Raw genomic sequence first — 65,817 nt, forward strand, 5'->3', positions numbered from 1 at the left:
CGTTATTTTCAATTGATTCAGAATGGTACTATTTACAGACTCTCATTTTTACTTTTCACAACTTATTAATTTTGGTTCTTTGATATTTTATTCTTCAATTCATTTGACCAGACGGTTGTAAATTAAAACGTATGTAAAAAGTAATAAAGAAAATGTAAATACCATTATTCTTGATTATTCAATACAATGACCATAAATAAAATAAAAATAGTGGAAGAAGCTAACATCCACTTTTTATGCATGTTGATAATTACGCTTTTTCTTCCTTTCTTTTTTTTCTTTTTCGTTCTTTCCCCACATTTTGGCCTCAATTGCTCAACCTATAGTCTGCAAGCCAAAATGTTTTGCAACAACCATTCAAACTGGTATACTCAAGTTCGTAACCTTGGCGGCCTCCAGATCGGAGTTTCATAAATCATACAGAGAAGCAAGTAAACATTCACTAACAACTGACATAGTCGTACATTTATTTATTCACAAATCGTATTTAATCTTAATTTTGATCCAACATCATTGCCCAAACCCACATTTTGGCACTAAAAAGCTAAAGACTGACCTAAAGGAGCAGACACCAAATTCTTAATCATTCTTTTCCCATTCACACAGTCGAAACCACAACCACAGGTCGGACTCTCATCGAAATTACTCACCGGAAAGTTTGCGGAGGCGATGCCGACCGAGAGTTCTAGCTCATCGTCGTCACGAGTCACTGAGACAAGGCTCAGCCACAGAAAGAGCACCCTAACTTCGATGCCACTCAAGCTAGAGATCTTGTCAGTGGTTACAACACCGGTTATGGTGGACTTGTACTTCAGCTTATACGAGTCGATGGTAAATCTACAAGTGCTGTTCAAGTAGACTGAGAGCTCACTACGTCTTTGGGGAGTACGCCCTAAATTAATAAAAAATAACTGCATTTTCTCCCTCACTTGAGCCAATTGAACATACATTATCATTAAATCATTAATTTTCCACAACAAAACATGTCACAGACGCATGAACGAAAGTTATTGAAAAGCATAAAATTCATAATCTTTAAGAAATCAAGGTGTGAAGTTGTGAACAGACACTACCCGTAATTCCAAACCCCTAAAACCCTCCCTCCTCTACGGCCCCAATTCCCAATTCAAATCGAAGAAACAAGAGGCATTTTAATCTTCCTTACTTGTCCGCCATTGACGCAATCCAACCCGCACCCGCACTGCGGGCACTCGTAAAAATTGTCGATCGGAAACGCCGCCGACGCGATCCCCACCGAGAACTCGAGGTTGTCGCCGCTCCGGGTCACCTCGACGATGTTGAGCCACAGGAACAGGACCTTGACGCTGACCCCGGTCAGCGAGGAGAGCTTGTTCGGGGAGATTGTGCCGGTAATGGTGGACTTGTACTTGAGCTGGTACGAGCCTTCCAGCGAGAAGCTGCAGGAGCCGTTCAAATACGCGCGGAATCGGCCGTTGCCATTGTCGAGCTCGTATCCGGTGACGCCCTTCGGGAGCAGACCCATCGGAAAGTTGAATTCTTGGATTGCATCGTACACAGACCGCGAGCCGTCGCCGTTGGCGGAGGCGGTTGATGACGTGTAGAACGGTGATAGGAGGACGAAGACGGCGAGAGTTGTTGCGAGAGACATGATTTTTTTTCTCTCTCTCTCTCTCCGAAATTTTGTTTTGTTGTTTTGTTTTTCCGGGAAAGTAGCTTTGTTTGGCACAGAAAGTCGGTTGGGTGTGAGTTGACTGATAGCGGTGGACAAGATAAATTTGGTTGGTAGAAACGACGACGTAGAAAGGAATTTGAAATTTGTTAGTGGGCACGTGGTGTGGTGACCATTGCGGTTATAAGAAAGACGCGCTAAGAGCAAGTCCATCCCTAAGGACTTTGTGCCAGCACCTAGCGCATTTATCCACTCAATTGAACAGTAATAGACTCCAGTGAACAATAATAGACCAAAGCATTTCCGCCCCTAAAAATACGCTGGCACCCAGTCTATCTAATATTATATTATTTTATTCATATCAATTAATATTTTATCATTTTTTTTATTTTTTATTTTTTCTTCTTTCTTCCTTTCCCTCTCCGATCCTTTCTTTCTCTCTCTCTCTCCCTCTCTCTCTCTTTTCCAACTCACTCTCATGAGCTATCCTTCTCCTTCCTCTTCAAAACCTTCCATTTCTGCACGCCATCCACCCCTGCATCTCCGACGCCATCCACCCCTGCATCTCCGACGTCGTCGACGCCGTCCTCCTGCATCTCCACACCTCCGATGCCGTCGCTTCGTCCTCCCGTCGTTCTCCCTCCGTGGTTCCTTCCCTCTCGACATCTTTTCCCTCCTCGACCAGCTCCGCTCCTCAGCCTCCACAACAACTCCGTCTCTGACGTCATATGCCCTCCGACGCCACACTGACGTCAGATAGGCCGGTCCCAAGGTCTATCGATTTTAGGTCGGCCTGTGGACTGGCTTGGGCTGGGTGCCAGTCGATTTCACAGGCTGGAGTGAATTGACAGGGTGCTAGCCTGGTTTTTTGACTGGGTGTTGGGCTCTCTTCTTCCTGGTGGACTTGCTCTAAGGAACGAGCATCCTCACCGGATTCTCTTTATGATTATCTTGAAAGTCTTGAATTTGAATCTGTTTATCATACATTGTGAGGTTAATTTAGTCAAATACTATTTATATTTAATTTTAAATAAAAATATTTAAAATAATATCTGACACACGATATACAATAAATAAACACGATTTAAAAATCTCTAGAACCTTCGTAATGAAATTTATTCTCTGACCTTGTTTTTTCCCTCCCCCCTGTTTTATAATCAAGGAAAGTAAACCGTGGACCAACCATCCGATTTTCAATTTTGGACACAAGATTTACAGATTTAAGAGAAAAATTTAGGGCCTGTTTGGTATCCTATTTGAATTTTTTTATCATTTTTCAAAACATTTCTTGAAAACAATTTTCTTTAAGATTCAAAAACTTGATTGGTTTGCGATTTAAAATTTTTAAATCTTACGATTTAAAAGACAAAGAGATCTAAAAGAGGGGGTCGGAAGAGAGAGAGAAAGATGAGAGATGAAGAAATAAAGTAAGAGATGATTGAAGGAAAAAGAAAGATGAGGGAGGATCAGATGAGATACAGAGGAAGAGGAGTGAGAGAAATAACCGAGAGAATGAAGAGAGCGGATTTGAGGAGAGACGAAAAAGGTAAAAAAAAAAAAGAGGAGAGAAAGAAGAAAAGAGAGAGATAGATTTGGAGTGAGAGGGAAGGAGGGAAAGAAAAGAAAGCAGTGAGTTTAAGTTTAAAAACTCTAAAAACTCATTTTTTATGTTTTTAGAAAATAGACTATATTTTTGAGTTAGTCTTGAGTTCAATTTTTGAAAATAGTCATACCAAACAAGTTTTTAAGGCCTAAAACTTGAAAATTATTTTTGAGTTTAAAAAGTTGGATTCAAGTAGAGTACCAAACATGCCCTTATATTTTTTCAGTATTCATATGTGTGGTAAAAAATTTATTAAGTGAAATATAATAATATTGATATTTTAATAAACACATGAAACTTAAAAATCAAAATTATTTTCGATAGGTAATCTATTTTTCTTTCAAATATTACATATTTCTTAATTTTCCTCTTCTTGATTATGTATGTTGCAAACGTGGAAAAAAATGTATTTGGTAACAATACAGTTTGATGTAAGTTGCAAACGTGGAAAAAAAATGCTTCCTATTATTAAGGAAATATGGATATCAATTGTGGAGATAACTAACTGTTGACCCTAAAAACTACCAAGCCTACGTGGCGCGTAGGCTGAGTAATCTATGAGCTAACTACGTCATTTGGTTGTGTGCGGGGCGTGCCAACTCGTCGGCCGAGCTCGGTCGAGGAGTAAAATATGTTGATGTTGCGTTAGGTGCGCGGTTGACTTCTGCGTCTTACGATTGCAACCAATGAAGGAACACGTCTCGGCCTCTTGAGTTCTTGAACTTGAAGACAAGGCTACTATTCTTACGAAGTTCACAAATCGTCGTCGTCGGATTTGGTCACAGTGATGGTATTCATCAGAGTGAACTCACGCCGAATCGACACCAAAGTGTAAGGGCACAAATACTCAAAGCAGATATAAGTCTTAACAATAAATGTGGTTCAGCCGTCGGAATGCCGAACTCTAAATCCCACTTGAGAGTATCCAATCATAAAATAACTCGGCGTGCAATGTGCCGAGCCCAATAAACTGTAGCACCTCACTTTACCGAAAAGGCTAATGAGATGACTTCGACCAATAAGGATTCAGAAATTCTTCTCGACCGAGACTTGAATAGATAATCAGTCGCCTTCGACGCAATGCTGTTTATGCCAACTGAAGATGCGGCGAGCTCGGCTAGTTCTACGGCGACAATGCTATTTATGCCAACTGAAGATATCACCAGTTGCCTTCACAGTGCTGTTCATTCAAACTGAAGGTGTGGCGGCGAAAAGAGAAAAGAAAAAATCTCAAGGTTGTTGAGAGAATTTGTGCAGGGCAGTTGTGTGTTGAATTGGAGGGGGGTTGTTTCGATGTCTTCTCTTCCTATTTATAGCAGCCAACCTGTATTGAATCCCATTCATTCCTGGATTAGAACTCCTTCTCATAATCCATCTTTATCTCGACCAATCATATTCCTACTAGGACTTTGAACACAACTCATTATCAAACCGTGTTCAATCTCAACATCCTGATCCCGTCGAGACTCCATCTCATAACAGGATTCATCCACATTCCTCTTTCCGATAGGATATGGCCTACTTCAACCGCTCGGCCCATGGGCTGAATATCTTCTAATGACACCTGTTTATAACTTCTGGGCCGAGGATGAATCTAACCTCGGCCTATCCCACACTGGGCCCAAAAAGATCTAACTCAGCCCAAAACAATATTTTTGGGCCCAAACACTAACATCTCACTTATTTGATGAAACTACTATTACTGACAAAAACCAACTCTCCATGATAGAGGGAAATTGGTGAATGTTAATCTATATAAGGACTCTCTGCTCGTAAAGAAAAGTTTTGCGTTATTGGGTTCTATCACCTTAAGAACATTAAGTCTTTCAACGAGTAGAATATATCATTTTCCTGTTCTGCAATGGCTACCTCAGGTATCATGTTGACATATGTTAGTAATCTAGAAAACCTGTTAATATTATGTACTCCTTGTTTTCCAACATTTGGTATTAGAGCCAAATTAACAAATCCTAGATTCAAATGTATGTGTCGAACTGCATATGTTTTCAGCATGTGAATTTTTTTATGAAATGTGTTGAACCAAAGCACATGACAGCATCGGCGGCAGCACTTATGCTTTCCATTATTCCATCCGACAACACATGACAGCACCAATACTTCCAATAAAATGCATGAGGTAGTCTTGCCTCATAAGTTTTTTAATATCATGCAACACTTACGATAATATTTTGAATTCACCAAAGTGAATGATTTGGATGTATATTCTGGCAAAGAAGGGTTTAAAGATTCATTGCATATTCATACTATTTTCCAAATGAAAGAATATATAAAATGCGTAAGGTTTCAATGAATCATTCCTTGTATAATCTTGTAATTATCTTGTCCAAAGACTTGATATATCTGTGCTAAAAGATGATTGAAGTGGTCAGAATGTACATGATGACTTTGAAGGGGTGTTTATATTTTTAACCTAAGAGGGATATATAAACACATGCAAGTGATGCATGAAATTAAAATTGTATTTAATGTTTTATTTGGCTGCCTCAGCAACATCATCTGCACTTAGCCTTTCATCGATCGAGCCTCTTAATGGGGGAAACTTTAAATTGGTGGTAGTTTTAATCAATGTATGGTATCATGTAGATCAGGTAATATTCTTGTCCAAAGACTTGTAATAAATGCATGATAAGATTCTTGAATTATGGCTATACAATGAAGGTCAATGGCAGCTTATATCTCTTGCCCAAAGGTGTGATATAAACATGCATTTAACAATCACTAATGGTTGTTTCAAGTTTTTCATGTCTTCAACAGCCAAATTTTTATTCACTGCAAGAAAAGGAAAGTCAAAGGCTCTTCTTGATGGGTGTAGAGGTTGCGTACACCCAAGCGCACCAGATTGTAAGTATCACTAAATTTTGATGTATTTATGAGTGATTTAATCTAATTGGCATCTGAATTTTGATGGAATCAACCTATCACTATTTTGGTTTAATCTGATCCAAAACCCCTTAGTTTTCTTGTTATCAAGTTATCAATTGCTCAAAAATTGTATGTGTGTGAGTAACTGAAGGGAAAAATAGAAATACTTGATATCGTTTTGTAGTGCATGTAATTGATTCATCTATGGGAGTAAGAATCATACATGTTATTTCTATATGTGATTGATGCCTGACATAACCCTTACATGGGTAAGTCTGTTGCCTTTGATTTCCATTTGAATGGGTAAAGTAAATTCATGTAAATCAAGTTCTTAGCCTGCTGTGCTCTATGATAATGTATAGTTAATATATATTAACTGAATTGAATAGCCATATTATTGGTTGCTGTGGGAAATAATCAATATGGATTAAAAATCTCGAGTTCTGCAAACATGAAGCAAAATTGACATATTGTGTGTTTAAATAAGGAATGAGTTGTCCTACATTTCTTAAGCTTGAGATGAACCAATGCAAAGGCACAAATATATGTATAAAGTATAACCTTGTAGTATCAACTTGTGTACAAATGTTTTTCACCAAAGTGAAGAGACTTCAGGAAATGGATTGTGTAAATTATGAATTTAAAACTCAACACATGTCAATATTCTTTTCCAAAGAGAGGAATGTGTGAATGGTTTGTGATCTTTTAGGGTATAACATTTTTACGGCTATTGAAATGTGGGAGTGCATGATAAGGATGCCCACGTAGCAAACATGGGTGTGCATGATGGTTTTGAATCAACTGAAATGTGGGAGTAAAGAAAGCGCTGCTGCGTAATTTTGATAGTATCTGGACCTGATGCTTGGCTTATCTTATTTTCCCTATGGTGATGCTTGGCTTATCTTATTTTCCCTGTGGTTATTGTAAATAATGCCATGTTGATTCAATTTATAATATATATTAGTACAACTAACTTATGTTCCAAAGAGCATGTTGGTTTTGTATGAGTATGCAGGAAGCTTGAAAAGCTAGTATCCAGTGATTAAGGTTGAAGGCAACATAAAGTTAGCTTTATAAAGGTACACTGGGTAATTGCATGTATGAATGTGTAGTATTTGCATGATTGTCAGTATGCCATTACAATTATGAAGTGATGGTTGAAGACTGAGTTGCAATAATAAATATGCATGTGCTGAATCTTTATGATTATTCCGAGTTATATAGCTTATATAACACAAAGTGGTATATGATTTTCAATTCAGTAAAGGAACTGTGATTATCCAAAGATGATCCATAAAGTTGATTGAATTGATTCATAGAAAAATGAATGTTAAGTTCATTGAAAGTTTGACATCATACATATTAGATTCAAATGACAGTGATTTTAGAGTGCATGTGCCAATGAGCTGCACATGGTTTTTTAGAGTTCGACATTTGAACTAATACTAGTAGATGTGGGGAAGCAAGTTACGTGTAACTGGATGTGATCACTAAGGAGTCAATATTGTAATTGTGATAACATTTCGATGAAATGATTAGTTTACGTCCAAGTGGGAGAATGTTAGAGACTTAATTGGACTAAACTATCATTTAGTGAAGGATAACATTTATTTGGTAACAATATAGTTTGACGTAAGCTGCAAACATGGAAAAAACTGCTTCCTATTATTAAGGAAATATGGATATCAATTGTGGAGATAACTAACATCCCAATTATTTGATAAAACTGCTGTTACTGACAAAAACCAACTCTCCATGATAGAGGGAAGTTGGTGAATGCTAACCTATATAAGGACTCCCTGCTTGTAAAGAAAAGTTCTGCGTTATTGGGTTCTATCACCTTAAGAACATTAAGTCTTTCAACGAGTAGAAGATATCATTTTCTTGTTCTGCAATGGCTGCCTCAGGTATCATGTTGACGTATGTTAGTAATCTAGGAAACTTGTTAATATTATGTACTCCTAGTTTTCCAACAGGTACTATCTACACACTCTCATTTTTACTTTTCACACCTTATTAATTTTGGTTCTTTGATATTTTATTCTTCAATTCATTTGACCAGACTGTTGTAAATTAAAAGGTATGTAAAAGGTAATAAAGAAAATGTAAATACCATTATTCTTGATTATTCAATACAATGATCATAAATAAAATGTTGTAAGAAGCTAACATCCACTTTTTATGCATGTTGATAATTACCCTTTTTCTTCCTTTCTTTTTTTTCTTTTTCGTTCTTTCCCCACATTTTGGCCTCTATTGCTCAACCTATAGTCTGCAAGCCAAAATGTTTTGCAACAACCATTCAAACTGGTATACTCAAGTTCATAACCTTGGCGGCCTCCAGATCGGAGTTTCATAAATCATACAGAGAAGCAAGTAAACATTCACTAACAAATGACATAGTCGTACATTTATTTATTCACAAATCGTATTTAATCTTAATTTTGATCCAACATCATTGCCCAAACCCACATTTTGGCACTAAAAAGCTAAAGACTGACCTAAAAGAGCAGACACCAAATTCTTAATCATTCTTTTCCCATTCACACAGTCGAAACCACAACCACAGGTCGGACTTTCATCGAAATTACTCACCGGAAAGTTTGCGGAGGCGATGCCGACCGATAATTCTAGCTCATCGTCGTCACGAGTCACTGAGACAATGCTCAGCCACAGAAAGAGCACCCTAACTTCGATGCCACTCAAGCTAGAGATCTTGCCAGTGGTTACAATACCCGTTATGGTGGACTTGTACTTCAGCTTATACGAGTCGATGGTAAATCTACAAGTGCTGTTCAAGTAGACTGAGAACTTACCTGTGGAGGTGTCCAGCTCGTAGCTCACTACGTCTTTGGGGAGTATGCCCACCGGGAAGTCGTACTCCTCGAGGGCTTCATAAACCGTCAGCTCGTCGGCAGCGAAGGACGAGGGGATCAAGAAAGAGAGCAGAAAGAAGAGAATTAGGAGGCTTGGTAGCAGTGTTGCCTTTGGAGACATGGTTTCGATCAAGTGCTTGACTGTTTGGTTATGCAGTCTCTAATGGTAGTTGGAATATATAGAGAAAATTTGAAAGGCAAAACCATGACTATTCCATCTAATTCGTTTCAACATTCTTTGCATACAAGAAAACGCCACTCTCTCATAGGCTAAATTTTTATTTTGATAAGCGATATTTGGAGACGAGATTCGAACATAAGATCTCAGATGCAAGAGAAAACACTATTAACTATTTGAGCTACCGTTCTCTTATTCTTGTAGACTAATTGGTTATTACGTATACAAGAATTAAAGCTCTAAAGCTGAATATGAACATCCTTTGAAGTATGCTAAACATTTTACCGCTAATTAACGATATATATACATAGAGGTAGCCCTACTCTTACGCGGAGAATGTATGGATCGAGACACGCAGCTTCGACAAGTCTTTCTACCAGATACTACTGGGAGATGTCCAGCTTGCTAGTTTGCCACAAATATAATTCCTGCTTTGTTGACTCTTTTTTTTTTTTTTAATGCTAGGTTGGATCTAGGTCAGTGCAGTTCTACTTGTTGAGCTAGCTCTACTCTTACAAGCAAATCCACACCCACACTGCGGACTCTCCTCAAAGTTGTCGATGGAAAAGTCTGCCGAAGCAATCCCCACAGAGAATTGTAGCTCGTCGCCATCGCGAATAACTTCGACAATGTTGAACCAAAATAATAGTATCTTAACACTGACGCCATTCAAATTTTTGAGCCTGCCCTTGGACAAAACACCAGTTATGGTGGATTTGTACCTGAGGTTGTATGAATTTTCAATGGAGAAGCGGCAAGTTCCGTCAAAATAAACCTTGAAATTTCCAGATTCTTTGTCTAATTCGTACCCTGTTACTCCTTTGGGAAGAAGGCCGATCGGGAAGTCGTATTCTTGAAGCACCACGTATGCCGATGGGTTGTTGTCGCCATAGGCGAACGAGGATGAGAGAATGGCCACCAGAACGGCAACGAGAAACACCATTGACGGAGCCATGAGTTCCAACTTGAAGCTTTCTTGCAGCTATTTGGTTTAGTAGAAGAAGTGAGCTATGGGAACAGAAGGGACTTGTATATATCGATGTTGAGTGGGAGAATGCTTTTCATATGTGCTATTTGTCACCCTTCTCATCAATGGTTTGGGTCTATTCTGTCGAACCACATCATCTGTACGACCAACACACTAACCATCTCACCAAAAGCTCACCTCCTGTATCCCTGTATTCTGGCCCCACCCACCGTGTCTTTAGTCACCATGTGGCGTTTAAACCAAAGACTTTCTCGTTGGTCGGAGGTATCTTGATCAGATACATCCTGAATAATATTGGAAGTTACTAGTGTAACATCCATGCAGACGCATGCATGGTTGTCAGCAGATGGTGATTGGCGAAACCTCACACATAATGCTTGCTTATCAGTCAATTCATCAATGAAGGGAGAGAGAATGACGACGTTGGAGATAAAAATTACCTTCGAAGTTGTATATTAAACTCAATTTAGCATCGGTGTATCTTATACGTACTCTGGTTTATTCGAAGTATCTCATTGGTAACGCCGTTGACGTGTCAGACGATCAAAAGATCAACTAGAATGGCACTGACGATGACCGTTGAGGCCCCTTTTGTTAGTCCTCGTTAGGGGGGACTGGCTTGGCTGGGATATGAATCCAATGTTTGGCGCTGGGAAGAGTAGAAAAAATGATGCTAAGTCGGACTCGTGTCAACTAAACGCCGCGCTAAGTTGCATTATCTAATCCTGAGTGAACGTTGTGGTACTACCGTACTAGCTATCCACGCTTACACTTCATGCTCTCGCTCTCGCAGAGAGCAGCGTTCTTCGTAAGCCCCCTGCAAGCTGCCGCCGACTCCTACATTGCCGTTTCGTCGATCTCCTGAAGAATCAGGTCAGACTGTGGGCCGCCGACACCCCAAATTTGAAACTCTTCATACATGCTGTTCAGTTCAGACTTTGGGTTAGATTAATTTGTTAGGTTCGCTCCCATTTGTTCCACTGTAATTTCTTATTTCCTCGGGTTTTGCTTCGCGAAGAAGAATGGCTTTGAGAAAGAACCAATCCATCCGACAATCAAAAAATAAAAGGGGTATGTAAAAATAAGTATGTGAATAGCACAACCCCTTTGATAATTAACTTGGTTTTTAGAAATTCAAATAAGTACAAAATAACAATTTAATAATAAAACAAAATAAATGTTTTTATTGTCCATCTTCTTACTCATGCGCCGCAACAATTTTTCACAATTCTTGTACATGCCAATTCAATTCAGCTTAGTTCCTGAAGTTAGTTCAATACGAGATTGTCTGGTGTAACAAATTCAATTTAGTCCCTGAAGTTGGTTCAGTCTGAGATAATCTGGTGCAACAAACACACCCTCAACACGCATGCTTCGAAAATCTAGTTAGATGGGCCAAAAAATGGTTATTTACGAATAGATGGACTCACTTCTGATTCTCTGAACAATCCCCATCGAAACCAGAAGCAAGCCCACTTAAAATTCTTACCGTGACAAAAGTTATCACTATTGCTGGTCTTCCAACACCTCAAAACACTCATCCTTTGAGAAATTATGCCATCTGCATATAATATATGCAGGAAGAAAATCTTGATGTAAGACAGATTCAATAACATTACCAACCAATTCTCACTCCAACAAAAAAATCATCTCAAATGTAAGCACTGAAACAGAACCGTATCAGTTTAAAAGTTAAACGAGACTGGTTTGGATGGTAAGTAGAACAGTTACTCGAAGGTATTGCTTGTTGTCCACCCCGATTGATTTCAATTTTCAGAGATATAAATCTTAAACCACTTCAAGAAAAATAAATCATCAATACAATAACCAATTAGTAACTATGAACCTGATACATACAGAAGAATCTCTTTGCATGTCCCGTGATACATTCCGAAGACAACAATTGGCACCCACAAATAATTTGGATGTGCTTTTAAAATGACTGAAAGCGCTTTTAGTGAAAATGTTTTTAGAACCAAACTTTAAAATGACTTAAAAGTGCTTCCTGGAAGAAGCACATTACTGGTGCTTCTTGCAAAAAGCACTTTAAGTGCTTTTGGAACCCAAAAACATTTTCTCTAAAAGCGCTTTCAGTCATTTTAAAAGCACATCCAAACGAGCCCAAAGTTAGCAACAAAAACGCTATGAAATAATTCCAATCACAATGAATAAGGGAACTTGTAGGGGAGGGGGAAGGACAAGGATCATACGTACAACTATATAAAAAATTCAACTCACATCCTTGAGTCTTTTAATCAATGTATCTAGAGATTTCTTCTTCGGGTTCTGCCTGCCTCCCCGGCTACCAAAGGTTCCAAATAGCCGCTCTGAAGGATCCCTCAACTTTTCTGAAATAAGCACTACTTTTCTGTGGTCCAAGGTATTGTAACTCCTCTCCCGGATTACCGGATTAAGAAAATTCTCTGGATGATTGCTCAAGAGTAAATTAACTAATTGCCTCGACTCAGCAACTGCCGTTTTCAACTGATTTGCTTCCTCATCTGAGAGTAGAGGAGCTTGATTATCTGCAAAAGATTCCAACAATCGAATATCTACATCAATGCTCATAATTGCTTGTACGGTAAACCTCTTAACTGTGTCCCCAAGTAAAGCCCCAACTATCTTCTCCGATATGTGAGAAAGGACATCCTGCAAAACTCGTTTGAGAACCTGAGGAGGCAATATTTGCTGAGCAGTGGAAACCAGAGTTTCCAAATATATGATCACCTCGTTCACATATTCATTCCCATTCGGTAAAGGCTCATCGGCCACCCAGTTCACATTCTCAATCAACATCAGGAAGCCATCCACTTTTTGTTTAAGCAACCCAGAGAGTGTGTCTTCTGCTGCATCACGGGCTTTGCATAGAGGAAACTGCCTCCTCCCTCTCTCCACCATTCTCAAGGGAACACCAGAAAGCTGAGCAGCATGTCGGAAGAAGAAATCGCAAGCTCGCTCCATTACAACCATATTAGCCGCCACCTGCATTGCCTGGGAGACCCCATGGATAGACGTACTGATAAGCTTCAAAAGAGCCCCATCCAAATCCTCACTCAACAACCTATCCAAATACTTCTTCACAACATCAAAGAAATCAAGCTGCCCGCCATACGACATGAAACTCACAGAATCCTCAATAAAAGACCTTACAATGCGGCAACAATCAGGCACTGTCGAACTAAATGGTGCAACGTAAGGAAAAGCCGGTATGATATCAGACGTCTGTATCTGAAACGAAAGCACATTCATGGAATACTCATACTCTTTCTTCATCAACATCTGATCGAATTTATCAGCGGAAAGCGCTTCAGCAATCTGTTTACGACAATCTGACAACAAGAGCTCATGATACTTATCCCTATGTTTGCTCAGGACATCAAGCAAAGGATCAACCAAATATCCATACCGACGCAATGTTACACCTAACAAGCTCACATAGTCCTTAATCAACAACAAATGGTTGGCAGTTTGCATCCTAGAAAACTGATCCTCTAAAACAGAACACATTTTACTCACAGCAGTTTCCCACAAATTCTCAACCTCCAATTTCGATACCAAACTACCACCGGTCCTCACAATTCGATCCTCAACGATGAAAAATCCGGCGATTTGGGCAAAGAAAGTTTGATGCGATTCAAGAAACGGAGTCATGGAAGATACCTGAAAGTCGGAAGTGAGCTGAAGCTTTCGATTCTCGAAGTAATACTGCTTGAATCGGTCTTCAAGCCCTAGAGTCTGGTGTATATGATAAGCTCTGTACAAGGGAGTCAAATCGAATCCACCTCCGCCATTAAAACCGTCATCTCCAACCCCACCGCCGCCGAGTCCGTCGTCGTCCTCTTCCTCCAAAGCGTACACACAGTCTCTGAGGCTGAGGCGGCTCTGCTCCTCCGCTTGCCGCTGCTTGATTCTCAGATCCTCTTCCCGTTGCCTCGCCGACGAAGCTTGACCGATCGCCAATTGACCGAGGTTCCGGCTCACCACTCGGATCTCCACCAGCCAATCGCCGAACTCCTTGCTGACTTTCCGTTCGATGTGCAACCGAATGTCTGGAATCTTCTTCTCCAGCATCCGCTTCAGCGTAGACGACGGCGTTTTGACCAGGAACTCGGACTCGATTGTGTCGACGCACTTGAGCGCCATGTAAAAGTTGCTGTTGGAAAGATGGCGATTGGATCGGGAGCAGAGCTCCAACAAACGACTACAGTTTCGGACCGATTCAAGCGCGAGGTTGACGTTCCGGGAAACGTTTCGGGCTTCGACGAAGGCGTCGAGGGAGGAAAGAAGAGGAAGGCCGACGGACTGGAGCTTGGCGTTGGAATCGGAGAGGGAAGACTTGAGGGAATCGACGTCGGAGAGGAGAGATCGGAGGTCGTCCACGGCGAGGATGAAGTCTTGGTAGTGGGCCTTGCAGACCTCCTCGATTTCAGACTCCTTGGAGCGGGAGAAGTGGCGGAGGTGCTGGAGCAGCGTCTCGGGCTTCCCGGAAGTAAAGGCCTTTCGGACGAATGGGCCCACATCCTCGCCGTTGCAGATGGCGGAGGAGAGGAGCAACTGATCGAGTTTTTCAGCCGAGTCGCCGTTTTCCGCAGCGGACGGAGCCACTTTCCGCCGAGATTTCGTGTGCTGCATCGTGGCGATGTGAGAGAATAGGGCGCGGAGAGGATTTAGGAAAAATGGAAGAGAGAGAGAGAGAGAGAGAGTGGGGTAGTTATTTGGACATTTGGGGATTTTTTGTTGTTTGACGGAAATGCCACCAATAATCAGGGTAATATTATGTGGAGATTGGAAGATAGTAGGTGCTGGTGGTTGATAGATTGTTGTGGGTGGTTTGGTAATTAGGAAGATAGTAACATTCAACGGCGGTTCTGACAGAGCAGTGTGACGACTCGGGTGGTAAGAGTGGACCGGTCTTGACCGGAGGGAGGTCAACGAGAAATTTAGGCCATCTCCAATCTAACATGTTTAATACGACGGTGTCCAGATGTCAAGTCATATTCATATACTATCTCAAACCGAAGTTCTTAATAATTTTTTAGTTTAAGTTTCCACTTTAAATTTCTTGGTTCATTTACTGTGGGGTGTTTTTACATTATAGTCGTTAAATTTGAATCAATTATTGTAATTGAAGAGTTAGGCTTCAAAAAAGAGATTAAGAGGGGGGCTACAATTGGCCAGTCTGATGTCCTTTTAGCCAAATAATTACATGAGGACTCCATAAAATTATAGCTCATTCATTAATTGAAGATGAATTTTTGGACAAAGCAAACCAATTTTAACTTTTGAACCTTTAACTATCTATATTGAAAATAACCTTACATATGTTTTTTGGCCTCTTATTTAAAAATGAAATAAAATTCCTTGTCAACAAAAGTAATAAAAAAAAGGGATGTGATATCCACACATCATTTTTTACTTATCTCACACCCCTTTTAAATTTCGGCCGTTGGATCGGATGAATTGAAAAATATCAAATGATAGAAATTAATAAGGGATGTGGGAGAAGTATTCTAAAAAAAATTAATAAAAGAAATTGAAATTGCATGTGGCCTCGTGGGCTTAAAGAACAAGAGAAACAAACAAAGCCCAAATCCCTTAAAACTGCATAAGAAAAAGCCCCATTTACATATAAAAACCTAAACAAAAGACCAAGTTTGGCTTTCCCTGCAAAAAACCCTACACCCCGCCTCTCTGCCTCAAGAGCGTCAAAGCAGCAGCCGCAATGGTAATCTCTTCCTCCAAACCCTAACGCCGCCGTCTCCATTTTCTCCTCCTCCACTCTCTCACTCTCTCTAACTATCTCTCTCCTCCTCGTGTCTGTATTCGCAGGGTATCGATTTGGTCGCCGGTGGCAAGAGCAAGAAGACCAAACGGACAGCCCCAAAGTCCGATGATATCTACCTCAAACTCCTTGTCAAGGTCCTCCCTCGAATCCAAATGTTTCTGGGTTTTTGTTATTGTTTGTGTTTATGTTTCTGAATTGTATGTTGTGGGTATTTATGTTTTCGGATCTGCGTTTTCAGCTGTATCGGTTTCTGGTGAGGAGGACCAGCAGCAAGTTCAATGCCGTGATTCTGAAGAGGTTGTTCATGAGCAAGGTGAACAAGGCCCCTCTGTCCCTTTCCCGATTGATTAAGTACATGACCGGAAAGGAGGGTAAGATTGCCGTGGTGGTCGGGACTGTGACCGATGACATTCGCGTTTACGAGGTTCCTTGCCTGAAAGTGACGGCCCTCAGGTTCACCGAGACCGCCAGGGCTCGGATTGAGAAGGCCGGAGGCGAGTGCTTGACTTTTGACCAGCTGGCTCTCAGAGCTCCGCTTGGCCAGAACACGGTACGTCGATTTGATAGTTGCATTTGGTTTGCCTTATATGTGAATTGCAATGTTAGGAGGCTGTGTTTAGTTATCGAAATGATGTGCGAATTCGTGAGTTGGTTTAAATTGGTTTTATAGTTTCATAGTTGGGTTTCAGAACCGAGCACAATGACGTTCTAGGATTTGTTTAGTTTTATAGTAGGGTTTGATTGTTCAATTATGCGTTTTTGCCTCCAAGTGTGCGCTGAAAACCAGAAACCAGCGGAACAGTAGAATCTGATGGAAAGTAACATGATCTTGTAGTCATTTAGTCATAAGCCATTTAAAATCGAATGTTTAAAACCTGTGTTAAATATACTGGGTTCACCGAAATGGTTGCTTTTGGGTTTTGGGTTGTGCCGGTGTTGGTGTGCGATATGCTATGATGGCAACCGATAGCGTGGTAGATAGTTTATATGGATTTAGTTTAGTGGTCGTCATGTAGTTGACTGTTTCATGGTGATGAGAATCATGAACTACGTGCTGCCGGATGTAGGAACCATTAGGTAGTGAAATGAATAGAAGGTGCAAGATAGTGGTGGGTAGAATTTTGAGCCATCAGCAATACTTAGTTCTTGATTTTATTGTATGCTTGTGGAACTTTCGAGTTTGTTCCATTGTACAATAACATTACAAATCTACACGAGTATATTGTTTTGCAATACGAGACTCATTCCCTTACGCCGTTCTATGTTCTAATAAATCTGTTTCGATTGATCATTTTTTTTGTTTAAAGGAGTGTGTGAATAACAGGGTTCTGTCAACTGATAAACGTTAATCTTTTTCTGCAGATTCTTCTTAGAGGACCTAAGAATGCTCGTGAAGCTGTGAAGCATTTTGGACCTGCTCCTGGTGTTCCACACAGCCACACCAAACCCTATGTGCGATCAAAGGGCAGGAAGTTCGAGAAGGCCCGTGGAAAGAGAAACAGCAAGGGTTTCCGTGTTTAAGCTTCGCAAAAGGAGTTATATCCCTATTTCCAGTCTTGTTTTCTTCACTTTGTGTTTTTGGTGGAACTCTTATGTTTATCTATAGCTTACCTTCATCTGTATTTCGTTATTCCCTACGACTGTTTTAGCTTCGAGAGGAAGATCTTTAGATGTTTGAAGGATTAATGGCTACTTTAAGGAATGTATGCTAGTTGTTAAGATTTTGTTGAATTCGATTTTGGTTCTCAACTACACGAGATATTATTAATTTTCGCGAAGCAAGATTGGGTTGATCGGCAAATTTTTTTTCCTTAATCTTTGACAAATCTAACCAACTTATGCGATGCCTGTTAAAAGGCTGTGTCGAAGTGAAAAAGAGCCTCTGGTGCGAATTAGATCCTACCTTGCCCCCTTTCGCGGACAAAGATGATGAATTATGATTCATCGTATCCTAGGTTGGGACTGAAGGAGCTGAAATCTGCAGCTCCCTGCCGTGACATGGCAGTGCTGAAATCTGCAGCTACTGCCGTGACAGGGCAGTGCAGAATTTTAGGTCATTTCTAACTGAAGGGTCCAGAGGACCAGAGGGTCGAAAATAGTTTTAAAACCGTCTCCAACCGAGGCTCAGGCCAAAGAGTTTGTGAGCCCCACTGGACAAAAAATGGCCAATCAGCCAGCCCAAATGAGCCAGCTAGCCCTGGGCCGGGCTGGAATTCAAATGCAATGGTTAGTTGATATTAGCTAGCCGTTATTTTATTTATTATTTTTTTTAACAATTTTTTTTTTTAAAATTTCCCTATACCTTTCTAAACCGTTAAACATTACATAACATTAAGCTAGCAACGACTAGCTAACGCCACTTAGCCGTTGAATTTGAATATAAGTTGTAGTTTTTAAATAATAAATTATGTTTAGCCCTCGGTTGGATGGAGACAGGTTTTTGTGACAGAGCTTAAAACGAGCCCTATGACGCTTTGGCATTCGGTTGACGATGGTAAAAAATATGGCATTGCATTGTTCATTAAAATATTAATTTCTTGAAAGACCAGAGGGCTAAAACGAACTCTATAGACAGCCTTCGGTTAGAGATGGCCTTAGGATCAGTAAGAAGTCTGTTGGAATCATCTCCACTACTAGTTATGCCTCCCTGCCAAAGCATTCTTCCAAGTCGCTTCGAACGAGGAGATGTTAGGTGCAAGTAGTAGTCCAATTACTTGGTCCTGGTGTAACAGAGAAATGAGGCCAACAGCATAATTGAAAGACACAAGCAGCTCTGCATATTATTAAATGATTGGGGTGACAGTTACAGAACCGGCAAACCCGAAGGGCGAAAACCTCAAACACAACTAATTTCAGACATCATCACCCTAACCTGTAAGGGCGTAGAAGAAACCCTTCAACTGCAAAGAGAAACAAACTAAAGGAAGCTGGCGTGCTCGTCTAGCTAATAGAAATCAGAACTTCTTGATAAAGTCGTAGACATGCTGACTGACTTCGTCTGGCTTTTCCTGGTTAATGAAGTGAGCTGCATCTTCCATCACAACCACCTCTTGCAGAAACGGCACATCTCTCTTGAACCCACCTTTATGTATGTAGTTCTGGATACCTGGAATATGATAGGTGATGTCCAGGTCCCCTACGATAAACTTAACCGGTACCTTGATCTGTAGCCCCGTCCACGGTCCAGTAAGCTCCCAGGTTCTGCAACAACGAACAAACAAAGTACAAAATTACTTCTTCAATCTAAGAAAGAACCATGGCTTTTGATAAATCGAAATGAATTCAGAAGGGTATGTACAATTGTACATACAAGTTCAAAGCTCGATAGTAGTTCAATCCTCCGGTAAATCCTGTCTTGCTGAACTTGCTTGCAAAATAGTTAACGTCCTCTTCTGTCAGCCAAGCGGGCAAGGTCACTGGAGCTGCCCAAGATTTTAATCCTTGGTCCTTAGGTATGCATGGAGGTTCTGGACTGCGGCCGGTGAGAAAACATTTCATGACCGCTGCAGTATCAATGCTATCAAAATCTTGTTCGATCTCTCCCGATTCCTATAACACAAACAACAATATTTTTTTTTCAATTTGTAAGTTAAAATAAGCATTTGAGTAACAAGAGCGATGCCGCAACAAAATCAGGAAGTAACAAACTTGAACATATTCAGTCCTTGACATTAACAAGGTTACAAATTAGTCCCAAATGGGTTAGATTAATTAATCCCCAACTGTTTTTAGCCGACGAATTTTCAGCATTGAAAATACTCCATAACATGAAAATGAATTGGCTATGATCAATCGATCTTCTACTTTAACGTAATCTAAACTACGGGAAGGGGGATCACATCCACTATGGCCAAATGTGGCTATGCTCGTGTCTACAAAACCAAAATTATATAGCTAAACAATAGCATTCAGTAATTCTGAATGCCTGACCAATACTAACTATAGTAAAATGTATATTCCATGAAAGTTATACCATCTTGGTAAATATTGAGATTTGACTATCTCCTTATGAGATCAAACAATTTTAGAACTTTACTATGTTTAAGCCCTCACATTGGAAAAAGATCAACCAAAAACAGACAAAATAACAGAACTTCCTCTTTTGTGCAGAGAAAAAAAGGGAAATTGGAAAGATTTGTTACTATGCACTACGGTCGGTGGGATTCCCTCCACCTGTAAGTGAGAGCAGGGCAGATGGACATTAGGACCAAGGTGGTCCCAGGACTGCCGGAGTTGAAAAATAAACATGTGATACATGTGAAGTCTTCCGAGAAACTCAAATATTTGGTATAGATTTCTTTTATGCTTACCAGGTGTTTGTGATGTAATGTCTGCTAATTATATCCAAACAATACAAATTCTGTGGATATCAATCATCAAATTGCTTCACCATATATTGATACGTGGTATCTGTTGATATCAGTGTTACATAATTTGACTGACAATACCAAACTTGACAAATGTTGGACGAAATGCCAAAATTGTACTTTTAACACTGGGACCTAGGAATTTGAACACTGGATCCACCACTGAGTGGTAGGTATGAGGTTTGACTCCCACGAGTTAGATAGCTGATGTGAAACCTAGTCCAAATCCTCCGTCTTAGTATGCAAATATATCGTTGTATTACAATAATTCGCAAAAGGGTTAAAATTTCCAGATCAGATCGAAGCAGAAACTAAAAGTCAAAGGAATCTGATTACCTGAAACCTGCAAATGTAGTAATCGTCGCCAAACAGTGCCCTGAAAGTATCGATAGGCTTTCTCTTAGGGTTCCTGGGACTGAACGCCACGCTCATGTTGACCAAGGCTTTGACACGGTCGGGCCGGAACAGGCAGAACCACCAGGCCATGACGGCACCCCAGTCGTGGGCGACCAGGAAGACTTGGTCAATACCCAGATGGTCAAGCAGCCCGATGAGGTCGCCGACTATGTGCATGGCCGTGTAGGACGTCGGAGACGGCGGCGCGTCGGTGTCACCGAAGCCTCGGAGGTCGGGGGCTATGCAGCGGTATCCCAAGGAAGAGAGAGAGAGGAGCTGGTGGCGCCAGGAGTACCAGAGCTCCGGGAATCCGTGAAGGAAGAGCACCGGTGGGCCCGTTCCGATTGAAGCGACGTGCATGTTTATGCCGTTTGTGGGCACCGTCGTATGCTCGATGTTCTCCATTGTTGACACTGTGCGTGTTTCTTGTTTTTTTTTGTCGATAGTGTTTCTTGGTCTCTGTTTATCTTCTCCTTTGTGCTTGGTCTGGTTCTGTGGGTATATATATGGAGGAAAATGAATAGGAATTTATCTTTTCAGATCAAATTCTATAAATGTTAGCCGTCTTTTCTGTTTGTTTTTTTTATCTGCTTTTTTTTACTCATCATTTTTATTAATTAAACAGATTAAAAAATTAACTATTTTAGTTGTATTATGACAAATTTATTTTTAAGTACATTGATATTTTTGTATTAAAAGGAGAATAAGTTTGGCTAAGTCACATAATTGACAACTTAATTGGGTATCGAATTCGCCATCTATAAGATTCGAACTTTAAGACCTTTTACTTTTAAGTGAAAAGATATCATCAGACTATAGTGTTAAGTGACAATTGAGTGCTTTAATAGTACTTTTGTACTTCTTTTGATTTTCTAGCATGTGATTTGCTATATCATTGCTTGAGTAGTTTAAAATACGATCATATCTTAACATTCTAATTTCATGCAAACTCTTTTCAGATTTGAAAGATAGTTGATTCGAAAGAAATCCATTAGCAAACATTGGTACATTACAACGGAATGAGATTTCCTTCGGATCCCTTTCATCCGTACTCTTCGGATCCTACAATTATGAAGCTGAAGAGATTGATAGAGATTGATATGGAGAAGCGAGAAGACGATGAACATGAAAAGTTTGAAAGTGAATAGAAAATTAATTCCTAACCCACTCCAAGCATTGATAAGTTAGTTTCTCGAATTTATGAGCTTAACATGCAATGGTCAGTTGTATACCTAATAGGCTAATACTACGTGCCAAAATGGCGACACCATTCTGTCGCTACCACCAACACTAATAAAGAGACATTCAAACCATTGTCCATCATGGTGAAGCAGGATAGGGTTGCCTGGATAGGCAAAAATGCGGTATATAGAGTGATCAATGCGATATCAACTTGTATAACACGAGTGTACCGTTGTGATAGCGTGTTGTTTTAAAAATACAAATTAACATTTGCCTACATATTTTATGTGTATAAACACATTTTTTTTTTTTAGAAAATGAGAAGGAGAGAGGGAGGGAGAGAACGTGGGGGTGTGAGATGTTTTTGTTTTTGATTTTATTATTATTATTATTTTTATAAATATTGGAGGTAATTTAACATGATGTTTCAATAAAAAACAGTAAAATTTGGACATGTGAAATTACATTATTGTCCATCATTTTTTTTGTGTGATAGAAAACTAATTTGTCTTTTCACCCTCTTTTGGTTGACAAAAAAGGTTTTATTAATTAGCAGAGACATATGTAAAGAGAAACTAACACATGTTTTTTTAATATGGCATGGGGCACTACCATAAACAACTCATTTTATATAATTCTTTCTCTATCGTTACACATCATGCAAACATTAATAGACTGAATTGAATAAAGGACGATTCCGAGCCAACAAGGCTTTTTCCTTTGCAAGGGTCAAAGGAGGAGGTACTTCTATCGAACACAGCTTTACTCTTGTTTTGCAAATAGGTTGTTTTCATAATTGGAACACGTGACCTTTTGAACACAAAAAAAACAATCATTTCATTGCACCAAACTCGCATTCAATGGAGAGATTTTTCAGTGTGACAGGTACACGGGATGGTACACCACATGTCACTAAACAAATGATGACACATGTGTGCTAAAAAGTTAATAACTTAAAAAATAAAATTTCTCACAATTCCTATCAAAACACGTGGTGTATTACTTGTGTTCCTGTCACAACTAAAAATTTATCCTTTCAGTGGACTGAATTGAATGCATTCAATATTTTCTTAGGTGACAGCGGGGATAGGCACTTAATAGTTTATGGCCAGGATACCAACAAACACACAAATTAATTGAAATTTAATGCATTCAATATGATTTTGCAGAAGATAAAACCAGGTTCGTGATTTATGAACATTCAGTATTTGGCCCAAACCCACATGTATCGGGCCGGGTTCAGACTTGTTTTCACCTGAAAATCTGATGAGGTTATGTTGGGGAAGTGTATTTTGGCCCAAATCAATTTAATGAGCTTAGGCATCCCATCCCATCTGCACTTCTGCAGTTGTTGACGCAGGCCTATTTGCATAGTTTAGTCCTTCGTTGGACTGAAAACATATTTCAGAATAGATCGAAATTTCGAGTTTGATTCTTATAAATTTGAATAATAATTAATCAATAAAAATTTCTTTTAATTATATAATGATATGGTGTACCATCCCATATTTCGGTCACACTAAATATTTCCTGTGACATGCATGCATATAAGAGAAATAACTTTAGCAAGAGCAGCTAGCTTTCGTCGGGCACATATGCACGTCCTCGCAACCACCGCTCTCTTACCACCCTCCTCGAAACCACTCTCTCTTCAATTACCAATCCAAAGGCCTTAGATCCCTCTCTTCTCAAAACCCTACCTACTTGCACTTACTCTGCCACCACCGGTCCACCACTGCTACCGGAAACGCCCTTATAGCGCCTCTGTAGTGCGCAGTTTGCTTATCGGAGTTCGAAAACCAACAGCAAGGCCATGTACTACCCAAGTGCAACCATGCCTTCCATATCGACTGTATCGACACTTGGTTTCAGTCGCAGTCCAATTGGCCACTTTGCACGGCGCCGGTTCAACCCGATATTCCAGATTCTAAGCTGGCCCGAAATATCAATCAGCAAGGGAAGAGTGAGGGTAAAATGGGTTTTTCGAGACTTGCGTCGTGGACGAGTATATCACCGGAACAGTGTTGACTTTGGGACGAGAGTAAGTGTTGGATCGCACAGGGCCCTAAAATTTAAAAGGTCCCCAAAACAATTTCATATCTTATATATATATATATATATATATAGCATTATTAATATTATATCTGAATGTGATAAAATAAAATTTCAAGCGTCCTACAATATTACAAATTATACTTGCGATCACTCATGTTGCATGAAAGGTTAAATGGGTTTGCTTTGATATGTATTGAAAGGGGCTTTGTAGATAAAATTGATTATGAAGGTTTACTTGATGAGTTTGCAATAAAGAAGAACTATTTTTAAGTGAAACTTCAATGCTGGATTTTTTGAAGCTTTTGTTCATTTGGTTTCTTAAGATTGAACTGATTATTGATTATTTAGTAATACTGTAATATGGTTTCTTAAGATTGAACTGATTGTTGATTATTTAGTAATAATATGATTATTTTTTTACGTTTATTTACATATAATAATATTTAAAACTGTCATTAGTGTGAGTTTAAAAGTTTGCATCACTTTTAGTTATTGTTTTTTAGTATCAATACATTGTTTAAATTTTTTTAAAAGACAGTTTTAAGAAGGGTCCGATGGGGGAGGAAGCCATTCAGGGAGGTGTTGGGGTATTTGTGGAGAAGGTGCCTAACCGTATCGATTTTGGTTCACCAAGAAACAATTGCAGTGGACAAAAAAGTTCGGGTTCGTGAATCGGGCACCCAGATTCTGTCCTTAAAGAGGATTTGGAGCATAGAGACACAGAACAATATGATCCATTTGGATTTTGGGACTTTGCACTTGGCAGTGCAATGGGGGAAATAATCTAATTGGCGCTTTTGTTTTTCCTTGGCAGCGTTTTGGTAATAACAATACACCAAAGTTACAAACAAAGAGGTCCAATTACAAGAGAAACACAAAATAAGATATGGACCCCCAAAACAAAGCCCAAACAAAGGAGGGATGCTTTAGCATGAGGCGCGACGTCTAGATCTCTTGTAACCTCCTTGCACTACTTTTTCTAGTGTTGCTTCGGTTGTTTGCTTCGTTATAAGCTTTCGGTTTCCTTTGGCATCTTTGCCCGGTGAATAAATTTTTCAGATTTCCAAAAAAAAAAAAAAACAAAAAAAAACAAAGGTTTTGAGCCCATAAACAGACAAACCAAACAGCAAACCCTCCTCCTGCAAGAACAGCCGCCGCTGAAGTATCTCCGAGATCATGCCGGAAACCATATCTCCACACAGACTCCATAGGTCCAGCCTTTTAACTTCGCATAATTGATGAAGGAGATCACTCTAACATCCTCCAAAAAGCATCACGCAAATCGGAACCACAACCACAAACCAAAGGAAGCTAGTGAGAGATGACCCACTAGCAACAAATCCACCGAAGGCAACAGAGCCACCGAAGAAAAATCCATGGGAGGTGGTGGTGTGAACACCCGAGCCGAAGCTCTATGCACTTCCCGAGGGAATCGCGTCGAAACGCGTTGATAGATTGTGGTTACAGATCCGAAAATATATGGGGTTGAAGAAAGTCAGAGCCAAATTCGAAGGGCATGAAGAGGAAGGAAGAAAACCATGGAGGTGGAAGATGGGAGAGGGGAAAGATCGGAGACAAAACTGACCAGAAGAGGAAAAGAAAGCGGGGGAAACCGATAGCCACCGACCCTAGCCTGAGCTAGGGCCGGCAAATAATGTTTTTGTTTTTTATTTTCACGTTAGAGTTTTATATGACCCGGTTTAGGTATCCGAGATATTGACGTTATGATGCTTTCATTATTATTAATAAATTATCTTTTTCCAACCTTTATTGTTTTTTAAAGGTTGTTTTGCCTCATTTTAGTTATCTTATTTGATTGGAACTTGAATAAAATTCACATGCAAAGAGTTCATGTCATGCCTCGATTTTGGCCCAAAGTAAACTCGAGTAGGTGACACTTCACGTTACTTTTAAAAATGCAAAAATTAATTATTTTAAAGTCTCTAAAACTGAATGTAAACAATTTCGTTACCACTACAAATAAACCTCAAAATGAAACTACAAAGGTTCCAAAATCCATAACAAAAGTACAAAACATCAACGTACACTGTGTTGTCAAAACAACTACAAACATCTAATGTCTTCCAGAATGAACTCAAATCTTCTACAACTCTTTAAAAACATCCTAATCATGTCAACTTCTCACCCAAGCTGACCTGAAAGGGAAGGGAAAAAGGGTGAGCTACAAAGCTGAGTAAGCATCAATATCTGAAACGAAATGATTCGAATAGAAGAGCAAAGGAGTTGGATTCAAGAGCTGCAACACAATTAACACAAGATTTTAGTGAATCAATAACAATACAATTAAGTTCTGTAATTCATACCTAATGAAGCCTTATTCCCATGGTAGTCACATGAGCCTTATTACTAAATGATTAAAGGTCTAGACTCCTTCCGATGATTCAAATGAACTGAATCAACCACATGTTCAGATGCTATACGATGTTCGATTATAAACACTTTAAACAATGAAACGAAGGCAATGACATCTGAATCAATAATCAACTGAGTTTCAAATATCAAAGGAGGAAACTGAAAACAGAATCACAATACAACAAAAGTAGCTCAAGAAATTCAGAATGATGGAAGCAAAGCAATGCAAAGCTAACAACACAAGGATACTTACATGATTCACAATGCTTGAACCATGGAATCCAACAGTTGAGTTCCTTAACTTAACAAATCTCTCTCTCAAACTCTAACCTCTTAGTTTTGGTTCTAAAATAAGCAAAATTGGTTGAGGAGAAGCAAAAGCTGTCAATAAAAAAGAGCCAACTTTCTTTAAGCAGATGGTGGAGCGTTACTTCAGTTGTGGGCTTGCTTGTTAAGAGGTGGTAGCTTACTTCAAGCAAGTGGTGGAGGTTAACTTTATAAATGATGCCTACTTGTTGTGCTAAAATATTAGTAGGGCAGACCAACCAGCCAATCTTATAAAGGTTGACTTGCGTGCATTGGAAAAGCTATGTTATCAATACAGTCGGTCATATTGTTTATCTAAGGGAGAGCTTGATAACCATTTTGTTTTCAGTTTAAATATTTTTTTTTAAAATGGTAACTACTTTCTGTTTTCAAACGGCCCCAAGGTTTTCTTCAACTCCAAGGCACTCTCATGTAATCCCATTCATTCAACAATGGCGAAAAATTAGTCTTTTACAATGTTAATAATTTAGTTATACGAACAAGCCACCAAACAAAAAATACGAACATTGCCCAAGCATACCTAGGGCTACAAACCTCTAAGGAAATTTGGAAAGCCATCATAACTCAAGACCAACCATACAATCCCGATTTCCAAATTGCCTATGTTCAGCACAAGCCGCATAACCATACATGTGTTAAATTTGGAAGAACAAAATCCACCTTCAGTCCCAGTCGTTCAAATCAACGTCCAAAACGCGTTTAAAAAATTAGGAGAAACCAGTGAAGGTTCCTCATAAATCGCAGCATTGAGAGGCTCTCCTCTCACAAAAACCGACCACCATTCCAATTCCTCATATATGTACACTCATTCTCCTTGTTTTCTAATTAAATAACCCCCTTCTATTAATTTAACAAAAAAAAATAATAATAATAATGAAGCCAATTGCAGCAGCATTTTTCTTCCTCTCAACATTGTGTGCCGCAAGATTTGTCGTGGTCGCCGGTAATGGTCAAGGTCAAGGTGAAAGTGAAGGAAGCAACACCGCTGCCGCCGCGGGGGAGGTGAATATGAAGCTTCTTGAACAAGCGTGCCAGCATTCACCCAGGAAGGACTTATGCATCGAATCCCTAGAGAAGGACTCGAACAGCAAGGGCGCTGACCTCATAGGCCTCGCCTACATTGCCGTCCGGCTGGCCGCGGCAATGGCCGCCGACGTGGACGAGCACATGCGGTCGTTGCTCATGCACAACGCCACCACCTTGGACCCCATGATTCAGCAGGGGTTGGCGGACTGCGTTGAGCACTACTCCGATGCCAACGACCAGCTTGACGACTGCACCGCCGCCATCTCGGCGAGTAACTTCAAGGACGTTGAAGTGTGGGTCAACGTGGCGATTTCTGACGCCGACTTCTGCGACAAATCTCTTAAGGGACAGGAATCCGTGATGGTAGCGAAGAACAAAGCGTTCCGCCTGTTGTGCAATAATATTTTGTCCATAATCAAGGCCTTGCCTGCTGAAAAGTGATTTTCTTGAATCCTCATCATACGGATATAATTAGTAGCTAGCTAAATATTATCAAAATTTTAAATTTATGTAATTAATATAAATTATAAATTACTAAAAAGTGTCAACTTTGTGATTGACTCACAGTTTTTCAATGACAATTGTTGGTTATATATACCACGCAACGATTTTATTAACAATTTTTTGTGAAATTGAACTCAACACCTAATTAACGGCTATTAAACCAAATAATCATGTGCAAATACGTAGCGATGCATCCTTCTCTGAGTTCTCTCTAATAGTTTTTTCCAAACTCAAAGCAAGGTCTGCCGTCACAAGATGGTATATAGCTATATCATCAAGTTGATGTGATCTGTCATAAACAATTAGAAGAGCAAACCTAGTAAATTAAATGTTCGTGATTTTGTTTAAGTAGAGATTAATAAGATGCATGAGAGTTCCAAGGTATACCGGAACACATGCACGTGAAAGAAGGCGGTTCAGAAGGATTGCTTTTGGTAACTCCTATGTAGTTGTCTTCTATGAGTGGCATTTGCATTCATTTCAGATGCGTCATAGCAAAGATAAAGAGCAGAAACAAAAAAGAGTACAAGGACGCAATCAATTTTGTTGCTCGTGTAACAAGGAAAATGCCAAGGGAGAAATGCTAAGAGTCTCTCTCAAAATGAGACTTTCTATAGATTTTTTGCCATCTCATTTTTTTGGCATAAAGTTTTATAATGTTGGTACGAGAATTTCATCAAAAAATAAAGTGGCAGAGAGTCCCATAAGCGATAAATTTTTCATTGTGACTGGAACACAGGTGGTACACCACATGTTTTTATATACGTGGTGTGAAATTTTATTTTTTAAGTTATTAGTTTTTTAACACACATATCCCATCATTTGTATAGTAACATGTGGTGTACCACCCTGTGTACTGGTCACACTGAAAAATCTCTTCCACTTTTGAGAGAGTTTTCTTAGCATTTCTCAATGCTAATTAAGGAGATTTTCTCAAAAGTGTGACTCTTTATATACTCTTCGTCACCTCATATTTTTGGTACAATTTCCGTATCAACATTAAAAAACCTTTTACAAAAAATAAGGGATGACAGAAAGTTTACGAAGAGTCTCACTTTTGAGATGTAACAAATCAAAAGAGTCTAATAGCCCAAAATCTTGTATTCATGCATTAGAAGATGATATATATATATATATATATATATATATATATATATATATATATATTTATTTATTTATGAACGTCGGAGTTGGCAGTTTGGAGTTTTCCCTCTTGGTTATGTTCGCGGAGTTTTAGATAAGCAACTTTAAATCTCTCTTGGTATTCCACTCAAGTTATGTAATGCTCCTTTTATTGTTCTCATTCTTTGGCATCGTCCGTATGATTGGGCTAGGGAGAATGCGTATGGGGTTGCTAAGGGTAACTCGGGTCGTACATCTTGCCATGGGGTTTTCCTGATTCAACTAGTTATTTTCTTGGTGGTTTCTTTCGGAGTTTGGGGCATCATGTACTTCTTTCTATGCGGAGCTTCATGTTTTCATCCCTTATTGTGGAGTTGGCCCACGCGCGGAATGGTGAAATTTGTGGCTCAAAAGTGACGCTTCTAGTGTGATCTCTTGCTTTTCTTCTGACTTTTTTCTCCTCTTTGGCAACTGTGGATTCGTTGGAAAAAATGTCTTTCCCTTTTGAAACACATGATTTTCCAGTGCTCTCATATTTTGTCGAGAATGGAATGCGGTCGCTGATAAATTAGCAAATTTAGGGTTACTTTCGTCTTTCCCTGTATGGCATGCGGTTCCACCGTTGGAGACTCCCTCTTCTTCATATGAATTTTCGAGCATCCCGGCATATAAGTTTTTCTTATGTCTTCCCTTCTTTTTTCATGTATTTTTTATTTTATTTTTCTTGCATTATGATGGTAAGGTTTATGTCCTTCTGAATAGGTATAATTTCTTATTTCGCTATCAATAAAATTCCTCTCGTATTGCTAAGGTTTCTAAACATAAAAATAAATAAATAAAATTTAAAAAAAAAAGTCTGAATTCTTTAACTTGTTGGCTTTGTGATACAACTAAAGGCCAATAGGTTAGATAAACCGAAGTCAGTGTTCAACGTAGAACATTCTTTACACTGCATTATGTCAAAGAAGTAGAACCATTTGAGATTAGCAGACCAAAAGAACAAAAGCAGAGTGTCTCAAATTAATATCTTGGCTTTTAGACCAAATTTGAGTCATATAATTGAAGCTATAAATCGCTGCCTAATAAATTGGGCGTCTAAACTTGTAATCTTTTGCCCGACACGAAACAGAGTACTCCATGTCCTTCATTTCAATTGCGTGGATGGCTTGGGAGATCCTACTTGGGATGTATGCTTAAGTATCGAAAACTGTTGGAAACTAACAACCAACAAGAGCGAGGGAAACATGAACCCTGGAATTGATATGGGGCACATGGTTTACGTATCACATGCTATACACCTTCAGTTCCTGCAGCTTGTCAAATGTCGAAGCTAGCTTAGATCTAGTCTTTCTTGATCTGAGAGAGATTTTTGTAACAATCACTCTATCATATATTATAAAATGGATGGACGTCATGACATAATCCCACCCATTTTGGTATGTCAAGGCACTACACTACAAGTCCATATCTATTTTAGGTCAAAAACGTTATAATAGGATACCATAGCCTTATAAAAAAAAAGCTAGATCAGCCAACGCTATATATTCAGGCATTTCTCTAGCATTTTTGGAGGTCACATTAAAAAAAAAATTTACTAACAACGAACTACAAAAAGTGTACTCCAATCTTTTGATGTATATGCTTCAAATTTGACAAATTGTATTAAGAGGCATCAAGAAAGTTTCTTCTAACATGATTGTTATAAAGCCAATCAGTTACAATACAAAATAAGGGGGTGTGATATCCACACGCCCTATTTTACTTCTCACACACCTTTTTAATTTTCAACTGTCTGATCGGATGGATTAATCTAGATCAACAGACAGAAATAATCAATGGGTGTGTGAGAAGTAAAATGAGGTGTGTGGATAGCACATCCCAAAATAAAACCACTTATAATATTGTATCCGAAGTTGTAAATTGAGAATGCTTAATTGGGCATTACATGCTTATTACTTCACTTTAAAAAATGGCAAGGAGAAAGAATAGTAAAAGAGAAGATTAAAAAATGGCCTGCAAATTGCAATCCAAGAACTTTATCAAATTATTCCGCCGGTGTAAGGCACTCCGGTTTGAGGCAACCAATCATCTCCCAGCAAGAAATTAGTCACCGTGAAATTAGCCGCGTCGGTAGAATTAATCACATGATAACCGGGCCACGTAACTCTGTTCGTAGTGTTCGATCCGGGTCCAGTGTTGTTGTACTCAGCGTAATACAATGTGCTTAGCGCAAAATCTCCGTCCCAAGCGCGCCAACCAACAGGTTCCACCAAGCTATCAATGTAAGACTGCATGTAAACTGTCCTAGAATACTCCTTCCATGGCCTGCCCAAATAAGTCTTTGTACTGCTGTTGCTAGAGGCTAAATCATCGGCGGCACGAATGGTGCAATTATGAATCGAAGTGCCTGTGTTTTGGTTCGGATCTGTTCTACCCTGAGCCGTAATGGCGTTGAACTGACCGCTCATCGGCAGGCGGGGATAAATGTTGCAGTTTTGGAAAACCACTGCAGCATTTCCAAATATGAAGTCTACGGTGCCGTATATGTCACATTCTCTGTAGAATTGCCGAAGAGAATGTGTGTATAGTGTGTCTTGGTACGCTTCAAAGCTGCAACTATAAAAGGTTGACAGATCCGCGCCGCTTCGGACTGCAACCGCTTGGTGCTTGATTGCTCCGGCGGTGTTGCGGAACGTTATGTTCACCGCTACAAATCCAGGTGCAACCACAGCTGCAATATTTATCATATTCGAGAACTTGTAAGATACTAATTCAACATTATATAATGACTACTGATATTATAGAAAATGCACATAAATCAATTTGACCGTTATGTCTCGTCAAATATTAAGTGGCTTTTGGTTTAGCTCTTCTTGACAATTAAAGCACTTTTAAATGTTCAATGACATCGTTTTCTGTCATGCTCATTCAAAGCAACTCTCTTGAATGTTTAAGAAAAGTCTTAATGATTTTTAAATAAAAGTATTAAGGTGTTACGTAACCAATATCAAATAGCTAATTGTGTTGTTAGACCGTCAATTATAATAGAATGAATTTTAATTTCTTGTGCACTGGGTACGACCTTTTTTTTAAGACTACTTACCAAATGTTGCAGAGTTGAAAGTTGTCCATCCATCAACAACGCTCCGGTTACCGGTGATAATCGTCTGGTTAATGCCGTCTCCGACCATCATTAAGTACCTCTTATTTTTAGCAACCAAGACGTACTCTTCATAAACACCGGCTGTGACATAGATCAAGAAGTACCCATCAGTTGGCGCAGAGTTGTTTGGAGCCGCCGCAATGGCGTCATTGATGGTGGAGAAGTTTCCGGTTCCGTCCCGACTCACCGTCACGATCTCACTCACTAACACTTCATCGTCCGCCGTCTCCGTCTGCAGCATCTTCCGCTTGCTCACGCTCTCGTAAACGGCACGCGTTTTGCTCGACATCTTCAGCGGCAAGCGTCCGTTCTTGAAGCCCCGCTGCGTCCTAGTCGGGCGCCACGCGGCTTGTTTCTTCTTCTTGGGAACCCACCCTTTGGTAAAAAGTGCTAGTGAAACGCTGTAGAATTTAGTGTCGTTTTTGAGCGGGGCGGAGAGGCCGTTTTTCAGACTCCACGCCGACGCGGTGGACTGAATGCCATCGAAACATGTTTGCTGGTTGGTGAGAATGGCGCTGAGGAGGGTTTGGACGTCGTTGGCTTTGAGTGTGGAAAGGGTTTTGCTAGTTTTATTGACGGTTTCAAAACTGTTGAGCAAAAAGTCCATGTTGAGGCCGGCAAGCAGCAGGCAGTCCTCGAGAGCTCGGACGGCGGTAAGTGACAAAGTAGAACGTCTTTGGAGATACTTGTCGATAAGTTTTAAGAATTCTCGGGATTGGGATAAGGACTTTCGGACGGAGAACCGGCCGTAGAAGTAGACATTTTCGGGGTTGTGGTTGTGAGGGAGGACAGATTTACAAAAGGAAGGGTCGGGGGTGGATTTGCAAATGGTTCCGGCAGAGACAGTGGTTGAAGAGTTATCCGCGGCTAAAGATAGAGTGGCAAAGAGTGGAATGAGAAGGATGAGAAATGAAGCTAAAAGATTGAGGGATGAGATTAGCTTAGAATTATAAGCCATTTGGATTGGAATTTGAATTAGTATTGTATACTATTTAGTGGAGTTGATGATTGGTGATAGGCTTGATTCATATATATATATACACACACACATAGGAGGCGAGAGAGGGAGCTGGATTATTTTTCTGGCTTGATAATATGGTGGTTGGAGTGAACAATTTTTTTGTGGGTATTCGTATTTGTGAGGTCAACTGAATTGTAAGACTTTGTGTACAAATACGCGTTAGATCTCAGACTTGATGTTATTTGTGTTGAGGATAGTGATCCAATGGCTTATAAGATGCCACTTGTCATTAGATAAGGAAGGAAGTTAGATTGGGTAGTTATAAGGAATGTGTAAACATGTAAACTGATATATAACAGTAATCAGTGTGTGTGTGTAATGCAATATAGAAAATAAGATCTTTCTTCTCTCTCTCTCTCTCTGTAAACATTTCCCTCGTCCATCTTCCTTCTATCTTCTTTATCAGAATACAGTAAGGTTTACATGGTATCATCGCCGGAATAGCTTGTCGCTCGGTGATCGATCTTGGTGATACTGCTTCCGCTTCCGCTTTTCATCTTCTTTCTTCCTGATCTCCATTAGTTTCTTCTTGAAAACAATTGATTCTGTTTTTTTTGGGGTCTTCATCGTGTTCTTTCTCTCTTTCTGCAAGAAACACATTCTTGCACACCAGGTGTTTGTCAAAAGTTTCTTGGTTCTTGTTTGTCGAATTACTTCATAATGGTGACGGCTTCTCAACTACAAATCATTCAGTCCCCGATTACGTCTCTTATCTCCACAGTTTCTACTTCTGTAACGGTTAAGCTGGATGAATCCAATTACTTGACTTGGAATTTCCAGGTTCAATTGATGCTCGAAGGTTATGGCATTATGGGGTTTGTTGATGGTTCAATGCCCTGTCCACCAAGATTTCTCACAGCTACTTCTAGTGAATCAGAGACTAATTCTGGTCCCTCATTCACTCAAGCTGACTCTGAGGCTTACAAGATTTGGAAGATGCATGATCGTGCCCTCATGCAATTGATCACGGCGACTCTTTCACCACCTGCAGTGTCGTGTGTTATTGGCAGTACAAGTGCTCAAGATCTCTGGAATCGACTGAAGGAACAATTTTCGATAGTGACTCGTACTAGTATCTTTCAAATGAAATCTGCACTTCAAAACATTAAAAAGGGTAATGATTCGATCTCTCTATATTTGCAAAGGATCAAAGAGGCTAGAGATTACTTGTCTGCTGCTAGTGTGAAATTTGATGATGAGGATATAGTAATTCTTACTCTAAATGGCTTATCTGCTGAGTTTAATACCATCCGTTCGATTATTAGAGGAAGAGACAGTGTGATTTCCCTCAAAGATCTTAGGTCTCAACTTCTTGCTGAGGAAGCCATGCTTGAAAATATATCTGCTACTCCATTTATGTCTGCTATGGTAGCTAGAGATTCTACTGTACAGTCCACGGAAAAAGGGTTCAACACTGGGACTCATTTCACCTCTGGAGGTGGATCCTCTGATGGTAACTCATCTGGTTATCATCCTTCGAGCTACAGACCTTTCTACAACAAGAATAAAGGAAGGGGGAAATTTCAGTATGGTTCCAATTCTAAGTCTTTCAATGGCAAGCAGTTTTATAACAATTCAACTCGAGGGATCCTTGGTACCTCTCCATCAAGCCAATACTCTTCCTCTAATTCTCAGGTGTCACCATGTCAAATTTGTGGGAAATATGGTCACTTTGCTGATACATGCAGATTTAGGAACACTGATTCTCCAATTCCTGATGGTTGTCAAATCTGTGGAAAAAGAAACCACAGTGCTCAGTTCTGTCACTTCAGAAATTCCAATGGTCCAACTTCTCAGTCATCCATGAATGCATATCATGTTAATGCCTCAGCGCCATCTTTGGACCAACAATTGAATCCACAAGTATGGCTCACTGATTCAGGTGCTACCAACCATATGACTGCTGATCTAAGCAATCTGTCTCTAGCTACACCATATCCATCCACAGAAATGATTGAGACTGCCAATGGTGAAGGTTTGAGTGTATCCCATGTGGGCTCTTCTGTTTTGCAAACTTCTGCTCACAAATTAAAGTTGAACTCTGTGCTTTGTGTGCCTAAACTTACTCAAAACTTGCTCTCAGTACATAGACTATGTCTTGACAACAATTGTTGGCTAATTTTTGATGCTTTCTGTTTTTGGATTCAGGACAAAGTCACAGGGAGAGTACTGTTCAGAGGCCTATGCAATAATGGATTGTACCCTATTCCTATGCCTACCAGATATGCATCCTTCAAACCAATTTTTCCAGCCGCTGCATTTCTTGGTCATCAAGTCAACTCTAGCTTATGGCATAGTCGACTAGGTCATCCCTCTAATCCCATAACCTCTCTCATTCTTAAAAAGTCCAACATACATGTGGTACCAGATTCTTCTCCAATGTTGTGTACTACATGCTTAGAGGGAAAATTTAGCAAATTGCCTTTTATGCCTGTTTTGTCAAAATCCAATAAATCATTTGAGATTGTTCATAGTGATGTGTGGGGCCCTGCCCCTTGTATGTCTATAGAAGGTTTTAAATACTATGTCACCTTCATAGATGAATATACAAGGTACTGTTGGATTTTTCCTATCACTAATAAATCAGCTGTTTGTTCTGTCTTTGCTGCCTTTTATCAGTATGTGTTAAATCATTTCTCTGTTTCCATTAAAACCTTACAAAGTGATGGTGGTGGTGAATACATAGGCAAGCAATTTCAGTCCTTTCTAGTTCAAAATGGAATAACTCATCACATGTCATGTCCTCACACACCTGAACAAAATGGTCTGGCCGAGAGGAAGCACAGACACATTATTGAAACATCCATCACCCTGTTACAACAAGCTAAGTTACCTCCAAGTTTCTGGTCCTTTGCGTGTCAAACCTCAGTTTATCTCATTAATAGAATGCCTACTCAAACACTTCATCATAAATCACCATTTGAAGTCCTATTTGGATATGTCCCTGAAGTTAACCATTTAAGAATTTTTGGCTGCTCATGCTACCCACTGTTAAGGCCTTTTAATTCAACCAAGTTGCAACCTAGAACCAGTAAATGTGTCTTTCTTGGTTATGCTTCCAAATACAAAGGTTTCATCTGTTATGACGTGTCCAGAAAGAAAGTCTTTATTTCTCGACATGTCCTCTTTGATGAGAAGGAGTTTCCTTACTCATCTTTGGCTGCTCCACATCCTTTACCAGTGTCTCGATCATCATCTATATCAGCATCAATCCCTCTACCTGTCCCTAATCTTCAAAATGTGCTTACATCTCCGATTGTCCATACCCCTAATTCTTCCACATCACACTCTAGTCATTCTCAGCCTACCTTAATACCACATTCACCACCTCTAGACTCTCCACCACCTGTTTTCATATCACCATCCCCTGATCCTCCAGTAGTGCAACACTCTTCACAATCCATTACTGCAATTGAACAGTCATCATCTTCCGTTATCCCTGTGACCCCTGATTTCCAACCAGAGCACTTACAAGTGGTACTCCCCATTCCTCCATTAAATTTGCATCCAATGCAAACTCGGTCAAAAAGTGGGATTTCCAAGAAGAAGGCTCTTTTAGCAACAATTCATGAGAATGAGGGGGTCGATTTATCGACTGTTGAACCTGCCACCTATAAGTCAGCATTAAAGAGTGAAGTTTGGGTCAATGCAATGAAGGAAGAGCTTTCTGCATTACATTCTCAGGGCACATGGACTTTAGTACCTTTACCTCCAACTAAAAACTTAGTTGGATGTAAATGGGTATTCAAGATTAAAAAGAATGCTGATGGAACAATTGGGAGGTATAAGGCTAGGCTAGTTGCTAAAGGTTTTAATCAGGAAGAAGGCGTTGATTATGGGGAAACATTTAGTCCCGTAGTCAAACCAACTACTGTAAGATTTGTGTTGGCCTTGGCAGCTACTTTTAGTTGGACACTAAGACAACTAGATGTGAAGAATGCATTTCTTCATGGCACATTGCAGGAGGAGGTTTATATGTCTCAACCACCTGGATTTCTTGATGTTCACCGTTCAGATTATGTTTGCAGACTCCATAAGTCTCTGTATGGCCTTAAACAAGCCCCGAGGGCTTGGAATGACAGATTCACCAGTTTTCTTCCTACTATTGGCTTTAATGCAACTTATGCAGATTCATCACTTTTTGTGAAGCAAGGTGGTTCCTCAGTTGTGATTCTCTTATTATACGTGGATGATATAATAATCACCGGAAACACTGCATCCGTTATGGTTGATGTCATTGCTGCATTAACCAAGGAATTTGAAATCAAGGATTTAGGTCCTTTACACTACTTTCTGGGGATTCAGATCATTCAACATGCTGATGGCTTATTCCTATCCCAAACAAAGTATGTTACTGATCTTCTTACAAAGACTGAGATGTTAGAATCAAAATCTTGTGCAACACCTTGTTTACCATATAATAGGCTGCTGTTGGATGATGGGAAACCTTTCAACAATCCTGCACTTTACAGGAGTATAGTTGGAGCTTTACAATACCTCACATTTACACGGCCAGACATTGCGTTTGCAGTACATCAGGTGTGTCAGTTCATGCACAAGCCTATGGAATCACATTATGTTGCAGTAAAAAGGATTCTCAGATATCTTAAGGGTACTGTCAAGCTTGGTATTAAATATGTGCCAGGTTCTATGGACTTACATGCTTTCTCAGACGCTGATTGGGCTGGTGATCCCAACGACAGGAGATCAACAACCGGTTTTGTAGTATTCCTTGGTCATAACCCCATCTCTTGGTCCTCTAAGAAGCAGCAAACAGTCTCTAGATCATCTACTGAGGCTGAATACAGGGCCTTATCCACCACTGCAGCTGAACTTGACTGGATTAAACAATTACTTGACTTCCTCCAAATTCAAGTTACTACTCCACCTATTCTTTTCTGTGACAATATGTCAGCAATAGCATTGTCGTGTAATCCAGTTTTGCATCAGCGAACTAAACACATTGAGGTGGACATCCATTTTGTGCGAGAACGAGTTGCTAAAAGGTTGCTGCAGGTTCAATTTGTTACCTCTGGTGATCAGTTTGCTGATATTTTAACTAAGGGATTATCTGCTCCATTGTTTCGAACGCATTGTAACAACCTCAGGTTAGGTTACTCCTCTCCTGAGCTTGCGGGGGGATGTTGAGGATAGTGATCCAATGGCTTATAAGATGCCACTTGTCATTAGATAAGGAAGGAAGTTAGATTGGGTAGTTATAAGGAATGTGTAAACATGTAAACTGATATATAACAGTAATCAGTGTGTGTGTGTAATGCAATATAGAAAATAAGATCTTTCTTCTCTCTCTCTCTCTCTGTAAACATTTCCCTCGTCCATCTTCCTTCTATCTTCTTTATCAGAATACAGTAAGGTTTACAATTTGTACATGCAAACGTCGACTAATAGTAGTATGTAGTCAACCTGGTCCCATTCATCCAATAGAATAATGTGGTCTCGTTGTTTTAGCGAGTGATTTTTTTGGAAACATAGGTGCCAGTCTGTAAGGTATTTTGCTTCTGTTACCTTTTTTGCAGATTTACACCAATTTCTCTTAGTTCGTATGGTAATCGTATAAGAGTTCTATATTACCTTTTGTACGTACTCTCTTGTATTTGTTTGGTTCTCACAATGCATTCATTCTATATTATTGTAAAATAAAATAAAATAAAATAAAGGATATATGATTTCTTGAGTGGGTTGTCCAATAATAGCTCCTAAATTATCTTTATATTTCACGGTATTTTGTTATTTACTTATAAATTAGATGCATTGGGGCATTTGTCAACGGTGGGGAAGGTGCCCAAGGGAAGGGGATTGGTGACATCGAGTAGGATAGATATCAATCTTCAGGCATGATTTATATATCAGGAGGAACCTGTCTGGATTCTCTTTATGAGGATCTTGGAATCCTCAAATCGTGTTTGTTTATCGTATATTGTGCGATCAATTTTCGTCAAGTACTATTTATATTTAATTTAAATAAAAGTATTTAAAATGATTTCTGACCGCACGATATACGATGAATAGACACTATTTGAAAATTTTCAAAATCCTTACAAATAGAATCCGAAGAGGATCCTCATTCACTAATATAATAATTTGATGGGGTATTTGCATGTAAGAACTTTCGGCCAAATACATTGTCGCATTTGCTACTTGGAGAATTTTCAATTCAATATTATTCTGGTAGTGGGTGTGTTTTAAATTGAAGGTGAAATTATTGTTAACTAACCCAGAGGATATAAGATCAGAAAAATGCTAAGAGAATTCTCTCAAAAATGAGATTTTTTTATAAAATTTTTGTTACCACACAGTTTAACATAAATTTTTGTACCAATATTATAATATATTGTGCAAAAAAATATGAATTGACATAGAATTAATGATGAGTTCCACTTTGAAGAAAATTCGATAAGCATTTCTCATGTCATTATATCCTGCCTAGCTGATTGGATTAATAAAATATAACCATTAACACGATCAATTTTGATGAGTTTATGGTAAACTAAAAGGAAAGTTCACTCGAGTTCAATTAGTGACGGTGGGTTTTGAATATTTTCCTTTTGCTACACGTTGCATTGACGAGTGACGGCAGTGTGTTTTTGAATATTTTCCTTTCACTATATTGACTTGCTAAGCTATGCTCTATACCTCTCACTATATTGACTTTCTAAGCTATTGATGTACATGAACAGAAATATATATTTTAAATCCGACCAGAAACATATGCAGTCTGTAACCGCGTTGAAAACTTAGTCATTGGGAATCGATGATTCTCTCCCCTACTAATATTTCTTCCATTTCTTTTTCTTCCAATTGAATTGTTAACATCTTATATTAATTTTTTTTATAAAGATAATAAGATAAAAAGCAATATGTGAGAGAAGGGAATGTGAATAGGAGGAAAAAAAATCTTATTCCATTGACAGGAGCTGTTTCAAAGACGGTGGAATAATCAACCACCATACACTGTACACAAGTCCTCAGCTTCTTCATTGCCCTACCCTAATTACAAGTTGGGTGTACAGATAAAGTGAAGTGACCAAGTCAATGTTTCGAACTTGCATTCCTGCAGCTTACCGCAAATGAAATGAAGCTTTCCAGCATCTTCCTCCATGTCTAAAATTCCACCTTTTATGTTAATCCCACTTGGTTGATAATTATCATAGAATTAATGATGATTGACAAGTTCAACGCCCAAATTCAGAGAAATTTTTATTGGCACTAGGAAGTTGGGAACAAAAATTATGTGATGTAGTATTCTGCATGTTGTATTAAGAGTGAACACATATTAAATATGTATCTCTTTTTAGAAATCTTATACTTTAAGTAAAAATAGTAACATTATGCGGTCATCTTTCTTTCTCTTCCCAGTTTTATCTTAAAACTCTGCTATATTAATAATGCTTGATGAGATATCGAGTCGTTAGAAATAGATCAAATTAACAGGCATAAAAAAAGTCAAATTAATATAATGCATGAAGTTTGAATTCAGACGTTGGACTTTTCCATCACTTCAATTAATTTGTGAGAAATAACTAATAATTTGTCTCCTCAAGCTATTTGATCATTTTTATTTTTGTTTTTTTTAAAGGGGAACAACGAATGGTAAGTCACGGTTATCAAAATCTTTCGGACCCAGAGAGGTTATGAGGAGTTTCACATTATCTGTGGCCATAGTCAAACAGATTCAACAGCTTGAAACATCAAACCCAAAACTTTCCACGATTTTTTATTTATTAGGGAACCACAGTCCTACTAAACATGGCTTATTATTATTTGTACATACAAGTGATAACGGAAAGAACAAAATCAAATTTGGGCCACGAGGTTTAATATTTATACAAACTACGCTACAAGACGCTTACATATGCTATAAATGTTGAAATGCGCACAACTTTGACATATATAATTGATGTTAACATTTGCCAATGGAGTTACAATAAAATCTCTCTAAAGTTATATAGTTGGGACTAAAATAATTTTATAACTTTAGAGAGGTTATTAGTTAAGATGGCGCCAAGTATTTTATTTCTTGCATGTTTTTGTATTCATCAACAATATGTGGAGGCATGTTTCCTTAAAATGAGACAAAAAAAAGTTTTAACTTATTATAGTGTTGAGTTTACTCTAATACATAATTGAAATATTATTTATTGATTTATTTGTCCTTAATGAATGTTGTATTTTCTAAATAGGATTCCGTGGCAGCAAGTATTTTAATTCTTGCATATTTTTGAACTCATTGACAATTATAACTATGTGGATGTGTGTTTCCTTAAGATGAGATCAAAAAAAATTATAACTTAATACAATATGAAGGTTATTCAAATTTCCAATACATAAATGGTCTCAAATTGGGACAGATTTTTTTTATCACTTGCAGTAATTCCATTACAGAGTTTACTTTAGAGAAATTTTAATGTATTTAAAATCATACAACAATCAAAATAAGCTAATTAAATCATAATAATTTTACTTCCAAATCCAATTTACCATATTGTTTGTAATATTAGTATAAGCCACCAGAAAAAGGCACTCCAGTTTGAGGCAGCCAAGCATCTCCCAGCAAGAAATTGGATACTGTAAAATTTGAAGCATCACTAGCATCAATCACATGATAGCCCGCCCATGCAACTCGGCTTTTAGTGTCCGAACCGGGTCCACTGCTATCGTACTCCGCATAATACAAAGTGCTTAGGGCAAAATCTCCATCCCATTCATGCCAACCGTCTTGGTCAATCAAACCATCCATGAAGGATTGCATGTAAATTGTCCTAGAATACTCTTTCCATGGCCTTCCGAGATAAGTCTTTGTACCACCGTCGCTCAAAGCCAGATCATCGGCAGCTCGTATGGTACAATTGTGAATCAAAGTGCCCGTGTTTTGGTTCGGGTCAGTTCGACCTTGAGCCGTGACCGCATTGAATTGGCCGCTCATCGGCAGGCGGGGATAAATGTTGCAGTTTTGGAAGACAACTGCAGCATTACCAAATATGAAGTCTACGGTGCCATAGATGTCACATTCTCTGTAGAATTGCCTCATAGAATGTGTGTATAAGGTGTCTTGGTACCCTTCAATGCTGCACCTATAGAATGTGGATAGATCAGCCCCGTTTCGAACCGCGACTGCTTGGTGCTTCAAGGGCCCGGCGGTGTTACGAAACGTCATGTTGATTGCCACAAACCCTTGTCCAACTACAGCTGCAACATGAATCAATTGGCGTACAAGTTATAACAAAACTCGCTCGGAAATATATATGCAAAAGTAAAATGGGGGTTACAAAGTTTTCATAAAAAATTCAAAAATTAAACTAGTGCACTAAACATACAGCAAGCTGTATATAGATCACTATAGTTCATATTTTCTATTTTTTCGTTAAGTGTTTGCACCGAGATATTTATTTATTAAATTCGTTCAATTAAATTTACTTGTACAAACTTAAATTAATTTGAAACAGATATGTTAACTTAATAATTAACTAAAACTTGCTGATTATTTCTTACCAAATGTTGCTGATTTGAAAGTTGTCCAGTTTCCATCTGCAACATTTCGGTCGCCAGTGAGGACAGTCTGATTGATGCCATCGCCAACCATCATGAGGTACTTCTTTTTCTTGTCAATGGTCACATACTCTTCATAAACTCCTGCCTTGATGTAAATCAAGAAGTAACCTTTAGAGGCTTCAGACTTGTTTGGAGCGGCTGCAACGGCATCGTTTATGGTGGTGAAGTTCCCACTTCCGTCCTGACTCACAGTCACTATTTCCTTGACCAACACGTCATCAACGTTGATCTGATTATCAAGCAGTTTTCTCCCCTTCTTCTTCTTGTTCTTAGGCACCCATGCCTTGTTGAACAAGGCCAGAGAAACACTGTACAGTTTGGTGTCATTAGAGAGTGGAACCGAAAGACCACTTTTTACACTCCAAGATGAAGCTGTGGCTTGTATGCCATCCAAACATGTTTGCTGGTTTGTTAAGATGGCGCTGAGCATGGTCTGGATGTCGTTGGTTTTCGAGTCAGAAAGTGTTGGATAATTGGTGTTGTTTAGGGTTTCCAGGGAGCTTGCAAGAAAATCTACATTGAGCCCTGCAAGAAACTGGCAATCCTGGAGAGCGAGGACCGCGTTTTGTGAGAGAGTGGCAGAGTGGCTTCGGAGATACTTGTCCACCAAGTTAAGGAATTTGAGACTCTGTGATAACGACTTTTGCGCAGCATAGCGGCCAAAGTCGTACGCATTTGAGGTCTGGTTGGGGAGGACGGAGTTGCAGTATGTAGGGTTTGGGGTGAATTTGCAAATGGTTTGCTTGGAGACTGGATTTGCATCTGCAGCTAAAGATGGAGATGCAAAACACGTTGAAAGAAGAAGGATGAGAACCGAAATTTTGGACATGGAGAATAGTTGCAAATTAGCCATTGGCTCGAATTTGGGGCTATGACAGACAAGTTAAGTGCTATATATTAGGCATTCTGGCGTTGTATTTATATAGGCTGAGCTTCAACAGAATTAGTTTCATGTCCATTTGCTGAATCCAAATGCAGTCAAAAACCTTGAAAAAATTTCCTTGTGTTTCCTAACATTAGGCAAATTCCACTGTCAACTTATTTCAACTATAACATTTGTATATATACTATATAATTATTCTAGTTTTCCATTTGTTTGAATAAAAGTTATAAAATCGCTTAATGTTAATTTATAATACTTTAATTTTGTTGAAATATGATAATTATGTGTGTGTGTGTGTGTGTGTGTGTGTATATGGTCTTGAGTCAAATAAGAAATATATATATATATATATATATATATATATATATATATATATATATATATATATATGGTCTTGAGTCAAATAAGAAATGGTCTACGTACGTAAATTAATTTATGAACTTGGTTCGTCTAGGTCAAATTAAGCAGCAAGTTAATTTCCTTGGTAACCGAATGTTTGAAATTGGAAGTTGTTTTATTTGGTATAATGTCATTAGTTGAGAAGAACCATTATATAGGGTTATAATAATTAATTAGTTTCCAAATTTCAGTGGTAATTTAGTGCAAGTTCTAAGCTTTCAGCTCCTAGCCAAAGAAAATATAAGATGCATAGCCTTTGACTGAGACTGAGAGGTGACATAAATATACAGAATAGCTGCACATTTTCAACTGCTTGTATAGAGTTGCTTCAGGAAAAACTATTTGCTACTATACAATAACAACAACGATCCTTATCCCACTAAGTGGGGTTGTCTGTATGAATCATAGGACGCCATTATCTCAGTTTTGTGTCAAGTCTTCCATTAACTTCACGTGCTCCATGTCTTTTTTTTAGAGTCACTTTCCAAGTCTTCGTAGATATGTATATTCACTACTATACACTTAAGTTATAACTATTTAGTTATATATGTTTTTGGTAATTTATGTCTTAGGGTTGTCTAGTAGAATGAATTTTATGATTGCTTTCTTATGGTTTACTAAGATTTATGATTGCTTTCATGTATGTTCAGAATTAGGGTTTCATAAATACACCTTGTAAAACAAGATCGAAGTTTTGTGATTCGTTTTCTTCTTTTCTCATCCCTTTGATTCGGTAACAAATTCTCATTTTAAAAAAAAAATTAGACAAATGATGTATATATTCAACCTCTTTGATTCCTCCAGTTTAGCCAAGTGTGATAAACATAAGATGCTCGTTTAATAATATTTTATTTTTTCACCATTTATGCTATCTAGAGAAAATACATAAAAGAAATGTGTGAGTAGGAGAAACAATAAAGATGAAGGAATATAAATAAAAATTTTGAAAGTGAAAAGCTGAAAATAGTTTCGTTTTTTGTTTTTAATGTGTGCCTTTTCTTATACATTTCTTATCTCTCCCACCTTCATCCGTCCACTCTTATTCATCTCTCATTTCCATGTCTTTTCCTTATATCACTAACACAAATATAAAAATATAAAAATAAAAAACTAAGTGATTATCAAACAAGTCATGGATTTGCTTAACTTTGAGACTTACATTTTCCATATGCAACGAACCCATGTACATATATAGTATATCCCTTCTCGAACATTTTTGCTTCTGAACAAATCTATTATAAGGTCTGAATATAATTGCACTTTGATCGTCATGGTGCAGCCTACTTTGAGTACAAACAGTTCATTACTCCATTTCACAGTAGTAAGGTTAGATTCCATTACACCGTGTACTAATTAGAGAGTGCTTTTAAATGATTAAAAGGGCTTTTAGAAAGAAAAAAAAATTATAACCAATCCTTAGTAAAAAGCACTTTCCAAACATTTTTGTTAGATAATGGAGATAGAAAGGAGGGTTGAAACACAAATCGTCAGCTTAACACAGAACAAAGGAAAGATTCTGAGCCTGTATGTATCCCCCATTGAGGACAAAACTTGGAATTTGGATCCTCTCCTGATATTAGTATACGAAACCTAAGGACTAGGAAATCCGAGCCCTTAGTTTGTGTAAAAGAGAAATCAAAGCTCTTGATTTGTGTGAGGTGGGCTAGTGGAATGAGTTAATAGGGACTGTCGAATTCAATTTGAGTGGTTCTGATTCTCTGGTTCTTGCGCTCCGGACTGTGAGATATGGAGTGAATCTCTGTCCCAAAACTTGCACTACATATCGTGCTCCAGTGATCGGTAATCATGATTCTCAAGATGATGGAAATATTACCATTACAGCCCTGGACCAGTAACTAGCTTTAACCTGCACATTCTATTTCAAATTTTAAACAGAGTTTCCTCATGGAAACGTTAGGTAGACTATTTTTTAAACTACATTTGTAAACTATGTGATGTGTTATCAATAAAAAATAAACATGTTAATTAAATAATTAAGTAATAATCAAATCATCGACAACTATGTCGTATAGTTTACATAATTAATGTAGTTTAAATAGATAGTTTCCCTAGCATTACTCTTGCCTCACTAGTAATTCTCATGCTTATCAAGTCAAAAGAAAATCAAATTAAGGACCCGTCTGAAAATGTAATTTGACTAAAAAGTATTTGGGAGCGTTTTATAGAAGAATATCATAATTTTCATATACTTCAAATAGATAGTCTCCGCATTACTCTTTCTTCACTAGTCATTCTACGCTGGCGAGGATAACGGCTATCTTCTTCCAAGTTGGCTAGCCTAGCCTGGTGTTCTCTTCTCGTCTTCTTGGTTTACTAGCTCCATCAGGGCCACTGAACATAGCTCTTTATCTCGCTCTTCTGCTTGTCATAGTACTCGGGGAGTATGTATGACTACTTGGCACAAGACGTGCTTAGTTGGGTAGAAAACACAACCAATTTGTATGTGTTTCTCAAAGACGGCGTCAAACTATTAACGTTCAAAATTGAAGGTCAACAAAGACCAGTATGGCCAACCGTGGTTCGACATAGGGTAAAGACTAAATGATAGACAACAAAACTTAAGTGGTTTACCTCAAAACTAGGTTGTGTCCATTGTAGTGATATGTATATATATTTGATGTGGGTTATAAAAGTGTTTTACAACAGTCTAAACTTTTTTTTTGTCTGATCCCTTACAAGAGGGCCCTCTTATATAGGCCTTTTATGAGCCCCAAAAGTCTTGGGCTTTCAAGTACTTCATTGCTCTAACATTAAATGAACTAAACGCATAAACGTGACTTGCTGGCTACTCGTCCATTATCCAATCAACACGTGGAGATAAAGTGACATTCGTTCAGGGCTAATTGCAAGGTTTCTTAGGCTAACAAATACCAAGCATTTCGCTCGACCCTTGAATAGCCGAGAAAGCACTTTCCCGAGTGTTAGGTTTGACAACCATTACATATTAAGTCTTATCTTCCAGAGAGTACAGAGATAAAAAATATCTTCTTCTTATTTCACTTTCTTACTCAACAAGACATTTACATCAGTATATATAGATACAATTCTATTGACATAATTGACCTCAACATTCAGAAACTAATTACACATTCACCCTTGTCTAACTGACTCCAACTATACAATTACTACTAGAGTCTTTACACCCCCTCAAGCTGAGACTTGGGACAGGAAAATGGCCAAGAGGAAGCTTGGATTGCAGAAAACAGAATCTGTGTTTTGAAAGGGATTTGGTGTGAATATCAGCCAATTGATCTTGGCTGCAGACATAAAGCACTTTAATCAAATGCGCCAATACTAACTCCCGAATGTAATGATAATCCACTTCTACATGCTTTGTCCGAGCATGAAACACGGGATTGGAGGCAAGAGAAATGGCGGAAATGTTATCACACCAAAGAGTTGGAACAGTAGACAGAGGAAAGTGGATATCAGAAAAAACTTTGCAAATCCAGGTGATTTCAGCTGCAGTATGTGCTAAAGCACGATATTCAGCTTCGGTGGAGGACCGGGCAACAATGGGTTGCTTTTTAGCATTCCAACTGATCAGATTGGGACCCAAAAACACATAGAAGCCAGTAGTAGATCGTCTATCAAAAGTACAACCTGCCCAGTCAGCATCAAAATAAGCAGTGAGGGCAAGAGAACCCTTTTTAAACCAAAGACCTTGAGTAAGAGTGCCTTTGAGAAACCGGAGAATGCGTTTAACAGCTTGCAGGTGTTGTTCCCGTGGGGAATGCATGAACTGACAAACTTGGTTTACAGCAAAGGAAAGATCAGGCCTGGTCCAAGTGAGATACTGCAAACCACCCACTAGAGATCTATATTCAGTGGGATTAGAGAGTAAAGGGCCATTGTGATCAAGTTTAGTGGTACCAAGAGGAGTGACACAAGGCTTGGCACCTGCCATATTTGCCTTGTGAAGAAGATCAAGAGAGTATTTACTTTGATGCATGAAGAGGCCTTCAGAATTGCGCTGCACCTCCAAACCCAAAAAATAATGAAGAGGGCCCATATCCTTAACAGGAAATGCTTGGCTAAGTTTGTGAATGAAGTGTTGGCAGAGAATGGTATTTGGGCCGGTGACAAGAATGTCATCGACATAGACCAAAACAAGAACAGGAGCTGAAGCTTGAAGAATAAATAGAGAAGCATCAGAGGAGGACTGCTTAAACCCAAGAGTGCACAGGACTTGGAACAGTTTATCAAACCAAGCCCTGGGGGCTTGTTTTAAACCATACAAAGATTTCTTGAGGTGGCAGACATGAGTAGGAAGATTGGAATCAATGAAACCAGGTGGCTGAGTCATAAAAACAGCTTCCTTGAGATCTCCATGTAAAAAGGCATTGCTAATGTCCAATTGATGGAGAAACCAGTCATGTTGAACAGCCAAGGTTAATAAAATACGAATGGTGACTGGCTTAGCTACTGGACTGAAAGTATCTTGATAGTCAACACCCTCTTTTTGATGAAATCCTTTGGCTACTAACCGAGCCTTATACCTGTCCACCGTACCATCAGGTTTCCTCTTAATTCGGAACACCCATTTACAGCCAACAATGTTCTGAGACGGAGAGTGGGGTACCAAATGCCAAGTACCAGTGAGTTGAAGAGCATTAAACTCGTCCTGCATAGCTTGTCTCCAGTGGGCATACTTGGAGGCTTGTAAGTATGTGGAAGGAACAAAATCAACATCAACAGGTAAAGGATGTTTGGTGGCAGAATATGCTTTTGGTTTAAAGATACCAGCCTTTGAACGAGTAAGCATAGGATGGGTATTAGGAGCTGTAGAATGGGATACATGAGGATGAGTAGGAGGAGCTGCAGAAGGTGAGACAGAATTGGAGGATGATGGGGAAGAAGAAACATGCTCAGTAGAAGGGACAGGAGATTGAACTGGAGAAGGTCGCTGGGGAATAGAGAAGTGTAAATCAAAAGGGGAATGTGGAGAGGGAGATCCCGGAGAAACCACCACAGATGAAGAAGAAAGAAATGGAAACCTGTTTTCATTGAATTGAACATGGCGGGAGATATAGATTCTCTGAGTAGTAGGATCAAGACATCTATAGCCCTTGTGCTGCAAACTATAGCCCAAAAATACACATTCTGTACTCTTCCCATCTAACTTGGAGTGAACATATGGCTTTAACCAGGGATAACATGAGCAACCAAAAACCTTCAACTTGGAATAATCAGGGACAGAGTGAAATAAAAGTTCCCATGGAGACTGATGCAAGCTGGAAATAGGCAGGCGATTGATCAGGTAGACGGCAGTAGAGAAGGATTCAACCCAATACAAATGAGGAACTTTCGAGGCAACTAATAGAGTCCGTGCTGTCTCAACTAAATGGCGGTGCTTCCGTTCAACACAGTCATTCTGTTCAGGTGTGTGAGGACAGCTGAGCTGATAAGATATACCATGATCTTGAAGAAAAGATTTAAACTTGTTACTAGTAAATTCACCCCCTGAATCGGACCTCAAACATTTGATTTTATTACCAACAGAATTCTCAACATAGGTCTTGAATACAACAAAAGTATAATATACATCAGATTTGGCCTTTAAAGGAAAGAACCAAGAGTACTTGCTGTAATCATCCACTATTAAAAGATAGTATTGGTAACCACATGCAGAAATGACAGGAGCAGGACCCCAAACATCACAATGTAACAAACTTAAACTAGTAGTAGAAATAGAACTAGAGGGATGAAACGGGAGCTTGTGATTCTTAGCAACTGCACAGTCCGAGCAGAAGAAATCAACTGAGTGTTTTCCCTGCAGTGCAAGCTTATTTGCAGATAGAACGCGCCTGAAGATGGCAGAAGAATGATGCCCCAAGCGACTGTGCCAAATATTCACAGGGGCTTTAGTACCGACTAAAGCATGAGGGAATGAACAAGATGAAGAGAAAGAAACAGGGATACCTTGAAAAGTATAGAAACCATTGTTAACCGTGCCCTGCAAAAGCATCTTCCCCGTAGAACGATCCTTAACAACAGAACCATTGGAATGCAAAGTCAAAGAGCAGGAATTATCCTTAAGAAATTGATATGCAGAGAGTAAATTGTGCTTCATTTGCGGAACATGTAACACATTGTTCAACTTAAAAGAGGCATGAGCAGTATTTAACAATGTACTGCCAGTATGATGAATGAACAAACCTTTCCCATCGCCGATATACACCTTATCTTCACCAGTGTAGGGAGTAGGAGAAGAGATATTGGAGATGTCATGGGTGATATGAGATGTAGCACCAGAATCTAAAATCCATGAAGGAGACGGTTTGGAAGCATAATGAGTATACATGGCAGCAAGTTTAGTAGGGGGTACTCTACCAAAGATATCGGGATTCATTCTATCAAAGCAATCAATAGCTTCATGACTGGAGGATCCACAAATTTGACAATTGTTACGAACTCCAGGAGTACTAGAAGAACGAAAACCAGGATTGTTGGACCTTTGGAAACCAGAATTAGAGTGAGAGCCCCTATTATTGTTGCCCTGATAGTTTCGATTGCCTCTGTTGTTGGGAAAGCGATTATTGTTCCGTCCACGATTAGAGTTGTAGCGAGAAGAATTCTGCATAGGGTGATGTTGAGCGGCATAAGCTTGAGAAGAATGTGGTGTAGGAATGAGAGGTGGTTGATTCTGAGCAGCATAAGCATGAACCGGTTCAGCCGCAACTAATTCTTACGACGAGCCATTGACAATTCTTTAGTAAGAAGAAGACCATGCAGTTCATCCAAAGTAGTAGATGAGAGGCAAAGAGTAATAGAATCAACAAATGAGTCAAATTCCTCTGGTAACCATGCAATGTAGCAGCAATCAAGTCACGATCGGACACAGAGGCACCAGCAGCTGTTAAAGAATCAGAAATTGCTTTAATTTGCTGGAGATACTCAGAGATCGATTGAGAGCCTTTCTGAAGAGATTGAAGACGAGAGCGAAGCTGATGAATATGAGCATCGGAGATGCCACCAAACCTCTGTTCCAATTTGAGCCATAAATCACGAGAAGAAGAAACTCCAACTGTGAAAGGAATAATCTCCTCCGAGAGTGTAGAGTTCAACCAAATCAAGAGATTTTGATCTTTTTCGTACCACTGTTCAAACGCAGGATTGACAGAGCGATCAGACAAGAGAGGAGAGGGACAAGGTTCAGAACCATCAATAACACCGAGAAGCTTGTAGCGACGAAGAATTGGGGCAAAGAGCGCTCGCCATGGAAGATAATTCGAACTCTTAAGCTTGATCGGAACCATACTGCCAATGTTCTGAATCGTGAGAGAGGTATAGCTTTGCACCAAATTAGGGTTTGGAGAAGAGGAATTTGGGAGAGAAGATGACGAATCAGACGCCATGGTGGAAGATACAGGCAAGATTCAACCAAATAACCACACTAATGACAGAAAAGAAGCACCAGAGATCGGATCGAACCAGAGACCGTAGCAGAGAAGCCGTGAGATCAGAGATCGGAACGGACCAGAGATCGGAGCGGAGAAGCCATGAGATCAGATCTGAGCAGAAAATCCGTGAGACTGTGAGATCAGATCGAACCAGAGATCAGATCGAAGATGCCGAGAGGATCGAAGAGTCACCAAGCAGGAAGACGATGATGAGAGGGATCGAAGATTCACCAAGGCCGTGAGGCGGTGGCGATTGATACCATATTAAGTCTTATCTTCCAGAGAGTACAGAGATAAAAAATATCTTCTTCTTATTTCACTTTCTTACTCAACAAGACATTTACATCAGTATATATAGATACAATTCTATTGACATAATTGACCTCAACATTCAGAAACTAATTACACATTCACCCTTGTCTAGCTGACTCCAACTATACAATTACTACTAGAGTCTTTATTACATACCTCATAGACCTCTAATCTTGTTGATAGCCAACGCATGTCTTAGAGTTGATGTCTTGGTAGGCCCGTCTCTGAGGCTTTGTGTGTCATAAAATTGTCAATATTGCTAACTTGCTTGTGTGGGTTGAAAAGTACTTTGTGATTAAGCGCTCATCTTCTTTTTCGATAGTCAATCAAACTGATAAGTGGTCATTTATAGCTGCGGTCATTTTGTTCTTATGATAGTGCTTAGTCATCTATTTTTTGGGCTGCTCATAGACCCAAGGCTTTGATCTTCTCATCCTCTTGTTGGCCCTCTATCTTAGCCCACTGTAATGGGTCCAAAATACAACTATATACTATTTTAAGGTCTAAAAGAACCTTGCATTACATATTACAAGCAAAAATCATCATTGATTAGTTCAAACAATTCTACTCTAAAAATTTCAACTCTAATTTTGATAGTTCCAATACCATTCTGGATAGTTCCACTCTAATTCTAAATACCAATCCGATTTCGGATAGTTTCACTTCACAACAAAATGAGTTGGAAATTGATTTTTGATAATCTTGAGAAAGACCCCAGAAAGAAAATTCCTATGAAGGATTATTGTCCTAATATTCCAGATGAGGTTCAAAGATCATATATATTAATGCACCATTTTGGTCCTTGTAGCTTGTAATCTTGTTTGTATAAAGATTATGAATAAAAAATTGGTAGTTTATCCTTTCATTTTTAATGTTATTTTCGTCTTTTTTTTAAACATTTATATTGAAACCACCTGATGTTAGAATTTTGAATTCACCGCTGATTACAAATGGATCATGCAAGATGATCTAGCAAATGTATATATATATTTTTTCTTTCCTTTGGTGTCAGCTTTTTTGGTCGTCGTTGATTCTAACCTTGTGTTTTACAGAGAGGCGATGCATGAAGCATGAAGAAGCTGATGAAGACGAACATGCATGCATACATGATTAAGTTTAGCATGTGGAGAGGGGTACCACGTATCAGAGAAACCACGTGATGATACAAATAAGCCCATTTCCTGAAACATGCCCTCTCACTCTCACCCGTCAAATCTGGGCCATCGGTTTCTGACTTAGAAGAACAAGCTCCATTATTGGATGGATAGATCATCATCCATTCTACTTTCCAATGAATATTAATTCCCTTTCATCCAACAGGCCCTCTTCAATCTTTCAATCTATGCTTGACTATTAAAAAGAAAAGAAAAAAACTTTACATAATTCGTTATTTTGAGTATAAAATAGGCTTTTAGAGCTTGAATTTTAAGTTTCAAGGATCACATTATTGAAAATTGAATACTTGAAAACCTAACATTGAAATGATTAACTGATTTGAGATTAGACTCTTAAAATTTGAGTTTTGAACGATCATTGTATATGTCCTAAACAACTAATTTTATTTCATAAATGAGACCAAAGTTGAAGAGAAAACCTCACACCTCATTTATTTTTTTTAATGAAAACATTCTTTTTAGAGAATCATTTGTTTGGGGTAACATGGTTTTGGGTCCTATTGATAAAGAGAATGTTCGAAATGCCGTACCATGCAAGTATAGTGCTGTAACGCGTATGCAAAACACAAAAACAGGTCCTTGATCTGATGATTAAAAGGAAAATAGTGTTGGAAAAAAAAAAAATTAAATCACCTCTCAACACAACACTTGTGAAATGAACTTTATGACTGCACATGCTGTAGCATATGTTGGCTTCGTCATATTATCTTTTGCTTAAGTTGATTCCTGACAAGAGGTCGATGTTGGTTATAGCTTCTAAATTTGTTTTTAAACTTTCGGCATTTGAGTTTTAGTAACACACTTCAAAGATATATACACTCAATCACACTAAGATTATGTCCCGTCAAAGCAACACTCCTTTGAACTCTTTGCTCTACTCCAATTTTGTTGAACTTACCAAATGCTGCAATAATATATTTATGCTCCAATAATAACAATGACATTGCAATAAGCCGGCTTTGAAATTAGGGTTCGGCTTCAATGTGAACACATAAAAATACCATTATCATATCATTGTATTGTACGTTTTGACACATTTACTACACAATATGATGGGTGATAGGGATTTTTACTACTTATGTGAACGGACTTAAATCTCCTATTTTACTTGCAAGAATCACAAGGTTATTGTAGTATAAACGGATTTCGCAAGGTCATCTCCACATGGATTATTAAATAATTCGAACTAATCAGATTCCATTTAATTATTGTAGAGTAGAAATTGAAGTGATTGATTTTATAACCTAATTTAAATAAAAACGAAATTAATGAATTAAAATAAACAATCTGCAATATTAGAGCTAGAGAGAAAATAAAATAGTTTTGGGAGAATCAAATTAAGAAAGCACTAGGGATCCACCATCACCTAACAATCCTATGAATTTTTACCAATTACTTATAATCTACACATGCCACTTTGAAGGTTAGATTTTTCTAATTCATATTCTACTTGGAACCTCCAACATAGAACGTATATCTAACATGCAACCCGTCCGGACGTTCGGATCAAATCTAAACATGAAAGACTCATTATGCTTTATGAAAATCCTTTGAAAAACCATGCAATCCTTAAGACGTGATATTCATCCTAAGAGAAATTACAATTATTAATCACAAGAAGCCAGTGTCAATTTCAGGGAACCTTCCGACCAAAATTGCATCAAATTACTTTTCTAAAAATCCTAATGGTGATTAGGCATTAAAACAATTAGATAGTTTTTATCTCGGTGATTAACAATTCAAAGTACGCATGCAATCAATCATAAGCAATTAAATAAAAATCACATATTCATGCTAAGGCTCAAGGCTTCGCCCTAGCAATAGAAATTAGTTCCGCATATTCATAATTGAAATCATAGAAAATATTATTAAGAAAAGGATTGAAAACACCTTCAAGTAGAAAATCTTCAAAACCCTAGCACTTCTCTCTGTCTCCAATATTGCATAAAATAAAGCGTCCTCCAAATATGGTAGACGGCCAAGCAATATATTTGCTAAGCCCCCACACAAACCCTAGGAAACATAACCCTAAATTAAAATGATAAAAATTTGTCTAAAATCTGAACAGCCACGTTTTGACCCATAAGCTGCTCCAAAACTGGCCCAATACAGCTGGATTTAATGTTTGAAATATTCTGAACACTTTTCCAGAAGGCCACGAACCCATCCGAGGTCATTTTGGGCTCCAAAAACGCAATTTAAGCCCAAAAACGTCATTTTCCAGCACTGCACACTGCTTCTTTGTTTTATTGCCAGAAAATAACCGCTTGGTGAAAAAATCCCAAATTTTGATACGATCAAGCTAAGTGACTCACAAACGTTCTCCAACTGGAATTACTCCAAAATTCGTCCATTTGATCCTGTTTTGCTCCAGAGGAAATCGAAAGTCCTATATTGAAAATACAATTCAAAGTATCAAAATTCTTCCAAAATATTAACCAAAATATACTAAGATTAGGGTAAAATATATAATATAAAATCTACTCATCAATGGGTCTCATGCACAATCTAATGGATCATTTGTAAATTTACATACTTAACATGTGTATGTCCGTATCTTAAAAAATCGATGAAACTAAGCAAATTCGATATCGTCAAGTCAGGTGCATGTCACTAGCTAGTAGTAGTACTACACGATAGAAATGGTACTGTTCCTTCAATTTGTGAGCTCGATTTGGACTGATGGGTTGCTATTGGTATATTATGTGGATTGGGGATTAGGATTTAGAACAAAAAGTTATCCATATTTCTCGATTCAACAGTGCTCCATCCCAAAAACTAGAACTAGTACACATATATGTGCAGGGAACGGATGGGGCCTTATTGACCGTTTTGTGACTGAATTGCAGAACTCAAAGATCTTCACGTTTAAAGTCACTACTTTCCTCCGACAGCATATTTCATTTCAAATAATTTCGATTCCGAACAACCCATCTTTTATATGTTCATCACCTTTCTGAATCTCATCTGACTGTAAATTTTGATTCTATCTGCCAAACGGTATGGGCAACTGCTCCTCCAACCTAAGTCCTAAGTACTTGAAGCATAGTTCAGTTGTAACTTGTAATGGTACCATAGGAATTGAACAGTGTTCATATATGTGATAATTGCTGCACTCACTCATTCACGGTCAGGAGCGAGGAGAGCCTTCATTACCCAGTAACATGAGATTATTTCACCGTACAATAAAGATAATCCATGCAATTCTCTCTCTATCATCATTTAAAGATCTCTTATTAGAAAATTCACCCGGTTTGAAGACCGTTTGTCATTTATATATATCAAAGAGATTGACGGTTCATCGTGAGGTTGTTACTTATTATCATAACTTTTAGTTTCTTCGACACATATGAATGTCTACACTATACGGTCTTCAAATTGAATAAATACTTCTAAAAATAATCTTTAGATGATGATAACAAGAATAATTATCCATATATCCTTATAATCCGATGAAATGATGTCGCATCAGTTCCGCCTTCATGGGGATGAGTAAAATATTGTCCCTTATTATACTCGGATCAAAAAAGCAGCGTGCTATCCACACATTCATTTCTATCTTTTACACACCTCTGTTAATTTATGTATTTTGATATTTTTTAATTCATTCAATTAGACGGCCAAAATTTGAGAAGAGTGTAAAAAGTAAAAATGTGTGGACAACACTACCCTTATATCAAATACTCTATTGCTTACGTGTATATGAACACAGTCAAGTTGACTAAAGCAATATAATCAGTATATGCACTCAGATTCAAATTAAACTACTCATAAATTAGATTAGGTTAAGTATGACTCATGTCATCAGGATTCTCCAAGCTGTAAATTTGCTTCTTAATTAAACCAGCTGCACTGCTACTTTGGTGCAGCTTCAGTAATATTGGTCTGTTCAGCTTTTTGATAATGACATAGTCATAACTCATATATTCCATAGTACTTCCTCACTGCATATAATTTTTTTTCGGCTCAATATACACTATTTTATTAGGTATCCTTAATGTGTGGGAGAGTTTTAATGGAATTGGATCCCATATGGGTTCAAATTGTAGGGATTCTTACATTTTAGCCATTCATCATGTATCATATGGTAAAAAATTATTTGATTTTTTTATTTAAAATTAAACACAAATAATATCTAACGAAAACTGACCGCATAATATATAATGAACCGTTAGGAGGATCCCCACAAAATAGATCCGGAGAAGATCCTCTTCCATTTTTAATTTCCTAAACCGAAGTTCAAAGATTTCTTTTGGAATAGAGATATATATTGAACCAATGAGAACATTCTGGTACATTTTGCATCTGATGCCTATTGCAGACAATAGGTGAAAGGCTTTGAAATTAAGGTTAAATGAAAGGTACTTGTCATAAGTTCATAAAACAAACTCACTGCACTTGTACTGTAATTTCTTGATAAGTAAGTAAACAACAAAAGGTTTTTTTTGTTCGAAAATTAACATCCATTAAACTGAAAGAAGATTAACACTAGGCCAACCCAAAGAAAGGCAAAAACCTAACACATATAGAGGAAATCCATATACACAAAAAGCCGCCCAGCCTAATACGCAAAAGGACGAGAAATTAAAAGGACTCTACCAAATGCAGACTTCAACTGTCGCCGCTGCCACAAACGCCTTGCCAGCAGCCAACAAGGCAGCCACACTGAAGAAACGATTGAGTGGTCAATTCGACCAAGACATCGCAACACAATGTTAAAAATTTGCAACCAAAAGTATACCCCAACTAGAATCATTGTTAGATCCCACATCACCCAGAGGAGTGGATCCTCTATACCTTTATATATGCATGCCCACCTCCAAATAGCATGAGGTCTTTTAGGAGCTCACTGGCTTCAGATTCTTTAGGAACTCGTAAGTTAAGCGAGATTGCAGCGAGAGCAATCCCATGATAGGTGACCCGCTGGGAAGTTCTCGTGTGAGTTCCCAGAAACAAAAAACATGAAGGTGTGGTCGGGGGCCAAAGCGGACAATATCGTGCTACGGTGGAGGCAGGGCCAGGGATGTGGTGAACCTCAGGTTGGGATGTGACAATTTGGTATCAGATTCAATCCCTGGGCGGAAGTGTGCCGACGATGACGTCGAGCCCCTAAGGGAGTGGATTGTTAGATCCCACATCGCCCAGGGGAGTGAATCCTATATACCTTGTATGTGCATGCCCACCTCCAAATAGCACGAAACATTTTCGGAGCTCACTGACTTCGAATTCCTTAAGAACTCCGAAGTTAAGCGAGATCACAAGGAGAGCAATCTCAGGATGGGTGACCCACTGGAAAGTTCTCGTGTGAGTTCCCAGAAACAAAAATTGTGACGGCGTGTTCGGGGCCCAAAGCAGACAATATCGTGCTACGGCAGAGGCGGGACCCGGGAAGTGGTGGATCTTGGGTTAGGATGTGACAATCATCACCATGAACACCACACCAAGAGATAGCCACAAGATCCAAATTGGCTTCACCGACCCCTACAACTATATATAATACAAATACATATATATAATACAAATACAATAGCAATTGGACGAGGGGTGAGGCTAAAGGGGTATGTGAAATGCCCTTACTTTGGCTAAAGCAACAGATCTATTGGCCTCGAAGAAGGACTAGAGTCGCAGTGGATGCCGCCAAAACCAAGCAAGAACAAAGGGGGCGGCGGCTGTTGTGCTCTCTAATCTAGGGTTGAAGGGGTGGCGACTTTCATTTTTTTGAGAGAGAAAATGAGTAAAGCGATGAGTTTTCGTACCTAACTGCTGTTTACAGAAGAGACTCCTCACCAAAAAAATTATATGAGCATCAGTGAAAATAAAACCCCACGTGAACATTCTTGTTAATGAATATAAGAAAATCCACAAAATATAAATGAACTTATATATAAAGACTCAAATGATCAGACATTGTTATGTGTTTTAACGTTTTCATATATTAGTGTATAATTGGTTTGTGTGTGCAATTGACGTTGTATTTCAAACTAATAATGCAATATTGTGGAGGAAAGTCAAACCACATGCCATTGCATTATTTGTTTGAGATACATACACAGTGGCGTACCTGGTGTAGATAAAATGTTCTTCATGTGACTAATTTTGTTAATAAATATATTGCGAACCCCAAAAAGAGAGAAAAACTTATGGTATAATGTTATGAGTTTGTGACAGTAGTCAATATTGTGCCAAACGTTTTACTTTTTTAACATGACAATGTATTACTAGTTTGTAATATAGTTACAATGACATTTCATTGTACAGAGAAAGGGCACATTGCACAATGAACCAACACAGTGACAAAAGTGCCTCATTACAAGATAATCCAAGTTAATTAACTCAAAGCAAAAGCCGTTATTGGAGGATGTAGAGCTAGCTATGATTAAGACCTAGCACGATTAAACAGATGAGGGCAGCAGCTTGCAGCCTTTGCAGTTTATAAATACAAGGGAAGGAGAGAAGGGAGAGGTGTCTGCTTCTTCTCACTGCGGCTTTCCAGTTTAGCAGTTGGCTTGTTAGTTGGCCTGCATTATTATTTCTTTTACTTTTACTCCTCCCTAAATGGCTCTCTCTTCCACACTTGGGCTCCTCCTCCTCTCTTGCTCCACCACTCTCCTCCTCCTCTGCAATGCCAACCCCATTCCCGGCCGCCACCGCAGCCCAATCAGCCGCCACCCTCGCTCCGCCAGCCACAACTACAGAGATGCCCTCACCAAGTCCATCCTCTTTTTCGAAGGCCAGAGGTCCGGAAAGCTCCCTCCTAACCAGAGGGTTTCCTGGAGGAGAGACTCTGGCCTCTCCGACGGTGCCGCCGCACACGTATGTAAAACCTACATATTCTTTCCATTTTTTTTGTCCTTTCCCCTTCTGGGTTTCGAACTTTACCTCAAAATATGCAGTGGGTTTTTACCATTTTATGATTTCTATGTGATTTTTCGAAATGCAGGTTGATTTGGTTGGAGGGTACTATGATGCAGGGGACAATGTGAAGTTTGGGTTTCCCATGGCTTTCACCACCACCATGCTTTCATGGAGTGTGATTGAGTTCGGCGGGTTGATGAAAGGTGAGCTGCAGAATGCCCGGCAGGCCATCCGGTGGGCCACCGACTACCTCCTTAAAGCTACTGCGCACCCAGGCACCATTTATGTTCAGGTAAATTTACTCTGCCACCCAAAGCATTCTTCAAATTTCTCTGCCTTTTTCTATAAAAAAAAAAAAAATCTGAGCCATTATTGTGGTGCTTTTGGAAGGTTGGTGATGCTACAAAGGACCATGCTTGTTGGGAGAGACCAGAAGACATGGACACCCCAAGAACTGTGTTGAAGATAGACCAAAACACCCCTGGTTCAGAAGTTGCAGCTGAAACTGCTGCTGCTCTTGCTTCTGCTTCTTTGGTCTTCAGGAGATGTGATCCCACTTACTCCAAGCTTCTGGTCAGGAGGGCCATGAGCGTAAGTTCAAAAAACCGAACTTCAAATTCCAACCAAAGAAAAAAAACAGCAGCGGTTTTTTTTCTAATTTCCTTACAAATTGAGACAATGTTTTGCTTCGGGGTGTAGGTGTTCGCGTTTGCCGATAAGCACAGAGGACCTTACAGCATCGGATTGAAGAAATTTGTGTGCCCCTACTATTGTGATTACTCTGGCTTTCAGGTAAAAGAATTTCACTTCTTTCAAATTTGCCAACTTTTTATTGCTTATTTCTGCAAAATGTGGCTGAAGGTGTTATCTTTTTTAACAATGGCAGGATGAGCTGCTGTGGGGTGCTGCTTGGCTGCACAAGGCCACCAAGAATCCGATGTATCTCAGTTACATTCAGGTTAACGGTCAGATTCTCGGGGCTGCGGAGTTTGACAACACATTCGGATGGGATAACAAGCACGTCGGAGCAAGAATTCTTCTCTCCAAGGTCCCTATTTTCTCAAAATTTTGTATTCGGTATCAGTTTTTGGTATATTCTTGAGGCTCCGATTTTATGGTAAATTAAAAGAAAAAAAAAACTCCCCGACAACTATAACGTGGGGTTGTGCTTTTACAGGCATTCCTCGTCCAAAAGGTGAAATCCCTCCATGACTACAAGGGGCATGCAGATAGTTTCATCTGTTCAATCATTCCAGGAGCCTCTTACTCTTCAGCCCAATACACCCCAGGTACTTTCTCTCTCTCTCTCTCTCTCCCTCTAAAAATCAAAAGCAGAGTGGTCCTGTTCATAACGGCTAGTTTTGGTGTTTTTGGATGCAGGTGGTCTTCTGTTCAAAATGAATGACAGCAACATGCAGTACGTGACATCCACCTCGTTTCTGATCTTGAGCTATGCCAAGTACTTAACCGGTTCCCGCCAGGTGGTTAACTGCGGCGGCACCGCCATCACCCCGAAGCGGCTCCGAGCAATTGCCAAGAGACAGGTACGTTAATGTCATGATCGAGTTCGGATTGAACAAGGTTACTCGTGTTTTAATCGTGTGTCACGTATTGGCCCTCCCAAATGCCATGATAAAGACATTAATTCCTCTTGTTATAAATTAATGAGAAAAATAGAGCTTAATTAATCTCTTTTTAATCGTGTTTATGTTAATGGCTTCTATCAGGTGGATTATCTACTAGGAGACAACCCAATGAAGATGTCCTACATGGTGGGGTACGGCCCAAGGTACCCACAGAGGATCCACCACAGGGGCTCATCGCTGCCGTGCATCGCCGCACACCCAGCAAAGATCCAATGCTCGTCCGGCTTCAGCGTGATGAGCTCCCAATCCCCTAACCCCAACATCCTGGTGGGGGCAGTTATCGGTGGGCCCGACAAGAACGACAAGTTCCCAGATCAACGGTCAGATTACGAGCAGTCGGAGCCAGCCACTTACATCAACGCACCCCTCGTAGGATCACTGGCTTATCTTGCCCACTCATTTGGCCAGCTCTAAGCTAAAAGCTAAAAGCTGAAAGCTGCTTCTGAGATTCTCCTCCAAGTTATTAGGTGTTTTTAATTTGAATTAATTATTATTAAGCACTGCTTTTTAGTAGTAACTGGATGGAAAGTGCACGTGGTGATAGGGTCGAGAGCAAAGAGCCCCAAACTACGAAGCACAAATGTCAAGGTGTAGTTGGTGTTGTTGGTTCATATGTTAGCGTTCATAATTATAGTATCGATGTCGTAATTTCGTGCCAGAAACGGTGTTTATATGTGAGAGTTTTATGGGCTCTAAGATTGGCCTTTGGGGGGTTACTTGTTGACTTTACCACTATTCTAATTTGGTAGTTTTGTTTGAGTGATTTTCCTCTAGTAAACAACTAGCAATAGTTTAGCATGATTTGAAAAGAAATTTTTTAACATATATTATAAAATATTAGAAGATATTGAAAATATGGAAAACAAGTATAAATAAGTGTTCATATAAGTATTCAATAAGTCTATTTATTGAAAAAATAACATAAAAAAAATTATCTATTTTTTGTCCAAGTGAAAGTTGAGACGCATGCGAGCGTTGCGTTTATGCGCTCTTTTTTAATTTTCAAACATCTAGGATAAAATCGGAACAATGGTTAGCCACCACTTAGGTGGAGGTCTAGACCACACTGGATGAAGGTTTTTTGTTTTTTTGTTTTTAATAGAAGATACGATATTATTGAGAATAAGGAACCATGACAAGATGATTATAGAATAAAAGAGAGTAACCTCTGAAAAGGCCTTGCCGAGTCTACCAATCCGGAATCAAGGAAAGAAGGGGCCACCAAATACATCAAATACTCGAAAGAAAGCTATGTAACACTATCCTCTATCAAGGCATCTACAACTAAATCGGGAAGTTCCTCAAACCAAATCACCTCCTATTGCGATCCAATTCCAGCTCGTGCAATGACTAAAGCAGAAAAGATTAGGGTGTAACCAACTTTCAAAGGATCTCATGTTTTTGTATTCAATAAGTCTATTTATTAAAAAAATAACATAAAAAAAATTATCTATTTTTTGTCTAAATGAAAGTTGAGACGCATGCGAGCGTCTAGCGGTCTAGGCAGGTCTAGGCCCTCTTTTTTAATTTTCAAACATCTAGGATAAAATTGGAACAATGGTTAGCCACCACTTAGGTGGAGGTCTAGACCACATTGGATGAAGATATTTTTTTTTTTTATAATAAAAGATTAGATATTATTAAGAATAAGAAACCATGACAAGAGAATAGCAGAATAAAAGAGAGTGGCCCCTAAAAAGGCCTTGTCGGGTCTACCAATCCGGAATCAAGGAAAGAAGGGGCCACCAAATACATCAAATACTAGAAAGAAAACTATGTAACACTATCCTCTATCAAGGCATCTACAACTAAATCCGAAAGTTCCTCAAACCAAATCACCTTCTATTGCGATCCAATTCCAGCTCGTGCAATGACTAAAGCAGAAAAGATTAGGGTGTAACCAACTTTCAAAGGATCTCATGTTTTTGTGAGTTACTTTATAGATGGTCAGAAACTCAAGTGCCTTGCTGACATGGTCGGACACCTAAGCTTTTTTACTTTGGTTTCCGAGTAACTAAGCTGGAGATAGATGGATCCGTAACTATCAGTGGTATAGTCTAGTGTCATTCTTGTTGTTAAGTAAGATATGTTTAGTCGAGTCATTTTATTAAAATACACATAGGTCCATCAAATGGTATATTTTTTTTTAAATCATATAGTCGGATGGGATTTTCTACCCAAGGAGCTAAATAAAAATAAGAATCCAAAGACAAACATTTTGGATTAGATAATTACAAATTATTATCAAGGATGGTCCCCAAAACAACACAAGAATAAGGTTTCTTTAGATTCAAGGCACATGACTTAACAATTATACCTTATAGTTTAATAAAAAAAAACACAATCAAGAACAAAGAGAACGGGTGAGTGATAGTAGATAATGAAATGGGATATGGATTTTCTCCTCTCCCATTTTCCCTTCTCCTCTCTCTCTTTTTATTTGAACGCTCAAGATTAAGCAACATTATCATCTTGTTTTACCTTTTCAGTAGAGAGAAAAAATGAAAACTGATAGAAAGGAGGAGAAGGGAGAGAATCCAAATAATGCCTAACTAGGAAGTTATTAAATAAATTATTGTTGGGGTAGTAGTTTAGTGGTTAACGAGTAAATATTTGACCGTTGAAAAATGAGTGCGGAAAAAGAAAGTGGAAGGAAGATCAAGAAACAAGATTTTGGGCAAAAGCATGTGAAAGCTTGGAGGGAAGGAGTGTGTGGATCGTTTGGTCAAAAAAGCTGCTTGTATATAAGTATGCAGGCTTGTCAGATATGGTCAAGTGTCAGAAAGGGGTGTAAAACGCGAGAAAGTGGCTACGGGAGTAGTCCTTCTGACAAAGTACACGAGATATGTCACATGCTCTGCAATGCAGACAGCGATCATCTTCGAATTCCTTCAATTAAATCTACAAAATCAAAGGATCTGAATCATTGAAATTTGATTCAACGGTTAAAATTATTATAATTTTTAAAAGAATTCTCTATTTGTAGCTGTTGAATTAAAATTCAAAGGTCCAAATCTCTTGATTTGATAGATTTAGTAGAAGGGATACGGAGATGATCATTTCCCTTGCAATGCTGAGCTTGAGCGGCCAGGTCGAGGTTGAGAAGGACCTTCATGCCACATGACAGTAATACTATTACTGTGGAGAGATTTTCAATGTGATCAGCACACGCAGTGATATGCCACGTGTTACTTAATAAATTGTGGGATATGTGTGTTAAAAAGTTAATAACTTAAAAAATAAAATTACCCACCACTTACATATATACCACTCGTGTTCCTGTCATAATAAAAAAATTCTTGTTATCCTGATGTTTTGAAGTTAATAATGTAATATTATGTGTAAGTTTTAATTTATATGACAATGATATTGGTCAAAGTACAAGCTTTTTCACATGACAATGCTCGACTGATTTGAAACGTTAAAGGTATGTACACGATATAAGTTGATAACTTGCTATCAAGGAGGAAAAAATCGATAATATCAGCGAAATATCGCCGATATTATCGTTTTTTTGAAATTCCGAAACTTTTTTAACTATCCAACCTATTTTCGTCTAAATATCGCGATATTATCGATAATATCGCGATATTTTCGAAATTATCGACAATATCGCGATATTTTATTAAAAAAATACTTAAATATGTTGAGAAAACTCAACACATAGTTAACTTGATCATGGCCCAAAGGCCAAACAAGTTTTGGTTATCTCACCAGAGGAGTGTGAGTTTTATAGGAAAAATTCATTGCTCACTTCCTTGCATGGGCGATGTGGGACTCGCCCAATGGGGGAAAAAATCAAAATTTCGGCCGAAATTTTACACCCACTTTAAACGGCCATAACTTTGTCAAAACTCAACGAAATCAAGCAAGACAAAAACGAAAGTTGTAGCCCTCGAAGAGATGAAGAGAATGGTACCTCAAACGATGTCTGAATCGTAGTGGTTTGGCCGGAAAATGCCTCGAAAATCACTGAGGTCGCTGAGGTCGTCGGAAACTGGGTAAGATTCAAATGAGTATAACTTTTTCAATACGCAACGAAATTGAGTGAAA

The 65,817-nt window shown here is 38.8% G+C and overlaps 10 protein-coding genes, 1 long non-coding RNA gene and 1 pseudogene across 11 annotated transcripts; 4 read left to right on the forward strand and 8 right to left on the reverse strand.

The window, feature by feature from the left end:
- Positions 1 to 929: 929 nt before the first annotated feature.
- LOC126614799 (uncharacterized protein At5g01610-like) lies at positions 930 to 1,718 on the reverse strand. The gene has a single exon (XM_050282477.1). The coding sequence runs from the start codon at positions 1,628 to 1,630 to the stop codon at positions 1,127 to 1,129; it is 504 nt and encodes a 167-aa protein (XP_050138434.1). The 5' UTR covers positions 1,631 to 1,718; the 3' UTR covers positions 930 to 1,126.
- A 6,740-nt stretch (positions 1,719 to 8,458) lies between these two features.
- On the reverse strand, positions 8,459 to 9,281 carry LOC126614803 (uncharacterized protein At5g01610-like). Its single transcript, XM_050282482.1, has one exon. It carries the CDS (start codon positions 9,132 to 9,134, stop codon positions 8,619 to 8,621), a length of 516 nt encoding a protein of 171 aa, XP_050138439.1. The 5' UTR covers positions 9,135 to 9,281; the 3' UTR covers positions 8,459 to 8,618.
- A 278-nt stretch (positions 9,282 to 9,559) lies between these two features.
- Positions 9,560 to 10,442, reverse strand: LOC126614806 (uncharacterized protein At5g01610-like). Its single transcript, XM_050282484.1, has one exon. It carries the CDS (start codon positions 10,144 to 10,146, stop codon positions 9,664 to 9,666), a length of 483 nt encoding a protein of 160 aa, XP_050138441.1. The 5' UTR covers positions 10,147 to 10,442; the 3' UTR covers positions 9,560 to 9,663.
- Positions 10,443 to 11,976: 1,534 nt separating this feature from the next.
- LOC126614784 (exocyst complex component SEC15B-like) lies at positions 11,977 to 14,925 on the reverse strand. Its single transcript, XM_050282446.1, has one exon. It carries the CDS (start codon positions 14,809 to 14,811, stop codon positions 12,409 to 12,411), a length of 2,403 nt encoding a protein of 800 aa, XP_050138403.1. The 5' UTR covers positions 14,812 to 14,925; the 3' UTR covers positions 11,977 to 12,408.
- A 903-nt stretch (positions 14,926 to 15,828) lies between these two features.
- On the forward strand, positions 15,829 to 17,695 carry LOC126614802 (60S ribosomal protein L18-2). The gene is made up of 4 exons (XM_050282481.1): positions 15,829 to 15,904; positions 16,009 to 16,098; positions 16,203 to 16,514; positions 17,327 to 17,695. Exons 1-4 carry the CDS (start codon positions 15,902 to 15,904, stop codon positions 17,483 to 17,485), a joined length of 564 nt encoding a protein of 187 aa, XP_050138438.1. The 5' UTR covers positions 15,829 to 15,901; the 3' UTR covers positions 17,486 to 17,695.
- A 1,020-nt stretch (positions 17,696 to 18,715) lies between these two features.
- Positions 18,716 to 21,263, reverse strand: LOC126614796 (uncharacterized). The gene is made up of 3 exons (XM_050282474.1): positions 20,668 to 21,263; positions 19,275 to 19,513; positions 18,716 to 19,165 (listed from the first exon to the last, which is right to left on the reverse strand). The coding sequence occupies exons 1-3, from the start codon at positions 21,130 to 21,132 to the stop codon at positions 18,919 to 18,921; spliced, it is 951 nt and encodes a 316-aa protein (XP_050138431.1). The 5' UTR covers positions 21,133 to 21,263; the 3' UTR covers positions 18,716 to 18,918.
- A 1,506-nt stretch (positions 21,264 to 22,769) lies between these two features.
- Positions 22,770 to 24,747, forward strand: LOC126617234 (RING-H2 finger protein ATL64-like; annotated as a pseudogene).
- A 1,125-nt stretch (positions 24,748 to 25,872) lies between these two features.
- On the reverse strand, positions 25,873 to 26,777 carry LOC126614812 (uncharacterized). Its single transcript, XR_007620535.1, has 2 exons — positions 26,591 to 26,777; positions 25,873 to 26,221 (listed from the first exon to the last, which is right to left on the reverse strand). It is a non-coding gene; the product is annotated as an uncharacterized LOC126614812 (long non-coding RNA).
- Positions 26,778 to 27,476: 699 nt separating this feature from the next.
- Positions 27,477 to 28,265, forward strand: LOC126614801 (putative invertase inhibitor). Its single transcript, XM_050282480.1, has one exon. The coding sequence runs from the start codon at positions 27,538 to 27,540 to the stop codon at positions 28,129 to 28,131; it is 594 nt and encodes a 197-aa protein (XP_050138437.1). The 5' UTR covers positions 27,477 to 27,537; the 3' UTR covers positions 28,132 to 28,265.
- A 2,678-nt stretch (positions 28,266 to 30,943) lies between these two features.
- On the reverse strand, positions 30,944 to 33,583 carry LOC126614791 (probable pectinesterase/pectinesterase inhibitor 7). The gene is made up of 2 exons (XM_050282467.1): positions 32,420 to 33,583; positions 30,944 to 32,047 (listed from the first exon to the last, which is right to left on the reverse strand). The coding sequence occupies exons 1-2, from the start codon at positions 33,435 to 33,437 to the stop codon at positions 31,356 to 31,358; spliced, it is 1,710 nt and encodes a 569-aa protein (XP_050138424.1). The 5' UTR covers positions 33,438 to 33,583; the 3' UTR covers positions 30,944 to 31,355.
- Positions 33,584 to 41,850: 8,267 nt separating this feature from the next.
- Positions 41,851 to 43,944, reverse strand: LOC126614792 (probable pectinesterase/pectinesterase inhibitor 41). The gene is made up of 2 exons (XM_050282468.1): positions 43,011 to 43,944; positions 41,851 to 42,707 (listed from the first exon to the last, which is right to left on the reverse strand). The coding sequence occupies exons 1-2, from the start codon at positions 43,921 to 43,923 to the stop codon at positions 42,016 to 42,018; spliced, it is 1,605 nt and encodes a 534-aa protein (XP_050138425.1). The 5' UTR covers positions 43,924 to 43,944; the 3' UTR covers positions 41,851 to 42,015.
- Positions 43,945 to 59,705: 15,761 nt separating this feature from the next.
- Positions 59,706 to 62,527, forward strand: LOC126616751 (endoglucanase 17-like). Its single transcript, XM_050284855.1, has 8 exons — positions 59,706 to 60,076; positions 60,204 to 60,410; positions 60,509 to 60,709; positions 60,818 to 60,910; positions 61,005 to 61,166; positions 61,296 to 61,407; positions 61,499 to 61,662; positions 61,846 to 62,527. The coding sequence occupies exons 1-8, from the start codon at positions 59,819 to 59,821 to the stop codon at positions 62,176 to 62,178; spliced, it is 1,530 nt and encodes a 509-aa protein (XP_050140812.1). The 5' UTR covers positions 59,706 to 59,818; the 3' UTR covers positions 62,179 to 62,527.
- Positions 62,528 to 65,817: the final 3,290 nt, after the last annotated feature.

The sequence above is a fragment of the Malus sylvestris genome, chromosome 3, assembly GCF_916048215.2.
Source record: "Malus sylvestris chromosome 3, drMalSylv7.2, whole genome shotgun sequence".
NCBI classification, from domain to species: domain Eukaryota; kingdom Viridiplantae; phylum Streptophyta; class Magnoliopsida; order Rosales; family Rosaceae; genus Malus; species Malus sylvestris.

Excerpts from the sequence above, each read along its gene's own strand:
- LOC126614802 (XM_050282481.1), top strand. Across the intron at positions 16,099-16,202 it reads ACCTCAAACTCCTTGTCAAG|CTGTATCGGTTTCTGGTGAG; the intron begins GTCCTCCCTCGA and ends CTGCGTTTTCAG. Across the intron at positions 16,515-17,326 it reads CTCCGCTTGGCCAGAACACG|ATTCTTCTTAGAGGACCTAA; the intron begins GTACGTCGATTT and ends CTTTTTCTGCAG.
- LOC126614799 (XM_050282477.1), bottom strand. The coding sequence starts at position 1,630 with ATGTCTCTCGCAACAACTCTCGCCGTCTTCGTCCTCCTATCACCGTTC.
- LOC126614792 (XM_050282468.1), bottom strand. The coding sequence starts at position 43,923 with ATGGCTAATTTGCAACTATTCTCCATGTCCAAAATTTCGGTTCTCATC. Across the intron at positions 42,708-43,010 it reads TTTCAAATCAGCAACATTTG|CTGTAGTTGGACAAGGGTTT; the intron begins GTAAGAAATAAT and ends TTCATGTTGCAG.
- LOC126614803 (XM_050282482.1), bottom strand. The coding sequence starts at position 9,134 with ATGTCTCCAAAGGCAACACTGCTACCAAGCCTCCTAATTCTCTTCTTT.
- LOC126616751 (XM_050284855.1), top strand. The coding sequence starts at position 59,819 with ATGGCTCTCTCTTCCACACTTGGGCTCCTCCTCCTCTCTTGCTCCACC. Across the intron at positions 60,911-61,004 it reads GTGATTACTCTGGCTTTCAG|GATGAGCTGCTGTGGGGTGC; the intron begins GTAAAAGAATTT and ends TAACAATGGCAG. Across the intron at positions 61,408-61,498 it reads TTCAGCCCAATACACCCCAG|GTGGTCTTCTGTTCAAAATG; the intron begins GTACTTTCTCTC and ends TTTTGGATGCAG.
- LOC126614796 (XM_050282474.1), bottom strand. The coding sequence starts at position 21,132 with ATGGAGAACATCGAGCATACGACGGTGCCCACAAACGGCATAAACATG. Across the intron at positions 19,514-20,667 it reads ACTACATTTGCAGGTTTCAG|GAATCGGGAGAGATCGAACA; the intron begins GTAATCAGATTC and ends TTTGTGTTATAG. Across the intron at positions 19,166-19,274 it reads TACTATCGAGCTTTGAACTT|AACCTGGGAGCTTACTGGAC; the intron begins GTATGTACAATT and ends TCGTTGTTGCAG.
- LOC126614801 (XM_050282480.1), top strand. The coding sequence starts at position 27,538 with ATGAAGCCAATTGCAGCAGCATTTTTCTTCCTCTCAACATTGTGTGCC.
- LOC126614791 (XM_050282467.1), bottom strand. The coding sequence starts at position 33,437 with ATGGCTTATAATTCTAAGCTAATCTCATCCCTCAATCTTTTAGCTTCA. Across the intron at positions 32,048-32,419 it reads TTTCAACTCTGCAACATTTG|CTGTGGTTGCACCTGGATTT; the intron begins GTAAGTAGTCTT and ends TAAATATTGCAG.
- LOC126614784 (XM_050282446.1), bottom strand. The coding sequence starts at position 14,811 with ATGCAGCACACGAAATCTCGGCGGAAAGTGGCTCCGTCCGCTGCGGAA.
- LOC126614806 (XM_050282484.1), bottom strand. The coding sequence starts at position 10,146 with ATGGCTCCGTCAATGGTGTTTCTCGTTGCCGTTCTGGTGGCCATTCTC.